Raw genomic sequence first — 72,089 nt, 5'->3', positions numbered from 1 at the left:
GCTATTTGTAAACTCCACCGGAGTGCGAATGATGAGCAACATAGAAGTTTTAGGACCTCCTGAGTCCACTGGAACTGATAGATCTGCAAATGGTTGCTCCAAACTTGAGTTCCAACACCCGGGCAAAAAACGCAGAAACTGACACAGTGAGTCAATTCTAATGGAATGATCCTAGATTCAAGAATGAAGGTGTTTCCAAGCTCTTAAAGTAATGTGGACACCAAAATCAAGCAATAGTTGCCTCTATAAGTCAATACAAAGTCCCTGTCATCGAACGGAACAGGGAAAAGCTCAAAAAACTACTTTTTCTTTGAAAACTCTTAACAGGCTCTCAAAACCACTTCGCAAAGCCAAAGTGACTTTTCCAAAGGTTCCTCCAAGGTCTCTACACACTCGGATGCAAGTAAAGTCACCCACAAAGCTTCCCACAGAGCTTCTCCTTTCTCCCACAAAGCTGCTAAGCTTCAAGCATTCATGCATGCTCAGCTAGATCACCCGGGCTCTGATACCAGTTGAGAGTGCTCTCAATGGAAGCAAGAACAAAAGAAGGAGAGAGAGAGACAGAGAGCCACACAAGTTTGGTGGGTGCATAACCACCTTAATCTTCTTTTTCATTCATTTATATATGTGTTTGATTATTGTACATAACCGGGGTAAAGGCACAGTGACCTTTAACCCCCACAAGTGCCTCCACCTCCTCTAAGCAATGAGTAGCATAGCTGAGCTCATCCACATCAACTCCCAAGCCTCAAATAAAAGAAGCTCCATACCCAAATGTAGAGGTGGAGAAGGCTCATTTTCAGGCACTTCAACAATGGGTACAAAAGGAACAAGCTCAATTTGAGGCTGAGAAGCAAGCTCAATCTAAGGTTGAGAAACAAGCTCAAGACCCAATCCATGACTTGTCCCCACAAAGTATTGATACTGTACTCGAGCCTCTATTCCAACAACAGACTCCACAACATAATCTACCGCCACGTTAACTTGAAGGAGCCACACTCTCTAGTATCCTGAGTTGCCCTGTGTCAATTCCTTGGAATCCTCCTATGGAATTGTCCCAATCTCTGGGAGAGATTCAAAGGATGGATTGAACTCACAAATTCCTCTCCACCTATGAATGACATCAAAGATATCCATGTGCGCATGGGTGAGAGAGATGACATATGCAACATTACTATGCCTTTGATCCACAAGGCATATAATGAAGTCCAAGCCATAGTGGATGGTGGAGCAGGTGTAAATGTCCTATCAAAGGAGCTCTATGAAGAATGGGGTCTCCCACCAATGCAAAAGGCTAATTTCAACATATGCCTTGCCGATGATTTAAACCCTTGGGAAAAGTAAATGGCATGCCCACAAAGGTCGCAAGAGTCCACTTTTCCCTTCAATTCACAATCTTGGATCTCCCCAAAAAATCCTATCAAATCTTATTCGGACGTCCTTGGTTACGAGAAGCATCGGTCATCCATGACTGGGGAACTAATAGACTGACAATCTAGAATCATGACACCATAGTCAGGGTGAATGTGGGGATAGGAGCTATAAAACCAATTGTGCCTAGAGTGTTGGATAACACATCTTCAACAACAATCTCAAGCAAAACATCTCCCTTGCAACAGCATGCCATAGCGGGCAATTCACAAAGCAATGTCAATAACTGGATACAAATATTGGCAACCATCGACAATTGCTATTCATTAGACCCCACCTTCTCACAGATAGATGCTAAGGTGCTACAGGTAGATCCTCCACTCACATATGAAGAACCAATCGATGTAGAGATGCCATTCTTTATGGCTGACCTCGAATGGGATCATGAACCTGAAGAAGGCACCCATACCAATGATGACTCAGATTTTCCTTGGCACCTTGAAACTGAGGCTGAGAATGCTGAAATTTAAGATCAAATCTTTGATAATGACAGCCATTCTACATGCCCTTATGGCAGTCGAGCTTCCAAAAATTGAACCTCCAAAGTTGAATAAGAGCAGAAGATCCCGCAAGAAAGCTGGAGGAAATGGCAAAAAAGCCAAGGCTGAACACTTCAACGAATTCAAATGAATCCAAATAAGGATCATTAAATTGTATCTTGCAAAGCCAGCTCCCTCAAAATCAAAACCACCACCTCTTGAATGGTCCCCTGAGGGACTAGAAGGAGTATGCGTAGCAAATGATCCCTTATTGGAAACACCTTACCAGTGGAAAAGTTACCCCATAGTTCCCAACGTAAGAAGTTTTGGAAATATAAGTGACGTGCAGATGGATCAAGAGACTTTAGAGAAAAGAAAGTCAAAAAGAGCCTAACAAATTAGTAAATGAAACTATGCCACCCAATACACATGGCACATGTCAGGCTAGTTCAACACCATCAGAGGTCGATCTTCGAGAAGTGCTAGAGTACTTCAAGAATTACACAAGTGGAAGTGCCCTAATAGCAATGCCAAGACCACTAAGAGAATCTAAAGTTCAAGAAACTGACAGCATTGGAGAAAGTCCAATCTATGAGGGACTGGCAAAAACACACACAATAAACCTTGGCCTGGAAGGGGAGGAAGAAAAACTGGTTTTCATTGGGAAACAACTTCAACAGGAAGATGAGACCAAACTTAGTACACACGATACCTATAAGGGAAGGTGCTCACCCTAAGGTATGTGGACCTTATCGCACAAATCCTAAGTATGGCACCATGGTTTATGACGAGCTAGAAAAACTCCTAGATGCCGTATTCTTCTACGAGATAGAGCACACTGATTAGGTTTCACCCATTGTCATTGTACGTAAGTGCAATAAGAAGCTCAGAATATGTGTAAACTTAAAGAATGTGAATGCCACTACAATTAGGCATCACTATCCCCTACCCTTCACAGAAACAGTGTTGGAAAAGGTGGCAGGTTCAGAAATATATAGCTTCTTGGATGGCTTCAGTGGCTATAACCAAGTGCAAATTGCTCCTAAAGACCAATCAAAAACATCATTTGCTACAGAATGGGGTATTTTTACATATAGAGTCATGCCATTCGGCCTTTGTAATGCCCGGCCACATTCTAATGATCATGTTCATAACTTTCAAGTCATTTCTGAATAAGTTTTTACAGGTGTTCTTGGATGATTTGTGCATCCATTCAAACAAAAAAGACCACTTCAAATGTCTCAAAGTAGTACTAATCAAATGCAGGGAGTATGGCATCTCCCTAAATCCAACAAAATGCCAGCAGTTCATGGTCACCCATGGAGTTGTTTTGGGACACATCATTTCTCAACATGGGATTGCAAGTGACATGGACAAAATCAAAATCTGTAAAGATAGCGGGAGAGAAGGAAGGAGTCTCACTTGCAGCTTTCTCACATACACAATGGGGGAATACACACAAAGTTGGAGGCTAAAAACAATTTTCCTCTTCTTAGTTGTGAAAGCCAAAAGAACTCTAGTACAAAGAAATAGAAGAACCCTATATGTGGGTCTCAAACCAAACTCAACTAACTAAGGTGGCATACTAACTGAGCCACGAACTAGAGTACATAAGGATAGCTGTCATCCAGCTATTATTCATGGGCGGTGTACCAATCGCATCTGCAGCTAACAAGTCGGTGACATAAATGCACAATGGTCACCCTGGCATATCACGAGTGGAGCTCAATATCTCAACACTCCCCCTCGAGCTCAATCCCAATTCCTACATACCAAGTAGGTCTCTAAACTTGCGTAGCTTCTTTGCACCCAGTGCCTTCATGAATATGTCAGCTACCTAATCCTCTGTGCTGACATAAAACTAGATCAATAAGACCTAGTAAAACCTTCTCCCACATATAGTGATAATGCACCTCAATGTGCTTTGTTCTAGCATGATAGACTAGGTTATTTGCCAAGTGTACACTACTCATGTTGTCACAATAAATGACAACTGGCCCATCTGTAGACTGATGCATATCATAAAGTAGCTTATGCAACCAAGCTACCTCACATGCAACCATTGCCACACCCCTATACTCAGCCTCTGTGCTCGATAAGGAAATGTAGGTTGTTTCTTACTACTCCAATTGACTGCAGCACTCCCAAAAGAGAACACATATCCACTGGTAGATCGTTTACCAGAAATACTACCAGCCCAATCAGCATCAATGTATCCATGCAACTGTATCTGAACCCCACTCTCATAAAATAGTCCATACTGCAATGTGGACTTCACATACCTGAGTATGCATCTAGCCGCCGGTTCCCTTGGAGCCTACATAAACTGACTTACCAATCCAACAACATAGCTCCAATCTGGCCTGGTAATAGTCATATAAATCAAACTTCCTACTATGCATTTTGTACATAGTAGGGTCTTCCAGAAGCTCACCTACATCTGCGCTCAGCTTCACATTGTGCTCCAAAGGAACTGAAATAGACTTATAGCCTGTCATCCCATATTTGGATAGCATGTCCAATCCATACTACCTCTGCAAGAGCCATATCCCACTTGGTGAACTAATCACCTCAATGCCCAAGAAATAACACAACTCTCCCAAATCCTTCATCTCAAACTTTTGCTTCAATAGCATTTTCACATGAAGGATATCTTCATCACTATCACCTGTGATGATCAAATCATCAACATAAATGACAAGTAGCATAATACCTTTCTCTCTTTTTTCTCACATAAAGTGAGAAATCTGCCTTGGAAATCTGAAAGCCAATAGTGACAAGATATTGTCCTATCTTGTTAGACCATGCTCTATGTGCTTGCTTCAAGCCATACAAGGCTTTCTTCAACCTACAGACAAACTGAGCATGAACATCATGAACATAACCTGGTCGTTGCTCCATAAAGACATCTTCTTGCAAATCACCATACAAGAAGGCATTCTTTACATCCATCTAAAGTAAAGACCATCCCTTTGATGCAGCCATAGCAATGACTACTCTTACGGTTGCCATCCTTGCAACTAGACTGAATGTTTTTTCATAATCAATGCCATATGTCTGTGCATACCCCTTGACAACTAATCTTGCCTTGTATCTATTCAAAGAACCATCTGCATTGTGCTTCACCTTATAAACCCACTTACAACCAATTGCATTCTTGTCTTTAGGCAAAGGCACCAATTCCCATGTAGCATTTGCTTCCAAGGCATCAATTTCTTCATCCATGGCTTTCTCCCATTTTTCTTTTCCCATGCCTTGCTCAAAAGAAGTGGGTTCTGGTTCCTGTATCACTTTGACCATATAGGCATAGTAAATGGCTGTAAATCCATCATATTTCAGCCTATCCATAGGATACCTAGCCCTGGTAGACCTGCTCAAAATAGGCTCACTTCCAGGTGCTCTCAAAACATCCCTGGTCTTCCTTACTCCAGGTGTAACAATAGAAGGAATACCCAACTCATCATCAATGCTCTCTTCTGAGCCACTAGATTCACCATCCACATAAGAGTGACCTGCATTCACATCAAACATGGGCTGATCTACCTTCTCTTTTCCTTTTTGTGATACCTGCATACCACTATCTACATTGCTTTGAGGAGATTCTCCTGATCTCAATCTACCTGTCCATGGCGAAGTATGTGAACCACTGCTAGAGGACACTCTAGGTCCACTAATATTTTGTGATTGCTGCTGTGAATTCTGTGCAGCATTACCATTTTGGGCATCTACATCATCAATCACATTTACTGGTTTATACCAGCTACTCATCTCATCAAAAACATCTCTGCTCACTATGAACTTACGAGTAGAAGGGTTATAGCATCTATACCCTTTCTACTATAGAGAATAACTAATAAAGATGCACTTCTCATCTTTTGGATCCAACGTGGACCTCAACTCATCTGGCACATGAACATAGGCAATGCAACCAAAAATTTTCAAATGAGAAATATCTGGTTTCCTACCAGTATACATCTCCTCTGGCGTCATGCCATGTATTGTTGCAGTGGGAGTCCTATTCATTATGTAAACTATTATAGCAACTGATTCAGCCCAATAATTATCTGGTAGGTATTTTTCATTTAGCATGATCCGAGATACCTCTCCAATATGCATGTGTTTCCTTTCTGCAAGTCCATTTTGCTATGGAGTATGACTGCATGAATATTGCTGCTTTATGCCATGCTCCTGCAGGAACCTTGCAAACTCATTTAAGAGGTACTCTCCCCCTCCATTTGACCTTAGGCATTTTATTTGCAGGCCTATTTCTTTTTCAACCATAGCTTTAAAAGCTTTGAAATGCCCAAACACTTCACTTTTCTTTTTCATAAAATACACCTAGACTTTTCTACTATAGTCATTAATAAAAGTAATAAAATAATGACAACCTCCAATAGATGCAGCTTTAGTAGTCCACACATTAGACTGGATCAATTCCAATGGCTTCTTACTCTCTTGAACATGTCTAGAAAATGGTTTCCTTGCCTGTTTTCCAAATTGACAAGCTTCACATACCTTATGCATTTCTGCAACCTTGAATTTAGGCAATCTTGCAACAATATTTTGGGCTTGCATTGATTTAACTCATTGTACATTAACATGACCAATGCATTTATGCTAGATATCAATATCTGCAACTACACCGGTCCCATGTGCAAACATTGCTACACTCAACTCAGGCATGTCCGCATCCAACGTAAACATCCTGCCCTTCTTCTTTCCTTTTGCTATCAAGCGATCGTTATTTTTCATATCCTCAACAAAGCATCCATGAGGATTAAATCTAAATTGCAAGCCCTGCTCAACCATTTGACCAATAGAAACCAGGTTCTTGGTGATATTCGGGACATGAAATATATCAGACAGGTATTTCTTTTTCCCATCCTACATAGATAAAGGAATTTTACCAATCTACATAATAGGATGTGTAGTATCATCACCAGTCTCCACAAATCCTGGTCTTTCCATTTTTCTTGCATCTTGCATCCATTTTGCATGACTTGTCATGTGGTTTGATGCTCCTGAGTCAACATACCACACATAATTGCTTTCTTCTACACTTGTCACAGAATTGGTCATGTGCTGCACCATAAATGAATGCTCATTTTTGTCATCACCCTATCTACTAGAAGATGCATAATTCCCTTGCTGCAATTTTCCATTCATGAAGTCATTCTATTTTTATAGCAGTCTTTAGCCATATGACCCATTTTACCATAGTAGTAGCATTCTACATTGTTGTTTGCATTTTGGCCTCTCTGCAATCCACCATGACCTCTTTGGCTCCCCCTACCTCTAGAGTTACCACACGTTGCATATTCATATTTCTACCATGGCCTCCAGATCGGCCTGCTCTACCTCTGCCTCTACCTCGTAGAAGACAGTTTCTTTTGAAGTTCCTCCTGAAGAAGATGCATCACCATTTCTCTGCTCTTCAAAAATTAGAAGAGCAAACAACTCCTCAAAATCAGGAAATTTTTCACGGACGGCAATGGATGTTCGGAACTATGCATAATCCTTTCCTAGACCATTCAAGGTCACAGAAACTAATCATCATCTTCCATTGGCGACCCAATGGAAGCAAGTGCATCTGCAATTTTCTTCACCTTCATGCGGTAGTCATTGATGCTCATATTCTCTCTACACATTGTGCAACTCCCGCTTGAGCTGCATTTTCCTGGCTTGCATATTTGTGCTGTACATTTTTGCTAAAGCATCCCATGCCTCCTTTGTCGTACTTGCATCTTGAATATGCACAATCATAGAATCTGAAATACTGATAGATAGCCAGTACATAACTTTTTGGCTCTCTCATGCCATCCTTTAAATGCCTGCATTTCCTATTGATTGGGAACATTAGAAAGAATTGGTTCTTCTTTATTTCCTGTAATGAACTCCCAATAGCCTTTTACCATAAGGAAATTCGTCATTCTAAACTTCCATGCTTGGAAGTTATTCTTGTCAAGCTTTTCAGTGACAATCTGTGAAAGAGAATTAGATGCCATTAAGAACACTGCAAAATATTCTATCACTGCAAAAAACACAGCTTCTGCCTCACAAGGGCAAATATGCAAAACTGACGAAAGTGGTATTTGACCACACAGTCACTTCCTAGTGACGATTTTGCATCAACAGGCAATAAGGATGATTCTGTAACTCCCAATATCTCTGTGCACAGGCATATGATGCAATTTCTGTGGCAACTTTTTGCTGACCTACAGAGTAGTGGTCGCATAGCAAAAATAGGGCCTTTTTCTCAGTGCTTGCAGAGAACTTCCGCCTCCAAAATGGGCCCCAAAATGGCCTCGAATCAGAATGCCCTCTTGCCACACCATGAAGGGCGTCTCAATCTGAGACAATGCACTCTTGCACTTTCTAGCTGTGCTACTTGCAGAGATTTGTTCCCAAACTCGAAAAACGAAAGCAACACTGGTCCTCTTACCAGGACACCGTGAACTTGGTTTGCTTTCTTGAGCTCCTTACCACGAACCAGGCTCTGATACCATGTAAAGATAGTGGGAGAGAAGGAAGGAGTCTCACTTGTGGCTTTCTCACATACAGAATGGGGGAATACACACAAAGGTGGAGGCTAAAAACAGTTTTCCTCTTCTTAGTTGTGAAAGCCAAAAGAACTCTAGTACAAAGAAATAGAAGAACCCTATATGTGGGTCTCAAACCAAACTCAGCTATCTAAGGTGGCATACTAACTGAGCCATGAACTAGAGTACATAAGCATAGCTGTCATCCAGCTATCATTCATGGGTGGTGTACCAACCACATCTGCAGCTCACAAGTCAGTGACATAAATGCACAACGGTCACCCTGGCATATCACGAGTGGAGCTCGATATCTCAACAAAATCATCATGGAATTGCCTCCTCCTACAAATTTCAAAGGTGTACAAGTCTTTATGGGACATGCCGACTACTATTATAGAAGATTTATATTGCAGTATGCCATGATAGCTAGACCACTTTACAAATTATTAGTGAAATGCTTATGGACAAAAGAGTGCAACCGAGCCTTTGAGCTTTTAAAGTGGCACCTAATCATAGCACTGATTCTTATATCTCCCAATTGGGATATTGATTTTCATGTTCATACTGATGGATCCAAGTATGCAATTGGGAATGTGCTTTGTCAACCTGGTGAACATAAGAAAGACTACCCATTCTACTTCGCCAGTCGACAACTCAATAATCCCTCTTAGAAATCCAACTTGCATGTTCTACATATGATTCCTACATGAGAGTTCTACATGCAACTCCTACATGTGAGTTCTACATGCAAGTTCTACATACGATTCCTACATGCGAGTTCTACATGCAACTCCTACATGCAAGTTCTACATGCAACTCGTACATACGAGTTCTACATGCAAGTTCTACTTACAACTTCTACTTGCAACTCCTACATGCAAGTTCTACATGCAACTCCTACATGCAACTCCTACATGTGATTCCTACATGTATGTTCTACATGCAACTCCTACATGCAACATGCAACTTGCAACTCCTACATGCAACTTTTATATGCAAGTTCTACATGCAGCTCCTACATGCAACTTGCAACTCCTACATGCAACTTATATATGCAAGTTCTACATGTAGAGAGAGAATGTCTTACAATTCCTAAACTATGGTTATAGGCCAGTGAATCCAACTATAGCTGGAATACCTCAGAAAGTGCCTAGTGCCCGCGAATTATATTATTGAGATGCGGGAGATGCTAGCACTTGCAAGATCTAATATCCGCCAAGCTATGGATAGAGCTGAGATATGTGCGGATGAGAATAGATCTTTTATAGAATTTAAGGAAGGAGAAAAAGTGTTTCTTAGAGTTCCTTCACACTCCAAGTCTTTGAATGCAGGAGAGTGTGCTAAGTTTTTACCCTGATATTGTGGGCCATGGTTAATTCTTAAAGAATAGGCAAGGTAGCCTATAGGTTAGAAATACCACAGGGTTGTAAGGTACACCCAATGTTTTATGTTTCTCATTTAAAATAGTTTTTACATCGAGGTGACTCACTAATGAAGAGTGTTGTTTTTTTTCAGGAGATAAAGCATAATGAAAGGCGTAAACCAACAAGAATCCTAGGCCGGAGACGTCGAAATATTTCCACAGTCTTGGTGGCGAGGGCACAGAAGCAGAGGGTTTATTGTTGCTTTGTGGATTTTCGCAAGGCATTTGACACGGTCCCGAGAGCTCGCCTCCTACGATGCCTACAAGATTTGGGTTATGACCAAGAGATCATTTGGGTTGTCATGGCACTTTACGAGGTAGTCACACGCAGGGTCCGAGCAAGATCTGGGTGGACAGATGAAATTATGAGCACTATTGGGGTCAAAGAAGGGTGTCCTTTATCACGTACCATGTTTGGCCTCTACATAGACAAGCTCGAGAGAGTGATGCAGACATAGGTGGGGATGGTTGCTCTCTTGCTAGCATGTTGATCCAAATATTGCTTTATGCAGATGACGTGGCTCCTTTGTCTTCTTCTATAGAGGGGCTTTAGAGACACCTTGGCGCATTGCAGTCTTTTTGTGAGTCTCATGATTTCAAGGTCAACCTGGGTAAAACCAAGGTTATGATCTTCAATACATCTCGAATTGTCATGCGCTAAGAGCAGTTCACATTTGATGGGTCACCTGTTGAAATAGTTTCATCATACACGTATCTTGGGGTTGTCTTCTCTAGAACCGTCTTCACTATGAGACCCGTGAGGCAAGCACGCTTGAGCAGAGGGTACGCTTCATTGGTCAGACTAGAAAGATAGCGCTTCCGCTTGCACTTCCAAGATCCACGAACCAAGGGGCTGCTTTTTGACTCCTTGGTCTACCCAGAGGTGATGTATGCCAGCCCTTATTGGGGGCCAAACTTGTCGGATATAGAGTGGGTGCGTGTGGAGAGGCTACAGGTTCTCATGCTATCATGGATGATTTACAGTAAGCCATTCGTTCCTCACCAGATCATTCAGGTTGAGTTTGGGTCATCCCCATTCCAACTAAAGGGTTGGGGGCCAAACTTGTCGAATATAGAGTGGGCACGTGTGGAGCGACTACAGGTTCTCATGCTATCATGGATGATTTATAGTAACGCCATTCGTTCCTCACCAGATCATTCAGGTTGAGTTTGGGTCATCCCCATTCCAGCTAGATGCTACATTTGAGGTCATCACATATATGTATCGAGTCATGGAGAACTCATGTGATACCTCTTAAATTGAACCATTGCTGCTCTTTCAATTTGGTCTATCTTCATTGTCACTTTTATGGCCTATAGATCAAAACCATTCCATAGTGTTTATAGAGCATAAACTTCCCTTCTCATTTCAACATCTCATTAAGGTCTCTGTACTATCAAATAATGTTTATAAGACGACCCCTCTACCTTCTTTTTTTTTTTTTTAAATTTAAAAAAAAAACTTGCCGAATCATATTAATCAAAAGGAGGGGGGGTTAGACCCTCAAAAGCCCCGTACAAAATTCAGCCTATAGGGGAGTTTTCCCTAGGCCTGTGCTAAGAGCAAAAGACCTTCTAGCCTAATGCGACTCGCTTTTTGACCTCGCAGATTGCCTGACTGACTACTAGGTCCAGCATGTTGAAGACCTTGCTAAAGTCCCTAAGAAGCATTTTCACCATCACAATCATCGATAGTACTCTGAATACCCATTGGATTCTGTGTTGGAAGGAGTTTTTGCTATGAATCTCCCATGCTCCCAAAATCACTTCTGCACGGAGGTACGGCCAGCTAATAACCAACATGGAAGGGAGGCCCTTCGTATCGCCTAGTAAGGGGAGGCGCCATTGGTTGCCTATCCGAATTTTGACATCAATCCTACACCTCTAACCACCACTTCGATCTTCCTCCATACCTCTCACACCACTGGGCATCTCCATAGGAGGTGGCGGGTATCTTCCAAGTTGCATCCGCAGAGCACGTAGGTGGGATTAATTGCCACTCTTTTGGCTAGTTTACTCTTCACTGGAAGCCATTGGTTTATGATCTTCCAAGAATGAACTTGGCTTTTCCCACAATGCAACCCTTCCAGATGTCCTTGAAACATGCTTTCCACCATTTCATGCTACGATGCATTTTCCATTTGTTGTTGAGGTTGGCAATTGCCGACTGTCCCCATATCAATTTTTTGTAGATAATTCTTGCCGACAGTTTTCACACGGGGGTCTTCCCCAAGATCCATTGATTTTCCTTCCCATCCCGCGTTGGTATGCTATTGGACGGCCAGTGTTTCGAAATACGGTCCAAGGGTAGCTTGGATCAAATCTGCTTCTCCTGGGGACAGCGAGACCTCCCACTAGATCTGGTCCACCGTCTTGCAGTAGTCTGCCTTGATTGCATCCCATATTCCATCCAGAGCTTAATCCCTTTCATGTGGAGGTTCGTGGCTCTAGTCAAGTCATGCAGTGCGAAAAGTTTGCCGTCTCTGTTGAGCGCCCTAGGAGACTACCATCGCCTCTGAGCCCCTTTCTCCCTCTCCATTTGCACAGTTGTACACAATCCTTCTAGGCTTGAACCAATCCGGCAATAAGGTCGGATACGATGATCTTAATGGGAAACTCCGAGAAGAGCCTATCGTACCATCCCAGGCCATGCCATTGACTCGCCCCCTTGCTTCTGCCTACGTTGATGAATTCCTTGGTGATCACCACCCACGGTGCCTGTCTAATGAAGAGGTTCGCCATCCATTTCCCTAGGAGAGCCGTGTTCCTGAGCTGGATATTTGGGAGTCCGATGCCTCCAAGGATTTTAGAGGCCTTCAAGGGTTCCCATGGGAGATAGTGCATCATCCTTCTACCTCCTTCCTCTGCCCACAGAATCCCCTAAACAGGGCTTCAATTTCCATCCATTGGGTCTTGTTGAACCTCCAGATTGAGGCCACATCTGTCGTAGGTGCTGCCAAGATGTGTTGGACCACCAAGCTTCGTGCATTCCAGCTTAAACACAGGCCGCTCCATTTTTTTAGCTTCTCTTTGATTTTGCTTTTGAACCAGTAAAATCTATGTCGATTAGTCACTCCTACCCCTAGAGGCACACCTAAGTATTTAATTATTTCCCCTCAGGGCACCAATTGCACACCCAACCTTTTCACCCATTCTTTCAGCGGGTTCGGATTGGTCAAATAAGGAAAGTCTTTGACCAGTTGCACTAGGAACCCGAGGCTTTACAAAATATCACCATTACCTCCATGAGCCTCTCCACACTAGCCTGATCTTCTTCCACCATGGATATGGTATCATCCGCGAAGAACTGATTGCACATTTCATGACCCGACAGGAGGTCGACACCCTTAATTCTTCCCACTGCTACTTCACACTTTAGCATGTGGATCAAAGGAACGGTGTAGATGGTAAAGAGCAAGGACGCCAGTAGACAGCCTTGTCTGATTGACCTTCTTAAGCTGAATTTGGCCTACCGATCCACCATTAATGCATAGTATAGCCGCAACGTTGCCAAAGAGACTCAGTTCTTGACTGAAACTCAGTTTCTCTAGCACTCTCACGATGTAGTCCCACCTGACTTAGGCGTAAGCCTTGTCAAGGTCAATACCAAACATGAGGATATTCTAGCCAGAGGTGGAGGCGTAGTCGATAAGCTGAGGCTACATTCAAGATGTTTTTGTACATGTCACGACCTCTCATGAAGACATTCTGCTCCTTGTCCAACACCCCGCAGCATACTTCCCTTATCCTAATCGTCGCCAGTGCTTTGGCGATTACCTTGTAGGGTAGTACTCAGCATTGTGATGGGCCTCTAGTCTCGCATGTTCAGTCTACTCTACCTTTTTGGAAACAACTTCATGAGACCTGAATTTATGTCTTCCAAGATTGTACCTTGCTCTACAACAGAGTTCGCCATGTTAGTGAGGTCTGCTAGATGAGATCCCATAACGCTCTATAAAATTCTACTTTGAGTTATGGGGCTTTGTCATCTACTAATGTATTTAATGCTTCCTCTAGCTCCTCTCTGCTAAAGGGTCTCCCTATACGGTTTCTTTGGTACCCCGAAACCCGTGGTGAGATCCCTTCCATTAATTGCTCCATGCCATCACGCCAACCGTCGTTTTGGATAGCTCACCCACTATCTCACTCAAACCCCGCCGGAACACCTCCACAATCTGCCAGATGTCAGTCACCACCTTTCCCTCAGCATCAAGTACTTTGTCAATGGATCCCCTTTGTTGATTCTGCTTCAAAGCATTGTAGAAGGTTTTGGAGGGACAGTTCCCTACGTGGAGCCACAGTTGGTGACTTCTGATTTATGCCTTCTCAACTTCATCAAGTTCCCAATCATGCATTGCAATATCCACTTCGGCTTGCAGGGTAGCAAGGATCTGATCAGTTGGGTTGTCAGTAACCGTTGCCCTTATAGCATCCTTAGCAGCCATCAAATTGGCTTTTCACAATTGGCCGTTGCCCTTCTGAATGCGATCCACCTTCTTAGCTTTAACTACTACCCTACGGATAGCTAGATCCCACTTCTGGGAGGGATCTATGCTTCCTTGTGAATTGGCTGGCCATTCCTTTCAGCATCTTGAAATGCTCCTATAGAACTCCCCTAACTCTAGCAGGCATTTATCAAACTTGTAAGGGATATCTCTTGGTATGTCCACTTGGCAAGGCACCAAGAATTTCCACAACACCAGCACATGGTCCGAGAGAGAGGTGGAGGTGACACAACCACCAGAGAAGTGTCCTCTCATCCACCATCCTTCTTTCGATGCATAAGGTCACTGGCCCGGAAGTTCTGTCCCAGCCTCTGACTATTTCACGTTAATTCTGGTTGCATTTTCGACCCCATTTTGTAGATGTCCACTAGGGCAGCCTCAACAGTCATCTCTTCCTAGGCCTCCAACTCTCCCCCTGTGATCACTGCTCTGAGGTGGGAACAGTCTTGGAGTGATTCGGTGCAGTTCCAATCGCCGCTGCCAAGGATCCAGTGTTCATTCTTCACTTTGTTTTTCAGAGCAAGCCACAGTTTGGATCTCTCTTGGGCCAAATTCAGAGCGTAGACACTTCCTACGTTGAGAACTCATCTTTGCACACTCTCACCCCTATCGCCTAGCCCTCTTGCGCCCTAAAGACCTCTTGGGAGTGGAGAGACTTATAGACAATCACTGCAGACTCTCCCCTCCCTCTACTTGGGCAGTTAATAAAGAAGACATAACCTAATTAACAGAACGCAATCCACCAGCCATCCTCGCTGCAACATAACTATATTCGGTTTGCACCTCCAAATTACATCTAGACACCCTTTTGCTTGGTTTTACTACTATAGACTCTAACATTCCAACACAACGTATTGATCCTCGCGACTACCTCCTTGTGTGGGCTTCATCCCTACTATTTTGATTGATGAGTGAGGGCCTTGTATGCATCCTTGAGAAAATTGAATCTATTTTCCTTGCTTGTCGACACGCCTCTCGCTGCATCTTTAATGCATTTTGTGAGACCCCTGTGCACCATGCGGGTAATATCTTGCCTTTTTTCTTGCTACGTTGGCTTTTCCTCAAGGGATCTCTTCCTATGATACGCATTGGGAAGCTCTTCCTCCTTGTCTTCACCATTGTTTGGAGGGAGTGCACCTTCCTGCAAGGCCAGCTTCTCCATGAGGGGTGCTGAGATTTCCTTCCCAATGTCTTTCCCGTCACGATTGGAGTGTTCCTGTACCATTAACACATGTGAAGGCGCTATGTCAGATTCATCCTTACACGGAGATGCCTTACCTTTCTTTCCGACAAGTTGCCATTGATCTCGATGGGGGGGGGAGAGATTGTTGGGGTAAGTATGATCAAGGGCTTGCTCTATGGTGCATGTGTGCATCTAGGGGAGTCACATGTGTGTTTGTGTGTGTTGTAAAGGCACATCAAGTGCTATGATGTGTCTAGTGTGTGACCTAAGTGATGATGTAAGACAAAGGCAATCCCACTGATGTAGGGGCTGATTGCCACTATGTAGGGAAGGTATTACCTTCTCCCCTTTTCTATAAGAGAGAGTCCTCTCTCTCACAATCATAATAGAGATCTACCATCTTTCTTTCATTGTGCTCTCACACCTCTTGCAAGATGCGAGAAACAACAAAAAAAACCAGTCGACTTTCAAGCTGCTGGCTATGGCGACGTGATGCGGCATTTTGCCTCTCCTCCTCAGTGGCTCTTCTCTGGTATAAGGCCCTTCTTCCTGCATAAAAATCCCCTTGAATTATGAAGCTTGCAAGTGAAAACATCATTTCCATTATGTTTTGTAGTATGGAATTTGGTTACAAGTCTTTGCTACTCTAAATGCTTGTATTTTGAAGCTCTTCAACTCTTTCTAGCCTTGTAAGAGAGTAGACACTGCCCAAATTGTGTTAGACCCTCTCATGGCTACCATCTTAAATATGGATAATTTTAATGGTAAAGGCTTTCACACATGGCAGACGAAGATTAAGTTTGCATTGATGAGGGAAAACCTCTGGGGGCTTGTCAAACCTGGTTCAACTACTTCTTCAACAACCTCTAATGCTGCAGAATCCTCAGCTGTAACACATCCGGCAAGAGATCCGACTAGAGAGGAGAAAGCCTATGGCATCATTGCTCTTGGCTTAGGAGATGACTATATTCATCACATTTCTGATTTAGAGTCTCCTTCTGAAGCTTGGCAGAAGCTTGACATTATTTTTGGTGCTAGCTCTCACATCTCAAAATTGTCACTTAAGATTCCTTTCTTTGAATTGAAGATGGCTAGTGGCACTCCTTTGATTGCCCATGTCAATTATATGCAGAGTCTCATGACTCAACTTGCTTCTATCAACTCTCCAATCACTACAGATGATGCAATGGCAGTATTGCTCAAAAGTATGCTTGAAGATTATGATCATGTTGTTACCACTCTGAAAAATCTTCCTAATCCTACTCTTGAAGGTCTTATTACTACTCTTCAAGAAGAAGAAAGGCACATGGAACTTCGGAGAGGCAAAAAGGAAGAAACTACAAAGTCAGAAACTGCCATTCTACTTTCATTTGATGAGTCTCCACATGATGAAGACTATGCTTTTTAGGCACTTTGTCATTTTGTTTATCATCACTTGGTCAAATTTTGAGGTTCTCTGCGTGGAGTAGTACTCCAAAAAGAATATGTAAATCACCTCTGGTCATCATATGATGTAGACCATGTGATATGTGTTTTGACTATCCCATTTCCGTAAACCTCACACCCTTGGGAACCCTTGCTAGCATGAGATCCTAGCCATAATCCTTGACCACCATGAGATGGCATGAGAAACTATGAGACTAGATGTATCCTTGACACCACAAGAGGCAATCCCTTGAGGGGGGTTTGTTGGGGTAAGTATGATCAAGGGCTTGCTCTATGGTGCATGTGTGCATCTAAGGGAGTCACATGTGTATTTGTGTGTGTTGTAAAGGCACATCAAGTGCTATGATGTGTCTAGTGTGTGACCTAAGTGATGATGTAAGACAAAGGCAATCCCATTGATGTAGGGGCTGATTGCCACTATGTAGGGAAGGTATTACCTTCTCCCCTTTTCTATAACAGAGAGTCCTCTCTCTCACAATCATAATAGAGATCTACCATTTTTCTTTCATTGTGCTCTCACACCTCTTGCAAGATGCATCTATTCTATCCTATGGCATCCTACAGAGATCCACCATCTTGCTCGATGATGCATTGCAAGGGTTCGAGGCCTTAGCATGTGTGGCCTGTCCATCAGCATCCTAGATTCCTCCTTGGCCACCTTTGTCCTCAAGCATCTCCTCCTTATCACCTGCAACCAAGCTGGTATTATGTGATTTGGTTGGGTAATTCCTTGCGATGTGGCCCAGTCTTTTAGAGATGTAACATGCATCTCAAATTTTCTCTATTTTCAGATGCATGTTACATCTCTAAAAGACTGGGCCACATCGCAAGGAATTACCCAACCAAATCACACAATACCAGCTTGGTTGCAGGTGATAAGGAGGAGATGCTTGAGGACAAAGGTGGCCAAGGAGGAATCTAGGATGCTGATGGACAGGCCACACATGCTAAGGCCTCGAACCCTTGCAATGCATCATCGAGCAAGATGGTGGATCTCTGTAGGATGCCATAGGATAGAATAGATGCATCTTGCAAGAGGTGTGAGAGCACAATGAAAGAAAAATGGTAGATCTCTATTATGATTGTGAGAGAGAGGACTCTCTGTTATAGAAAAGGGGAGAAGGTAATACCTTCCCTACATAGTGGCAATCAGCCCCTACATCAATGGGATTGCCTTTGTCTTACATCATCACTTAGGTCACACACTAGACACATCATAGCACTTGATGTGCCTTTACAACACACACAAACACACATGTGACTCCCCTAGATGCACACATGCACCATAGAGCAAGCCCTTGATCATACTTACCCCAACAAACCCCCCTCAAGGGATTGCCTCTTACAGTGCAAACGAGTAGGGGCTGATTGCCTCTTATAAGACGACCCCTCTACCTTCTTTTTAATTTAAAAAAAAAACTTGCCGAATCATATTAATCAAAAGGAGGGGGGGTTAGACCCTCAAAAGCCCCGTACAAAATTCAGCCTATAGGGGAGTTTTCCCTAGGCCTGTGCTAAGAGCAAAAGACCTTCTAGCCTAATGTGACTCGCTTTTTGACCTCGCAGATTGCCTGACTGACTACTAGGTCCAGCATGTTGAAGACCTTGCTAAAGTCCCTAAGAAGCATTTTCACCATCACAATCATCGATAGTACTCTGAATACCCATTGGATTCTGTGTTGGAAGGAGTTTTTGCTATGAATCTCCCATGCTCCCAAAATCACTTCTGCACGGAGGTACGGCCAGCTAATAACCAACATGGAAGGGAGGCCCTTCGTATCGCCTAGTAAGGGGAGGCGCCATTGGTTGCCTATCCAAATTTTGACATCAATCCTACACCTCTAACCACCACTTCGATCTCCCTCCATACCTCTCACACCACTGGGCATCTCCATAGGAGGTGGCGGGTATCTTCCAAGTTGCATCCGCAGAGCACGTAGGTGGGATTAATTGCCACTCTTACAGTGCAAACGAGTAGCAGGGTTGCTAGGAGGTGTCAGTTGATGCTGAAGTCCGGGCTCCAGGGTAACACCAACACTAGGGCACCAGAGAATTGGAACGCGCGGCCCAACAAATCATTGCGAATCTCCTTAGAAATGCACTCGAGGAGGAAGAATCCTTTACCTAAGAATAGGGCTGCGTAGGTGTTTCTTGGGAGCTCACGTTCATACAACATGAACTCCGTAAGCTCCTCTCCTGACAGGTATGGGAATGTATGAAAATCAACTCCTAATATAGGTCTATTGTTTAGTGTAGCAAGGTTTATGACGACAACGACTCCTTTACATGAGATGTTGAAGAGATTGGAGTTAAGCGCAACAAAATTTATAGTTCCTCCTCCTTTACGTAAAATGTAGACAAAGCCTACAACTTGTAAATTCCTAAGCATGTTTAACGTTAAAAAAAAAAGGTCACACACTCACTCATGGTAATAATGACAAGCTACATAATAGAATTATGTGAGTGTAAGAATCTCTCAAAGGAGCCATTTTACTGGATGATTTGTACTCCTACCTTGTATAGGAGCCTTATGGGTACTCATGGGCTACACGAGTGAATTAGAGGGAAGCAACTAGTGAATGGGCATTAGAAACTTGATATTTGTGTGAAATATTCAACAAGGTGGAGAATATGCTACAAGAGGCCTTAGGCAACCAATGATAAATGGTGGAAAGAGATATAGTGCATAGAGGGGGGATGATGTGTGGAGGGGAGTGATCTTGGATCAACAAAATGTAGATGAAGTGTATGACTATGAATTCGTGTTTCTAAAACAAAAAAAGGTCACATGCAAGCTACATATTTGTATTATGTGAGGGTAAGAATCTCTTCAAGGAGCCTTTCTACTATATGATCTCTATTCAAGGTGGTAGTTTACCCGCCTCTTAAAGGAACCCTTCTACTATATGATCTCTACTCAAGGTTTCCCGCCCTCCTCTAGACCCTTTTGCTTATAGATGAGTTATCTTTGTCTATTATACGCTACCTTCTATAAACTCATGGGTTGCACTTGAGTAAATCAAAGGAAAGAACCAATGAGAAGTTTGATAGTGGAGCGATTTGTCGTAGCCCTATTGGGGCCAGGCAAAATATTCAGCAAGTTGGAGAACATCCTGGAGGAGGTAGTGAGAGAGGCAAGCGTTGGAACCAGATGTCGGGATGAGGTGAGGAGATATGGATGGTGGGGCAAGAGATGATATTGGGATGATGTGTAAAGGGCGAGTGATTGGGAGGCCACAACCAACACCACCACAGGGAAAGGAAAAGACCAACGGATTTTAAGGTATGGTGTGAAGCAAGGATAGAGGGATAGGCCTAGAGGACGTCAAATCGGGAATGCAATGGGATTGAGAAGGGGGCAAAATCCGCTACTATATCGTAACCCTTGAAACGTCGGCACTCTTCAGAGTAGCCACTTGCTCTGTTCTGCTCTGTTCTTCTGTCGTTTGTATTTGCTCTTGAAGCTTTCATGGTGTTGCCATTGTAGCTTGCTTCGCTTCCATTAGCCCTAATCCCTGCTCCCTCCCTCCCTCCCTCTCCCTCGCCATGGGCCGCAAGTTCTTCGTCGGAGGCAACTGGAAATGCGTACGATCTCTCCTCCTCTTTTCTATTGCACCGATATTGCTGTTTTGGAATCCCTCTCTCTTGGCTTATATTACTCCCTCTTCCTCGCCTCTAGTCGGTCGTTCCTTGTCGCATCGCGGTTCTTAGCTTTGAAACCTTGCAAGAGTAGTTCCCTTACTCGTATCCTCTCGTCTGTTTTGGACACATGCTGAAAGTTAAGCGTACTGCGGCAATTCGATTCGGTCTTCCGACTATTTATTTGGAGTGCATTTTGAATCGTACGGTGAAATCTGTTCTGATGAAAGTGTACCTTCTGAACTTCTGAACCTTGGGTGGGGTTGATTTTTACCAAAGATCAGTCCTGTGATTGGATTTGATTGAAAAGAGCTGTTCCCTTATGCTGTCACGTCGTATCCTTAATTGCTAAAAGGATTTCAAAGAAGACCTCGCCTGCAGCATATCTACTGATTGTCGCACTTTAAATTTTCTGATACGCGAAGAGTTGCCTTTCGATCGGATGGTAAGCTCCAGAACTTCCGAGTAAAGTGTATGTTTCACAGGGGAAACAAGCTTGAAAAGGTCGTATTTCTTACGTGCAACTGTCTCCAACATGCCCCTTTCCTATCACGACATCCCGTGCTTTCTTGGCCCCGCAGTCTTCGACTTGCCAGCTAGCCTTTCTACTACTTTTTTGGCCTCCAAAGCTGCACAGCAGCTGATTTCTGCAAGGGATTCAAGTGCCTTGTATGTTTTGGCCCTCTATTGACATGGTCTGAAAGTAGACCGGGCTGATCAACCAGACTGCCGATCATGTACTTGGACCGCACAGACGTGTACTTGTTTTGGACCGTTTCCGATTAGATGCTCCGTATCCAGGTGAATCAGCCAACATTCAATTATCGGAGCAACGGCCAGTAGGTATGTTTTGGTTGCGCCAGCCTGGAATACAGAATGCTACTTCCAATCTGAATAGGCTTACAACGTGGGCGTCCTCTGAACTATATGCAACGCCTGAGGTACCTTCATGGAAAGAAAAATGGATCTGTAGATATATTTGAGAGAGAGTTTTCAGCTGCCAGAACGAGCTCGTGAAGTATAAGTCCACATTGTGCAGATCAATAGTCACAGCATGTTGTCAAGTTCTCACGGTTAAGTTCTACTTGGAACCTTTTGATTGGGGAACACACTTGAATTAATTATGTGCTCCTACTGCAACTGAAGTGGAGAATTTCCTCAAGCGTGAGCCTCCATCATTCTTAGTCTGTTTTTGACCTTCCAAACTTTGTTAGAAACTCCATAAGAAGACGTGCCTATGACTGGGCATTGACAGTGTCTGTGGGATGCGAGTTGATACCGTTTGTTTTTCTCTAGCGATGATCTTAAGCATGATTTTGGAATTATCTTGATATAGACTTACCCCTTGTGAGGGAAATATAATACCTCCCTGATACTAAGAAAAACAAGAAGAGAGATATAGGAAGCAACCAGGAGGGAGCAACAGTCTCCTCCACAATCATCCCATATTCACCCCATACAATACAATTGAACACTACTAAGGTCACACCCATACATAGTAAATAAGAACTAACTATGGTTGAGTCAATGTGACTCACCTTATTTACCTACTTACACAACTGGAACAATAACCGAGAGCTTGATTCCCAGCACTCCCTCTCAAGCTCAAGTAGGGAGCATAACACCAAGTAGCTCTCTAAAGTATGTAAACTTATCTCTACCCAAGGACTTGGTAAAGATATCTGCAACCTGATCTTCAGTCTTTACATGTATGAGATCAATCTTCTTTGATAACACCATCTCTCTGATGAAATGGTAGTGTACCTCAATATGTTTAGTTCTAGCATGATAAACCAGATTACTTGCCAACTGCACACTACTCATGTTATCACAATAAAGTCTGACTGGTTTTTCCACATGCAGTCTCAAATCCTTCAAAAGCTTCTGAAGCCAAGCAATCTCACATGCAGCCAATGTTGCACCTCTGCACTCTGCTTCTGTACTAGACAATGTCACTATGGGTTGCTTTTTGCTACTCCAGCTAACCATAGCACTTCCAAGGCTGAATGCATAACCACTGGTGGGGATCTCCTGTCATAGGCACATCTTGCTCAATTTGCATCTGTGTATCCAACCAGTTCTATATCCTTTCCATACTCATAAAAGAGTCCATACTGATATGTTGCCTTGACGTTGCGCATAATCCTTCTCACTGCATCTAAGTGAGGCTTCCGTGGCTTCTGCATAAACTGACTAATGAGTCCCACAACATATATTAAATCAGGCCTGGTAATAGTCAGATAAATCAAGCTTCCAACCATCTGTCTATACATGGTAATGTCATCAATCTCAGCTCCAAAATCAGCCATAATCTTCAAGTTTTGATCCAAGGGGATATCCATTGGTTTGCAATCCTTCATGCTAAACTTCTCCAACATATTTAAGGCATACTGCCTCTGCATAAGCCCAATGCCATCTAGTGTTCTCAACACCTCTATGCCAAGAAAGAACTTCAAGTCCCCTAGATCCTTCATATCAAGCTCCATTTTCAGCTTGCTCTTAATTTCAGCAATGCCATCATCATCACTACCAGTTAGAATTAGATCATCAACATAAATTATAATCACAACATATCCAGCAATTGTCTTCTTCGTGAACAGTGAATGATCAGCCTTCCTAACTGCAAAACCACGCCCCTACAGGTATCTACTGATCCTTTCATTCCATGCTCTAGGTGCTTGCTTCAGCCCATAAAGAGCTTTCTTCAACTTGCAAACGTAGTTGGGATAGTCAGGGTGTACATAATTCTCGGGCTGAGCCATATAGACTTCCTCCAACAAGTCACCATTTAGGAAAGCATTCTTGACATCCATTTGCTGCAATTTTCAGCCATTTGCAGCAGCCAATGCTATGACAGTTCTCACAGTTGCCATCTTGGCATTGCCATCTTGGCAATAGGGCTGAAAGTTTCCTCATACTCTAGCCCATATTGCTGTGCATAACCCTTGGCAACCAGCCTTGCTTTATACCTTTCCATTGATCCATCAGACTTGCATTTAACTTTGTAGACCCATTTGCAACCAATAGGATTCTTGCCTTCAGGCAACTCCAGTTGCCATCTTGACAACAGGGCTGAAAGTTTCCTCATAATCTAGCCCATACTGCTGTGCATACCCCTTGGCAACCAGCCTTGCTTTATACCTTTCCACTGATCTATCAGACTTGCATTTTACTTTGTAGACCCATTTGCAACCAATAGGATTCTTGCCTTCAGGCAACTCCACCAAATCCCAAGTCTGATTAGTGGCAAGAGCATCCCTCTCCTCATCCATGGCATTCCACCAATGACCATGTTGCATAGCCTCACCAAAGATAGTTAGCTCAGTATGTCCCATAACTTTTGTCATATATGTATAATGCCGAGTAGCATAACCGCTATAAGTTAACCTGTCAATAGGATACCTGACTCTTTGTGACTTTCTCACTGGAGTGACTGACTGTCCTCGTTCATGAGGTGTGTACCTGCTTCCCTTGGCTCCAGGTGTAGACACAGATGGTATACCCAGCTCACTATCCAAACTGTCACTACATGATGAATCATAGCCACAATTTGACGGCCTAGGGGCATCATTTTTAGCTTGCGAAAGCACCTCAACAACCTTGGCTTTCCCTTTATCTCTCCCCCTCACTGACATAGTAGTGTCAGTGGAATTGCGTAACCTGCCGGACCAAGGATTCATTGTAGTAGAACGAGTAGATGTAGGCCCAGATATGGATGTACTAATTTGCTGATTTTTATCATATGCATGACCTGCAGATACATCATTTGGAACAGCCACTTTCGGCTTGCCATACTAAGATTCCAGCTCATGAAAAACATCCCGACTCACCATAGTCTTCTTGGTCGATGGGTTGTAGCATTTGTAACCCTTCCGGTTTTGTGCATAGTTCATAAACACACATCTTTCAGCTTTGGGATCCAAATTCCGTCTCTTTTCATTTGTTATATGCACATATGCCAAGCTGCCAAACACTTTTAAATGACTGACATCAGGCTTCCGTCGATACAATTTCTCATATGGTGTGAGCATATGAATGCCAGCAGTAGGAGTGCGATTCAGCACATATACTGCAGTTGTAAGTGCTTCTGCCCAATAATAATCAGGTATGCTCTTTTCATTCAACATGGCTCTACCAGACGAACCAATCACCCTATTCTTATGTTCAGCCATTCCATTCTGCTGTAGTATATATGGGCATGTAAGCTCCTGTCTAATCCCATGATAGGCCAAGGAGTCATCAAATTCATTTGACAGATATTCACCTCCATTATCTCATCTCAAGCATGTGATATATGACCCAAACTCCTTTTCAACATGTTGCTTGAAATGCTTGAAGGTAGGTAGGATCTCATCCTTATGTTTCAAAAAATACAGCCATGTTTTTAGAGGATGAGTTTGGGAATGTTCCTGGATTCATCTAGGTATAGGTACATGTATACCGGCTGAAATCATCAATAAATGTGACATAATATGATGAACCTCCCATCGAGGTAGTTTGAGCTGGACCCCAGAGATCAGTGTGAATCAACTGCAAGGGTCTATTACTTTCCCACATATGCCTAGTAAAAGGCAACCTGGATTGCTTCCCAAATTGGCATGCAGGACATACATGCTCCAAAGCATTATACTTAAACTTTGGTAGGCCAACAACAATGCCTTTATGCTGCATATTTTTCAGCTTCTGAATATTAATATGACCAATGCGTTTGTGTCAAATTTTCAAATTAGAGACAACACGTGTACCATGGGTAAACATGGCAACCTTTAGTTCCGGCATGCCTGTATCTAAAGTAAACATTTCTTCCTTGCCTTTTCCCTTTCACAATCAACTTGCAGCCATTATCAAACTCCTCAATGAAGCATCCATCCTTATTAAACCGGACTTGCAAGTTCTGCTCAGCCATTTGTTCAACAGACAACAAGTTCTTGGTGATCGAAGGCACATGCAACACTTCACACAACTTCTTGGTCTGACCATCATGCATCACCAGAGGCACAACACCCTTGTGTGTAATGTCATGCTGTGTATTATCTCCTGTGCAAACATAACCATGCACACCAGGAGTCATCTCATCAAACCACTCTCCATGTGGTGCCATGTGATAGATGCTTCTGAATCAATATACCATATATCATCTTTCTAGTTCTAGTTCTTTCTTCCATATTCCAACAATGCTATGCCTTGCCAGTGATAGTAGCAAAGTGGTATTTTGAGTCCGGTTGATCCATTGAACTAGTAACTGGGCATCCAAATACCATCACACATATCCATGAACATTGCAATATCATGTCCCTTCATCTGTTGACCCATAAAAAGTGCGACTCTACAAAGACTTGGAAATGACGTGACATGATGTCCTCCTGTATGGTGGAGGGAGAATCAGTAGATCTTGAATGTCATGCACTGATGATTGATGAAGGTGATTAAAATATCTTTTGTTTGAAGATGAGTCCTTCCTCCAGCTCATTCGAGAACTCTGCCCTCTTTAGGATTTTGTTCAAGGTCGATAAACCCTAGTTTCTCAAGCTGACATGCAGCATTGGTGTAAGGTTGCTACTCCCCCCTATGCGTGATGAAGTCTATGGTTTCAACCTTATGAATGACCATCATGAGATTAAAACTGCACTATGTGTTGCGTTTTTAAAGGATGAGTTTGGGGCATGTACTTGGATTCATCTAGATATATGCAGCATTGGTGTAAGGTTGCTGGAGCTGCATAGTCTGATTGCTTGTTATCACTGCACATGTATGTGCCACCTGACTCATGGGAGCTGCACAGCATGACTGTTTGATTATCACATATATACATGGGACAATTAGAATATTGCCATTTTGCAATCCCACGATTTACCCTGCAAGAATAGCCCAATGTTGGTCCTAGTACTTGCGCTGTGGTGGTAGACTTGAGGGCCAACTCCTGCGCTTAGAGAAATTCTTAATGTTCCTAGCCCTCCTTGATTAGGAAAGGATTTGGCCTTCAAAATGCCAACATAGAAGCAGAATGAAGGTAGAAAAATCAATCCAGGGTGCACCGAGCAAATTAGTCTTCAATGATGATGTGTCTGCATAGTACTTTATTAACAGCCCCAATAATCAACGTCAAAGCAGGTAGGCATCAAAGATGGGTACTGGTCAGCCATAGAGTTTTGGTCCCAAGTTGCATAATGTTCTGGCAGTCCTAGTTACTTGATTTTGAATTCTGTAGCAAGTTTCTAAATTTTCTGGTATACATTGTATTGGTCCTTGTCATCCATAGGAGGAAGCCCCTTGTAGACATCTAGTCTGGACAGCCCTAGGTGTGTCTTGAGAAGTGAAATGCAGACGTAGGTGGAAAGCTCTACTTCATATGCCAGACGTAGGTGGTCCTTGTCATCCATAGGAGGAAGCCCCTTGTAGACATCTAGTCTGGACAGCCCTAGGTGTGTCTTGAGAAGTGAAATGCAGACGTAGGTGGAAAGCTCTACTTCATATGCCAGAGGTTCAACTTTCCCCTATAGGGCTCATATTCATGTGAGCTTGTTTGGGATTACTGCTTCCTCCACTCTAGCATATCTATGCTGTTGTTACTTCAAGTGCATGATGTTTCTCTTCTGAAATTCCACGTCTCTTCTCTTGCCATCAGCATACTTCTTCCTCTGCCGTTCCCTTGCCATATTCTACTGGGCCAGCTGCAAAAGGTCTCCATCTTGGTCAATGCCTCCCTATGCGTGGTATCCTGGTCTCCGTATTTGCAAATCTGGAAGGTAACCTTAATTTGTAGGAGAAGCTTATATGGGCTCATACCATTATGTCCTTACATGGGTGACTCCTTCCCTTGTGAATTGAGAGAGCTTGGACCAGACCTGATTTGCATATCAAGACGCGCTGTCAGCAGGAAACACCCCCTATGTTATAGTCCATGCTATCCTCCTCTGTGCTTTTACAGAAAGCTATCTCAAATCTTCTCATGAGTCTTGTTGAGCCCAATGTGTCCCTGCCATGAGCAAAGAGTGCAATTCCTCCAATACAAGCTGCTTGACAGTGGAAGTAGAGATGAGGATAACTTTGTTTTTGTATGATATACATCCACTTATGAAGGAATAATCTTGATGTTTCAAGCTAGGCGGACCTGAAGTGATGTTTCTAAATTTGTATGATTGGACTTATTCTAGTCTTACAAAGGTATATAGGTGGACCTTGAAGTGCCTAAGCAGAACACATTTCTTTTTTGGTCCAAGCTCCATGTCTCGATGCATATGCTTCTAAAGGTTGGGTATGCAATAAAACATGCCTTTTTGTCTATGGTGGTGTTAGTGTCTTTCTTCTAGAACTGCGCTTTCAGTATAAATAGGAAGGAGAAGTGTTCGATGAAGTGAGGTCCACGTATTGAAGAAGTGTGAGATGGCCGATCTTGGATTATAGGAAGTAATCATAAAAATCTGAACGGTGGTGAATGAAATGAAAGTACAAGAAAAACCATGACTGGCAGAGCTGTTTCTAGTTGCATTACTTTTTGTAGTTGGAAAAGACTCCGTCGAAGATCTTGGGCTTGAGGATGACAAACAGGAAAGCGTGAAACATGCTTTTGTGACTATGCGGACGTCTTTCTTCTCGAACTAGGATGACCGAGTCTGGATTAGAAGAACTCTGAATTGTGACAGTCAATATAATCTACGACGAAGGACCTCTATTGATCAGAAAAATCATTGCTAATAGGGCTATTTCTAGGTGCATACTTTAAGTGTGCATGGATATGTCTGCAGTGAAGATCATGGATTTGAGGATTAGAAAGAGGCAAGTTGCCGAATATTGATTTGCAACGCCATGAAACCTGGTATATGTGCTTCTAGAATCTAAATGAATATTTAGAACAGCAATTACATTGTCAAAATGTGGGGTAGCTGTCCCGTCGAGGACTGGGAGTCAGCCGAACTTTGATTTGCAACACAATGAAACCTGGTATACATGCTTCTGGAATATAAATGAATATTTAGAACAGCAGAGAGGAGGAGAACAATACCTGAAGTGCCAAGGGCATTATGCTAAAGACGTGAAGAATGTCTAGTTGATTCATTACTGGTCTTGATTTTATATCTTATTGAAACTGGAAAGAGCTGTTGACTCGTTTTGCTCATTTAATGCACATGTCAGTATAGCTGATTACTTTAGTTAGCCAATGTTTCCATTATGCTTCATTTAATCTGCACGTCTGACTGATCACTTTTAATTACAAAATTATTATTTTCCCTGTTGACAGTTAAGACAGACAAAACACTGCATTTTTTTGTCGTTTTGGAGTGCCCTTGTAGTTTTGACTAATATAGGTGCCTTTTTGTTTTGTAGAATGGAACTATAAATGAAGTCAAGAAGATAATCACTCTTCTGAATGGGGCTGAAGTACCTTCTGAGGAGCACGTCGGTAAGCAAAAGTTAGCAGTGCTGCACGCGTTTAGCTCATGTAGCTGGGAAATAAGGCAGTTACAAATTAAGATGTGCTACTAAATTTCTTGTCTGAGGAGTTTTTTTCATAGTATATCAGAGCTTTTGATGCATCTCTCTTAGTTTTTTTCTCAGACTCCTTTTTGGAGGATTTAGGCTTCTGCATGTGCTAACATGTATTGCTGCTTGATGAGAAGGGATAGCTTACCAAATGCTTGAATACATAACCTCTCACATGATGTTGGAAAACATAGGTTATCTCAAACTTGATAGATACTATATCTTTTTAAGTCATTAAAGGGAATACTAAAACCTGAGGGTGCACTCCTGCTTACTATTACAGAGTTCTTTCTTCAAATAAAATGAATTATTAATTGATTGAAAGCTATTCTTGTGGTGTATATATGGAACACTTTTTCAAATTGACGGACAGGGTGCTAGCTGGTCTGGTCAGCTGAGTCCTTTTTCAACTTACTATGACTCCTGCCAGTAGTTCTGTTTTCCTGCTTATGTACCTTTTGCTTTTCGTTATGTTCAAGTTTTTCTTTTTAAGTTTCTCCTTGAGCTACTACAAGGGTCGATGTTGTCCAAGGCTGTCATTTCTGCTTATTGCAAGACAAACCGCCTGCTATGCGTGATGGAGTTTATGGTTTTCAACCTTTTGAGTGACTATCATGAGATTGAAACTGCACTATGTTGTGTTTTTAGAGGATGAGTTTGGGCATGTGCCTGGACTCATCTAGGTATATTGCAAGAAAAACTCCCTAAATGGTTGATCTGTGTCTTCCCTTCTGCGGCGATGTTCTAATACATGCAGCAGCTTAGGCTTGGGTCCTGATGTCATAGCATGTTTTAGCCCATGGCATGGCACCCTACCTGCCAGCAGGAGCAACAAACATGTGGATAACAGCCACATGGCTGCCATAGGAGCACATTGCCACAGACAGTTCCACCTGGCAGTCACATAGTCTGCTACATCTCCTGTGGGGCACATCAGCAGCAGGCACAGCACCCAGCTACCGGCTGGATGGAGCAGTTATACAGCGCTGGACTGTTATAGCCTGCTGAATCAGCAGCTGCACATATTGAAATGTGCAGGCTAACGTGAGCCACCCGACAGATAGGTCGAGGAAGAATTCAGGTTGGCCATCTAGTCCAGGTCAGCTACTTGTTCGTGGGGATGTCGTAGTAGCTAGTCCCTGCTATGCGTGATGGAGTTTATGGTTTTCAATCTTATGAGTGACTATCGTGTAATTGAAACTACACTATGTTGTATTTTTAAGGGATGAGTTTGGGAATGTTCCTGGATTCATCTAGGTATAACAGCTACTTGTTCGTGTCAGTCTATAACAAGCAGAGGGGATGTCAGCAGCCTATATAAGCCCCTATTCACCTTCATTCCATCTTCTCTCAGCCTGAGCATCAGCCTTCATTACTCTCAGTTTTCTACCCTTCATTGCATCTGTACATGTGCCTTAAGCGTTTGCAGAATGTAGGGTGAAAACCTTCTATACAAACCTGCTTTGCGAGCAAGCAATGTGCACTGGCCAGAAAGGATACCCCTAAGAGCAAGGCTTCGGCTTCTCCAAGGAACCTTTTGGAATTCAATCCTTGTTGCAATGTATATCTTGGCGAGGTAGTTGGCTTTCGGATGATGAAATGCTCTATGCCTACCATTCGATCTCTGGATATAGCCTTCGATCAGCACATTCCCTATATGAATTGGTCTTTCTCATTGAGGAGGCTTTTAGTGCTTGTTGCGAGATTACATCGGAGGTTGGTGGTGAAGCCTTCAAATAGCTGAAGTTGTTCACCATCGTAGGTGATTAGGAGGCTCCTCCATGTTGGCCCAGGTCCAAGGCGTTGGAAGTTAGAAGGGGTGATTCAGTTAAAGCCTTCCAAGTGGAGATTGAGGTAGCCATGTATTGGAGGAGTCTACATATATCCATTGGAGATCAAGTGATAACTTACAGTCTCAAAATCAATTGTATGGATTCCTACCAATTGAAATATATGTGGAGCATCTACCAAGATCTCACTTGCACGGTTCCATGAACTAGCCTGTGGATTGTGAAAGTTGGTTGGAACAGATCTTGGTTTCGTGGTCCTTGGCAGGATCTTGGCTCTTTGATTTTCTAAAGGGGAGATATTGGTGGTCATTTGTCATTTGGAGAATGGCCTTCTCATTTGCTTAGTCGATGAGATGGTGACTTATGGATGAACTTGTTGGAGGTACTTGAAGTGCTCGGGGAGGATGGCTTGTTTGGGTGGTACTTGTGTTCTAGGGTGGCGTACTAGGAAGGTGCTAGAGTTGGAGGACAGCAGTTGCCAGTATGAGGACCAAAGATCAAAGACTTCTTTCGAATTTGTATGTGTGAGAGCATACTTTTATACTATGGTCTACACCCACTATTGGGCGCTGATGACGTCAGTGGGGATGTCATAGTAGCTAGTCCCTGCTATGCGTGATGGAGTTTATGGTTTTCAATCTTATGAGTGACTATCGTGAGATTGAAACTGCACTATGTTGTGTTTTTAGAGGATGAGTTTGGGAAATGTTATTGGATTCATCTAGGTAGATGCTCTAGAGAATCCTTTTGATGGAGCATTTCCATTAGTGAGCGGAGCTTGGCTCACAATGGGTTGGTGAGAGGGGAGTCAGAGAAGCTCACTTAGAGATGGAGGTAAATCAGAATTCACTAGGAAAAGGATGAATAAAGGTCTATATTGGATTTTGGGAGGTACTTGTCTTGTTGTAATGGCAAACAATATCATGCAAAGTTTCCATGGTATGTATTCTCAATATACTTCATTGGAGATTTCAGTAGTTTGCTATGGGATGGTTGTTTGTACATGAATTCTCAGCTGGTTGAAGGATGAAGGGTGAAAGACTTCAGAGTGGATAGAGGGGGATCTCTCAATGTGGAGGCTTTCGTCTCTTGTTGCAAGGTTACCTTGGAGATCACCGACAAAGATAAGTTCAAGTTGGTGATGAGTGGATGTGATTCTCCGGGCAGACCCAGTTGCATGATGCTAGAAGAACGAGGTGGTGACCCTATTAAAGCATTATAGATGGAGGTGTGGCATCTTAAACGTTGAAGGAGGGCGATCATGCTTGTGAGGACCAATGTGTGGTATTGTTATGCTAGAGATAGCTGGAGCGATTCTTACTAGTGGTCAATGTGGAGCAGTAGCAAGGATCTCTCTGTGAAGGGAATAAAGATCCAAGACACATATGGTTTGGTTGGATGCTGGGTTACTTTGGAAGGTTTGTCTTGTCCTATCTTGTAAAGGAGATGATTGGATGTGGTGCCTAGGTATTTTGAAGACACTGCCTTGGTGACTTGGATCATTGACGGAACCAATATTTCAAAGCTAGGTACCATTGTTTCAAACTAGATTTGGTTGTGTGTGATATGATGTGTATGATGGGAATACTCGGAGATATTGGAGGTGCAAATTTGTCAAGCAAATGATGGAGAGATCCTTGACTTGTTTTGGAAAGTTGCTTGCTTGAAGGGACTTGATGGAGTGATTCATTGCCAGAGTGGGTATTGGACCACATTGTGTCATTTAGAAGGGGTGTTTCCAACATGAAACTCTTTATACACGTAGCTTCCTCACAACTTTAGAGTAGTTCACTCATATAATCCCTATAATAAGCTTAAGAAATAAAAGTGATCATTGAGTTATATCCAAATAGCCTATTTGACTTGGTTAAACCTTTTCGCGTGACAACACCAAGATGTTACATTTGTCAACAGACCCCTAAAGATGGACATTAGAAGGCAATCTTCCAAAGAAGGCACTCTGATGCACAAAAATTCATGGGAAGAGAATAAAAGACTATTGATGATAATGCTATGCATCCTTCAAAACTACAATCTCATTGTCTAATTTAATCGGTAAATGGGTATAAACAAAAATTCAAGTTTCTTGGCTTCATTGTTTCATCAAAGGGAATGGAAATTGAGCCTTTAAACTAGAAGCAAGCAAGAACAAAGTGCCGATTTTTAAAGCAATCCTAAAAGTTGCTCAAAATGGTTGATTTTTGTACTATGCTTTTGCAAATTTCATGAAAGTAAGGGCACCTCTCGAGAAATATGTAATGAAAGATCAACATCTCAATTATATCAAAGATTGTAAGAAAAACTTTACACAAATCAAACGTGGAATAGCATCGACTATTATATTGAGTAATTCATATTTTTAACCAACCATGTTTAAGAAAGACAGATGACTTTATTCTTGGAATAGTTTGCATACTTTTGGAACAAGACTAAATGGATGACACATTGTATCCGTTGAATCTCAATAACATGAGTCCCAACAAATTGGAACAAAATTATCCCACAATTCGGACAATGTTGTTGGCAATTATTGGCCTTCGCCTATCAATCCTGCTCTATTGAAGAGCATAGTTACCAGGGAACGGGAACGTTTCGGGAACAGGGGGGTCGGAACGGGAACGTTTCGGGAAGGGGGAACGTGGGAACGGGAATGGGAATGCCACGTCAGATGACACTTCATCAAGTCACATGGAAAGGAGTAGAAGGGAAGGAGAGGGGGCTGAGTGGCTGAGTGGAAGGGGGTGGAGAAGGGAGTGGAAGGGGAGGAAATTGGGTGGAGAAGGGAGTAGAAGGAGAGGAGGCTGAGTGGAAGGATTGGGTGGAGAAGGGAGTAGAAGGAGAGGGGGCTGAGTGGAAGGAGAGGGGGCTGAGTGGTTGAATGGAAAGGGGTGAAGAAGGGAGTGGGCTGAGTGGAGAAGGTTCAAAAGATATTCCCAAGTCCATACATTATAAAAAAACAACTATGGAAGTCCCGCAAAAAGTGGGAGTCTCCTGCTTACCATGGTGGACAATTTGCTGCCGGCATGTTGGGAGGTCATTGTTAGATATCAATGCTCCACTCTTATGTAACTATGTGGGAACTAGCTAACTCTACTTGTAAGCCCCCCATATGAGGATAACACATTTGAGTAGCTCGGTTATCCAGTAGGTCCTGGTTTGGACACCAGATTGGGGCCATGTGTGGCGTGATGTATAGACGACTTTAGATAGAGTTGGCACACTACCAACTAGGCTACATGCAAGTGCGGGAAGGCATCCCATGACTGACCGCACTGAGGGTAGGTAGACCATTTCTTGGGGCAGCCCACTCTCGGGTGGCGGGGCCCTGTTTGGAGCCCCAAATGATCCTAGATGGCTTTGTGCCACGGTTCTAACGTGTGATCGGTGGCTTTTTTTGGGACCGACCTCCAGTCCGCTATTTTGGGCCGACTGTGTCGGTCTCCTAATTGGGTCTAACTGACTACGACTGGTGGCTATATAAGAGAGGAGAGGGGCTGAGGTGAAGGGAGTTGAAGGAGAGGGGGCTGAGTGGAAGGAGAGAGTAGAAGGGAGTGGGAGGGAGGGGACTGAGTGGAAGGAGAGGGAGTAGAAGGGAGTGGGAGGGAGGGTAGAGAGTGGGAAAACCCCCCGTCGGCGGCTATATATGTTCTTGTGCAACCCTAAACTGGGAACGCCAAACCCTAGACGTTCCAGCCATTCCTTGGACGTTCCCTGGCCGTTCCGGTCGCGTTCCCAAAACTGGGAACGTTCCCTAGTGTTCCTGGGCATTCCCGATAGGCGCTCCACTTGGGAACGGCGTTCCCACATTCCAGGAAGACGGAACGCCGTTCCCTGGTAACTATGTTGAAGAGTCACTGTTTGGCCAGCTTCTCAGGTGGGTATTTGCTATGCAAGACTTTACCTTAAATTTTGGTCAAGATCTCAAAACATAGTAGCAGATGTTCTATGAAGAGAATATGCTCCAACCGGAATTCCTAGTCGACTTCATTTGTTCCTCGCAACTCTTGAAATTTAAGATCCTTCTCATTATAATTCAAATTTGTAGAAATCACAATCCCAATTGGGACCCCATCCAAATTCATCGTCTCCTTTATTACTTTACTTCAATTGTATATGTGCCCACAAAGCTCGATGGTTAACCTTCATAGAACAATTCCTCTCAGACGTCTAGGTATCCATTAAGTCTTAGCATCTTTGAGGCAATCTATTTTTGACCCCCAATGCACAAGGCAATCACCTTCAAAAGGTGCAAAAATGTCTGTGTTTTAAAAACCTGACAACCAAACCAGAGGGTCTTCTTGAAAGCATAAAAGCGGATTTGTTTTCAAGTTACTGGATCCCTTAGACACAAGGTGGAAGCTAATACATAATCATCCTAACAAAATACTTCACGAAGAGTTTATGGACAAGGCGGAAGCTAATACATAATCATCCTAACAGATTATTAGAAGGAATGGACAAGAGTTTGAAGCAGATGTTGCTATTTATGTAGATCCACTTCACAATTATCTCCCTTCTATGCTGTATGCATATAGAATATATGTTTAAGCATCAATGTGCATCAGCCAGTTTTAAGTTTAATGTATACAAGATCTGAATTTTCTTTCTCAAAGGCCATGTGCTTAGATCCCTTAAAGAATTTACGATGCCATTGATTGGTACAATCATTTTTGCGATACCAATCACTTCTGAGATTAGCAATTTAACACAATTCAGGGATGGCTCAAATGAGGCGGGCCAGAAAAACTGTCAGATGGAAGAAAATAGCCGAATTCACAGAGAAGGACTTAGTATATCGATCTTTCTCTACAGTATAGTGATTGATTTGAATCTCATGCATTGTTGAACAGGCCTGTATGAAGATGAAGGCATGCACAAAGTATGATCCAGCACATATGAGTTTCTTCTTATTGACAAACAAGAAGAAGAGCTATGCTTATGTAATTGATTAAGAGGGTTTCATCCAAAATCGAGCAAGGAAGGTGTGAATTCAGTAAGTTGTAGCTGAATGTAAACGAACCTGAAGAGAAAAGGCATTCCACAATTGTTGGAGGGCTGTAATAAAGCAGACATCTGCGAGGAGGAAAGTGATGTTGTTCTTCTTTTCTATCTTTTGGTTATGTTTAATCCACACTTCTATCAACACTGCTTCTGAGTCTCACTGCACTTGCTGAGGGACTGAGTGGGGGAAGTGCACTGCCTTGCTGAAATTGAGAAACAAGTGCTCCTGTGCCTGTGAGTCGTAAAGAGTGCACAAGCTGGGGGTGGTACTTGTCATCTCCATAGAGAGTATCTCTGTCTTATGGAGCCAAGCTGACAATGATAAGTAGACTCCTCCTTCTCAATTGTATTTGGGGACTGGGCCTTCCTTTGAGATGGCCACGAAAGAGGCAGGCTGCTGTTCCTCTTCTCCCGCTGCTACTCTATAAGTTACTAAGGTGGGGTTTTTTGCTGATGCTTGAGCTGCTGCCTGTTTATGCTAAAGTGATGGGGTTATGGTGCCCTTTAACAGGCTGATCCCTCCTAAGATAAGCCCACTTCTGCATGCAGTCTGTCAAGCCAAACTGGCTGACTTGAAGGATGGTCTCCTGATGTTATTAATGCTGAACTGCCCTGACCTTAGGTTGCTGAGGTGGCAACTTCTCTCCTGCTGCGACTATACAAGCTACTAAGGTAGGGATCAATGCTTGAGCTGCTGCTTGCTGATGCTGAAGAGATGGGATTATGTGTGCCCTTCTACAGGCTTATCCTTCCGAAGATGTCCCCACTTCTGGATGCAAGCTGAGGGGGCAAAGTAGGGCAGTCTGCTGTTGGCACTAATGCTGAATTGCCCTGGCCTGTAAGCTGTAGAGGTGGCCAATGTCGGTAGGTGACTGGATATGCCGCAGGGCTGCCGCAATGTCCTTACCTACTGTACTGATGTTACTGCCTGTGGTAGTCCATGCTGTCTTCCTGCTGACATGGCAGGCTGCCCAGTCTTCAGCCTGTATGGCTGCTGTGTCTGTAGCTATCCATGTGGCAGTCCTGTGGTCTTTTGTTGCTTCATGACAGCCTTCCTTAGTTGCATGCCTTCCTGTGCCGGGTGTATATTGTGCCAACCTAGCTGGGTGTTGTGGTTCCAATCACAGAAACTTGTATGTGGAAGTGTATGAATGATTTGTTTCTTCAGAGCATGCATGAACATGATGACGGACCTGTGGAATGATATCAAGGTTTCAAATGTGGTAGAAAATGCTGAGAGTTAATATTTGAAGCAATGCATGTGATGGATGGAAGGCCACAACGAAGGCTGGACTAGCAGAACATGAAATTTGGCTCACGATTCACTCATTGATGGGAATGTGTATGTAGATGGCTCACGGTGGAGCTGTGATTTGTCGGCTGAAGGGGGGAGAGAAAGAGGAAGAAGAGCAAGAGAGTGAGAGTGAGAGAGAGTGACACTCTAGTGTGGGTGTGAAGAATAATGAGCCACACCACAAACTCACTTATGTTTTATTAGGATTAGGTTTACCCTATGACTGTCTTAAGACAGTCATAGGTGTCCTATCTTTTAATGAAGGGTTGGCAATGTGCCTTTACCCCAACAACCTCCCACCTAAAGGCCAATGTGCCTAAAGGGGAGAAAAGAATAAACATTACAGCAATTACTGTATACAAGACCATAAAGTAAGAATGGTCTCATCCTAATCCCATGATGTGGCGGCAATGTGCAAACCGCTCTGTAGGCAAGCTCTTAGTGAGCAAATCTGCAGGATTATCATCAGTATGCACTTTCACAAGCTCAAGTCGCTTGTCTTCCTCCCTGATGAAATGATATTTCACTTCTATGTGCTTGGTCTTCTGATGAAAGACCGGATTCTTTGCCAACATGATAGCACTCTGACTATCACAATGCAAAACTGGCATATCTCCTGTAATGCCCAAATCTCCCACCAGCCGAGTAAGCCATATTGCTTCCTTGCAAGCCTCAGTGGCTGCAACATATTCAGCTTCTGTGGTTGACAGTGCAACGCATTTCTGCAACCGAGACACCCATGATATAGCACCTCCTGCAAATGTGAAAATATAACCGGTAGTAGACTTCCGGTTATCTGCATTCCCTGCATAGTCTGAATCTGTAAAACCATGCACCAATGCATCCTGCCTACCATAGCATATGCACAAGTCTTTGGTACCTTTGAGATACCTCAAGACACCTTTCACTGCTTCCCAATGCCACTTGCCTGGATTTGCCATATACCTGCTGATGACTCCCACCGCAAAAGCAATATCCGGACGAGTGGCAACCATGGCATACATCAAAGATCCAACTGCAGATGCATACGGAACCTTGGCCATTTCAGCCTTATCATCATCTGATTTGGGGCTGTCCTTACTGCTGAGTTTTAAATGTGGAGGCAACGGGGTACTAATAGACTTCCCACTTTGTCAATATACTCTTTCTGTGACAGAAACAAAAGTCCCTTGGACCTGTCACGAGTAATACGCATGCCAAGAATATGATTTGCATCACCCAAGTCTTTCATGTCAAAAGACTTATGCAGTTGTTTCTTTAAAGCACTAATCTCATGCTGAGATTTACTGGCAATAAGCATGTCATCCACATATAGAATGAGTAGCATCAAACTACCATCCTTTGCCCGTTTGGTGTACAAGCAATGATCGGTCTCACACCGATGATACCCTTGGGACTGCATGAAGGCATCAAACTTCTTGTACCATTCCCTTGGCGCCTGCTTGAGTCCATACAAGCTCCTTTTGAGCTTACACACAAGCTGTTCTTTCCCTTTAACAGCATATCCCTCTGGCTGACTCATATAGATCTCATCATGAAGATCTCCGTGAAGAAAAGTTGTTTTCACATCCATCTGACATAAATCCATGTCGTCATGAGCAACAAGAGCTAACACTGCTCTCAAAGTAGTCATCTTGACTACAAAGGAAAAAATCTCATCAAAGTCAATGCCCTTTTCCTGCTTAAATCCCTTGGCAACCAATCTGGCCTTATACCGAGGTAAAGCATTTGAATCCACTTTGACTTTGTAAACCCACTTGCATGGCAAAACCTTTCTGCCTGCAGGTAACTGCACCAAGTCCCATGTATCATTCTGAAGTAGGGAGTCCATTTCTGACTGCATGGCTTTCTCCCACTTCTTTTTCTCTGTTCTTCCCATAGCTTCCTTGAAGTTGGAAGGCTCACCACAATCTGTCAGCATGATAAAATCAGCCACATTATTGGCTCCTGGAACAAACCTGGCAGGAGGCCGTTGTGCACGGGTGCTCCTCCTAACAAAATGTTCCGGATTAGGCTGCTGTCCAGCCTGTTCTTCATGCATGACGGGTGGCTGTACCACCATATCTGGCTGTTCTACAGCCCCATCTGTTGGCACATCCAGTGGTGCATCATTGGCAAAATTATCTGGCTGATTTTCAGCCTGTATACCCTCTTGAACAGGGTGATCTGCAGCAGCCTGCTGCTGCATATAAATGGGCATTCTTTGCTGTCCAACATCATCATAAATAACCCTCCTGTATTCCACAGGTTGCACGGGTTCCTTGTGTACACTATCTTCTTTAAAGATGACATCATTGCTGCGTATAATCTTCCGTTTAACGGGATCCCATAACCTGTACCCCATTTCACCTTCGTCACCATAACCCATAAAGATGCATCTGATAGACTTTGGATCCAGTTTGGTGCGTAGTTCTTTGCGTACATGAGCGAAGCACTCGCAGCCAAATACACGTAAGTGCTTATATGAGGGTGGCTCGCCAGACCACACCTCCTCTGGCACTTTCAACTCCAAAGCCTTGTTTGGCGACCTGTTAATAATGTGAACTGCTGTTTGCACGGCTTCTGCCCAAAAGCCATGGGGTAATGCAGCATAAGACAACATACATCGAACCTTCTCCTGTATAGTTCGATTCATCTGCTCACTTGCACCATTTTGAGATGCATTATGAGGGGCTGTGAGTTCCTGTTTGATGCCCTTAGCTTGGCAAAACTGCACAAAAGCATGTGACACATACTCACCCCCATTATCGGATCTGAGGCATTTCAGCCTACGACCTGTCCGATTCTCAACCTGAGCGACAAACTTCTTGAAAGCATTTAAGGCATCTCCCTTATGCTTCAAGAAATAGACCCACACCTTACGTGTGGCATCATCAATGAAAGTAATAAAATATTTTGCACCCCCTAGTGATAACTGTGGCATTTCACACAAATCAGTGTGCACTAGATCAAGTGGTGCTCTATTCAAGGGAGTTCTCCTCTTATGAGGAGTCACAGAATGCTTGCCAAATATGCAATGATCACAAGTAGGCAAATCTGAAAAAGAAAGAGACGGCAGATAACCCAAACGTGACAGTTCTTGCATTTCTTTAACAGACATGTGTCCCAACCGGCTATGCCACAATGAAACCTTTGGCAGCTCGGTTATGGCAACAACATGATTACCCACACTGGAAACATAAAGAGGGTACAAGGTATCACTCTTAAAACCCTCAGCCACTACAGCCTGGCCATCAGTATTCACCCATTTGGAATCCCCAAATGTGGTGTGGTAACCACTGTCATCCAATAAGCTAGTGCTAATCAGATTTTTCTTGATTTGCAGCACATGGCGGACACCATCAAGCATAAATATGCGTCCATCAGGGAATACTATCTGTATACTGCCAATCCCTGCAATCTGACATGCATAGTTGTTCCCAAGATGAACAACTCCATAAGTACCTGTGTAGGAAGTAAACCACTCCCTATGAGGAGTAACATGAAAAGAAGCACCTGAGTCCAAGAGCCAGGTGTGCATGTCATGGCCATCAATAACCAAAGCATGTGCTATTACAGCAGAAGAGCATAAAACATCATGTATGTCACTGTCACTGTCCTCTGCTGCAACATTCACTGCATCCAAGTCATCTGCCTTGGCCTTGCCTTTGCCTTTGCTTGCATTTCCTGCATCCTTTGTTTCAGCCTTCTTGGCTTTCCGATCCCGTATGAACGTGAAGCACTTCGACTTCACATGTCCCTTCTTGCCACAATAAAAGCATTCAATGTCCTTTTTGCCACGGGACTGACTGCGGGATTTGGACTTACTAGCAGATCTCCCCTTCTGCTGAGTCCTGCCTCTGTCCTGTACCTGCAAAGCATTTGAAGACTTGCTGCCCGCATTATTCTTCCTGCTCATCTCCTCCATAAGGAGAGAGCTCTCTACATCAGCATAAATAAGAGTGGCATTCGAGTTTGACAGGGTGGTCTTGAAAGTGTCCCAACTCTTGGGGAGGGTACACAGCAAGAAAGTAGCCTTGAACTCCTCATCAAGGTTCAACCCCTGTGCAATCAGCTGTGTAAAGATAGGATTGAACTCACTCAAGTGTGAGGTCATAGCTGTACCTTCCTTCATGCGAAGATCGACCAGCTTCTTCAGCCAATAAACCTTACTGGCTGAGCTCTTTTGGGCATACAATTCTTCTAGTCTTTGCCATAGACCATAAGAGGTCTTTTCAGCCTGTACATTGAACACAAGAGTGTCTGAAATAGTGAGCATGATAGCTGCCCTTGCGGACAAATCAAGCTCTTCCCAGTCATCAGCTGCCATATCAGATGGCTTGACACCCTTCACCCTTATGGGCTTAGCAATCTTCTTTAACAGAAGTACATTCAAGCACTGTTCTGCCCATAATGCATAGTTGTGTGCTCCTTCCAGTTTCTTTATGTTCAGAATTGAAGAATCACCTCCCCCTGATGCCATATCAGATGAGGAAAGTACCTGACTCCCTGGAAGTAAAAAGACTGAATAAAAATTCTGATTTCTCAGAAAAAACCTGCTCTATTCAAGAGCCAGAAGCACTTTCAATGGTGCTGTTTTTACTGTCAGTAAAATCTGCAGCAAAACAGTAAATGACCCTGCAAATACTGTACCTTCTGACAAACTGTTCTGAGCTCAAAGAGGCATAAAAACAGTAATTTCAGACTGCTGCTGCTGCTCAACAAGTGCTTAACAGTGCATAATCATCTGACAAAACCACCAACACTGCTGTAAACACTGCTGTACTGACTGTACTGATCACTTTTCCCACCTCAGATGAGGTATTGCACTGAGTTAAATTGCAGAAACCACTTGACAAACACCCCAAAAACAGTAAATGACCCTTCAGCCTGTCACAAAACCTGCAACAGTAAATGGGATAAATCCCAAGCAATCACCCTTATACCAAGGGGAGAAAATGCATTTGAAGATCTCTGTCGGTAACCCAAGTGCTATCAAACAAAGTCTGGGCAAAAGCCCCTTGATCTGACACCTGAATCAAGTGGAGAACACCTCAACACTGAGGTAGCATGCAATATGAAATCTCTCTGACACTTGTACCTGACAATGTGCAATGCATAGACTGCCCCTGTGTACTCAGTAACAACACAAATCACAAAGTACAAACACCAAGAAGAAAATCTTTTGAGCATTGTCAACGATGGGCAGTTAGGGACCGAGTAAACTCGATGCGCCCTGACCAAGCGTGGCTCAACTGAGATTTTCAAAGTGCGTACAAAGAATGTGACCTGCAACAAATGTCACCAAATGCACTGCGGAAACAAAGCAAATGTGTGCTCCCTGGCTACACACTGCCTCAAGGCATGTACTCTGCAAACACATCCAGGCAAAAGCCCTTTGAAATGGTCACCCAAAACTGAGAATTGCACTCAGTAAATGCATAGAAGCTTCTGCAAAACAAGCATCTGACCTTCCTGAATGACAAGTAACTGCGCAAACACCACCACTGTGGCACAAGTCACCTCAAGCGTGAGTGACACGAGAGTACCTGCTGTACCTCAACAAATGCACAGTATACAGTTGAAATGCTTCAGGAATGCATCAGGAATGCTTCATGTACTGCGCGTACATGCACAAAACAGAGTGCTTCAGCACTATTCCTCTTCCAACAAAAAAAATGTGTCTGCTGTACTTTTCAGTACCTGCAAAGTACCTGCTGTACTTTTGTCCCTGCAGAGTACCTGCTGTACTTCTGTCCCTGCAGCAGGCACACTTCCCCCCAAAAAAAAAATCGAGTCTTTGCAGCAAAAGACAAACGAGTCCTGCAGGTGAGTGAAGGAGACGCCCGTACACAGTTGTACGGCAGTCCGTATGGCTGCCGTGTGAGTAGCTGCGCCGAGCAGCTATGCAGCTGCCTGATGCAGCGTCGCAATGCTGCGTACAGCAGCTGCTGTACAGCTGCAACCCGACGACGCCCTGGAGCCCGCGCTGTCGCCCTGGAGCCCGCGCCTTGACCCTGCAGCCTGTGCCCGCGATACACTCTAGCCAGCGCCCGTGCTGTCGCCTTGCAGGCGGAATGCGCCGCCGTCCCGTTCGCTGCCCTGCGCAGATCCGTCGAGGTCCGTCCGTACGGTTGTACGGACGACGTACGGCCGTACGGAAAGGGTAGGCTAGGGAGAGGAGGCTGGGTAGGCAAGGGGAAAGCTAGGTAGGCTCTGATACCAGTTGAAGGGGGGAGAGAAAGAGGAAGAAGAGTTAGAGAGTGAGAGTGAGAGAGAGTGACACTCTAGTGTGGGTGTGAAGAATAATGAGCCACACCACAAACTCACTTATGTTTTATTAGGATTAGGTTTACCCTATGACTGTCTTAAGACAGTCATAGGTGTCCTATCTTTTAATGAAGGGTTGGCAATGTGCCTTTACCCCAACATCGGCATTTGAGAGGACAACATTCAAGAAATACTCACAGTAGATTGCTGTACAAATGTAAAACTCAAGCTATCAGCATAAGTCAGCAGTAGGCATATAAGAGCACATTTCAAAAGGTCCAAATCAAGTGTTGATGGCTTTATGCACACGCGAGCAAGTGGAGATATGCATTCTCTATGAATGCAAAGAGTACACATTGGTGATGAATGGGAAGGTAGAGGAAGGAGAAATAGTGTGTTCATATTCATGCGTGCAAAATATTTGGAGGGAAGTTATGTTAGAGGTCAACATCTCCTGATGTCACCTAGAGAGAGAGGGCCTTGCTTGTCGGTGTTCCTGCCCAGTGTGACGCTAGGGTAGGGCCTGTGTCGTGGTGTCGTGAGTCTGCCTGCCCCCGTGAGAGTAGGACTCTGTGGCTTTCCACTGCCTCTTGCTGGTTCATGCTTTGCCACGTTGGCCATGGAGGTTCCCAGGAGGGGTGTGGAGCTGTGTGGGCAGGTCTGCCCTGTTGTGCTGCCACGGGTCAGCCCTTAGGCGCCTCTTATGGGACCTATTTGTGGGCTGTGGAGCAGAGGGTCAAGGTTGGCCACCTTGGTTGGTTGCATCCCTCCATAGGCTGGGGGGTGAGCCCCTTTTATAGGGCTGTGGGCAGCCCTTCAGGTGGGTTGGCCCAGCTAGCATGGTCGGCAGGCTGGCTGACTAGGGGGGACTGGGGCTATATATGTCCTCCCCCCCCCCCCCACCTTCCTCATTTTCCATCTCAGTTTGGTGCCTTGTGGAACACAGCCTTGTGGAGCCGTCTTGTGAGCCCCTTGACTGTCTATTTCTGTAGAGGTTTTCCCTAGTTTTCTGGGGGGTTTTGGCCTGAGATCACTTGCAGTTTCTCTCATCTCTCTCCTTTCTTGTTTTGTGTGTGTCTGTGGTTCTGACTCTTCCGTACATTTCTGCTGCACTTCTCACAGTTAATATATAGGGCAAATAGTAATCGGCAGGATGGCAGGACCTCTGAAAATTAAAAACTATCAACAATCTCTGTGTGTGTAGGCTGGCGTGTCTGTGTTCATTTTCGCCCTTTTAAAGGTGTTTTGGGTCTAATAAACTTCAAGAAGCAAAGCATAATTGAATTCTGTTGGTAATTCAAATTTTGGAGAGGCTGTAACTTTTACTGGTGGTTTTTCCATGTGACAGAGGTGGTGATCAGTCCTCCGTTTGTCTTTTTGGCACAAGTGAAAAGCTTGTTGCGCCCTGATTTTGCTGTTGCTGCTCAGAATGCTTGGGTTAGAAAAGGTGGTGCATTTACAGGGGAGATCAGGTACTGCACTTGTGTTTCACAGTAAAGAAACTCTTGTGTATCTGCAATAACCAGAGTCATGTTGAAGATATGAGCTAGTTGAGTTTGTGCCCAAAGGCTTGCTTTAAAAACCTCCCAAGCATTTCGACTGTTTTCATGCAGTGCTGAAATGCTAGTGAATCTGGATATTCCCTGGGTTATACTTGGACATTCAGAAAGAAGAGCACTGCTGAAAGAGTCAAACGAGGTGAGATACATTGCATACTTCAAAGAAAATAACTATTGGAACCTGTATTTCACTATCGCTCCATTGTGGGTGAGAGCTTGTGGTTCCACTACTGTTGCTGTATGAAACATTGCCCTACTATGCTAATTGAAGGCAGAAATGGTTCACGAGGGATTTGTAATCACCTACTGCAATCCAGTACACAAAGCCACCATACAGCACTCATATGAGATGGAACGGTTCTTGTCCCATGAGCCGCTATCTTTTAGTGGTCTAGTGTGCTATTGACCATGGAGATGGAAGAGTTCTTGTCCCACAATGATATTTTAGTGGTCTAATGTGCACCACATAAGCAGTATATTTGTGACTCCATTTGCCATGTGTTACAATTGACTTTGTTTCTGAAGCTATCTTTAGAACTAACCTTCCCCGTCATCACATCTAACTTGAGAAGGGTTTGATTTCCATTTTCCACGACATAGCTCCTCAGGCTGACAGGGTTAAAACATGATATCCATGCCTCTTAGCCTCGATCATGTATACATTGATGCATCACGATTCACTTCTCTCCTATGAGATGCTCACGAAGTGCTACACAGGCTGTCCTTTGCGATCCCATTGTCCATTTGGCAGCTACCATTCAAGGCATATGATTGATCTCTTTACTGCACTCTATCTAATGCTTGCAAGATTGTTTGCACTCGACATGCTGCTGAATACATATTGCAAACGACTCTTGTTGTGTTCTATACAACCTGGTAATTAGGAATCAAGAGAAGAAATAACGATTGCCATTGGTTCAGGTGCATACTCATGTGGAATGCAAATTTCTCTTACCGCTTTTGTTTTTGTTTGTGATGCAGTTTGTGGCTGACAAGGTTGCCTATGCACTAAGTCAAGGATTGAAAGTGATTGCTTGCATTGGAGAGACTCTTGAGCAACGAGAGGCTGGAGAAACCTTTACCGTTGTTTCTGAACAAACAAAAGCTATTGCAGGTTTGAAACTATTCTACTTTGTGTTCCAAAAGAAGGCCTTTCATGTGCTCTTTCGCATTTCTGGGGCAGGCAATGGAAAGTGTCCACTTCTACCAGTTGCGCGTTTTTTGGTCTGATCAATAGGATAATTTGCTTGTGGATCCGTCAGCCATATAGATATCAAATCTTTTTTTATCTTCTGGTAAAGAGGGGGAGTGTGCCTATTGGTCTATTGATCATATAACTGATATGTTGATGACTAAATAGATGTAACGTTGTCTTCATTACAACTAATAGACTCGCACCTCTGTCCTGTTGATCAGAAAAGATTCATGACTGGAGTGATGTTGTTCTCGCTTATGAACCTGTTTGGGCAATAGGCACAGGCAAGGTCGCAAGCCCTGCACAGGCTCAAGAGGTGGGCATGCTACTTGATGTGCTATTCATTGTGTTATTTGACAAGAACCTGTTACCATTCTTTAAAGTAGGCATGTTAGTCCTGGACAAATTTAGATTTGCTAGCGCTCTGTCAGGTACATGCTGACCTCCGGAAGTGGCTTACAGCAAATGTAAGCCCTGAAGTGGCAGATTCAGTCCGAATTATCTATGGAGGTATCATTTTGTTTCCGAACGTGCTGCAATTTAGAAACATGTTTATGTTTAACTGGCAGTATACCGTGTTAGTAATTTAACCCCTCCTGCAACTTACAGAATCCTTTGTCTCAAGGAATTTTACGTGTGTTGCCCAAGGATGCTGGCCTGACTGTTTAATACCTACTCATGAAGCTATTAACCAGAATCTGTTGGGTTTTGGAATGTCTATTCCTTGGAATGGTCTAGAGACAATGTTACCACTTTAAGTGAGATCTTGGGTGGGGATAATGTCCTTTTCAAACTGATCTTAATTACAGGTGACCCAGAAAATAAAGTGCTTCATTTTATTCAATGGCAGTTCCAGTACAGGAATTGTCCTCGGCTGTTTCTTTTAGATTATTGATACAACTTCGTGAAGTCAGAAAGTTGCCTTTTGGGATTGCCCCAAAAATGTTACAGGGAAAATTCCCAGTGGTTTAGGTCATTAGAATGTAGAGATGGGGAAAGAGGGATATCCAACAGCTAAGTTTCACAGCAGAAGGAGACATATACCTGCAATTTCAGAAGCAGATAACCTCATGGAACTGATACAAAGCTGCAGGAGTGGAGTTTCTAATGGTTTTACTTTTTCTGGAAACAGGCGAGCGCATATTCTATGACCTTGCTTAGGCTTAGAGGCTTGTATCATGGACGTGACAGGAAAATAAAAACCTTAAGGTGCCAATTTTTGGTAATTATGTTATTTTCAAATAAATGACCAGGCACAATCAGCTAACTATCTTGTGAAAGGATGTGCATAGTGCAAAACCTTGTTAGGATAACACTTCACAGAAGGGGCCCTTTTGTGGTGGTTAGAGTTTCATGTGTGGTCGGAGAACAAAAAAATTATTTTCAATCCATGTCTGAAGCTGTGCAACTTGGTATGCAAGTATCAGCTAGGACTGGGTTTATTTGTGACATCCTGCTAACTATTCATTCAATTGCAGCTGTGCTTTCATGCCTGAAGCAAGTGCTATGGAGCCTGAGAGGTGGCAGGCCTAGGTGCTTGTTTGCCTTGTCAGGCAATAGGTTTTACTTCACATTTGTTGCATCTGTGTTAAGTATCCTGGGTTTTGCTTGCAGCAAGAAACTGCTCTAACCTAGACAGCTCGTTTCTGGTTGGTTCATGACACACAGGTTCCGTGAATGCTGGCAATTGTGTGGAACTTGCAGGCCAACCTGATGTGGATGGATTTTTAGTAGGTGGTGCCTCTTTGAAGGTAATTGTTTAAATTTGCTGTGTATATCATCATTTCATCCATGTTCTTTTTATTTTCTTTGGCCAGACCTAAAAGTTGTTTGTGACTGGAACTCGTTAAAATGTTCATTGATTTTTTGCAGGCTGAGTTCATTGATATCATCAAATCTTCCCTAGTTAAACAAAAATGAAAGGCAGGTTGTATGATGCATTGAGATTTTGCTGCTGCTAAAATTATGAATCTTCATATTTAGTAACGTTACCTTGGGCACCCGTGGTCAGCTTAATAATTGAATACTGGTAACCATTGCATAGCTCAGCTGTTTAGCCTCATGATGTGGGTGTTGAGATCTTATCTTGAATCATTCAATGGATAAAGCATGCTTTTCAAGTCGTGCATGATGATGCAAAGTGTAATATTTTTCCTATGGCAATATTAATTATGGTGGTCTAACAAGATCCAAGTCATTGCTTAGTTCTTAACAAACCATTCCTTTTGAGCCTTCTGTAACCTTGGGATTGAATTCCTTGGTGCCATCATACATGCGGGATTGATCTGACGTGACATGCATACACCATCGGCGTTCCACATGAGCCTATTTGCCAGTGTTTTCTTCAGTACAATAGTAATGCAAAGATCTAGTCCAGATTCAACCGTAATGTATTTTGGTTTGCTTCAATGTTGAAATGTGAGAGCGGTACTACTCTTTTTTAAAAGCAGAGCGGAAGAGTGGTACTACTATTTTTGAAAAGCAGAGCTGAGGTTCTGTTATTGCAATTCTTATGTTCATTTAAATTGAAACTGACAGCTCAATATTTTTATCATCGTATCTTGCTAAGATTGTCATTCTTCCAACATCTACAATCTGTTGTAAATTTGATGCTTCCTCGTGGCATTTACTTACCTATCAGTAAAAAAAAACAAGTTCGCAATCAGCACTCCTTTTCAGAATCTGTTATTGGGGATAGGGGTCCTAAGGAAGCAGGCAATGGCCTTTGTATATCTTAGATGCTAATTAGTGTGTAAGTGTGCTCTATAGCTCATTTTAGATGCCCTTTGATAATGGGGACTAGAATGGAAAGAAGTTTGGCAAACTAGGAATTTGACCAACAAAAGGTCAGATTAATGTTAGATAGATTAGCGTAGCTGAGGATTCTTGCAAATGCATATGATGGTAGGCATTCTTATGATATAGTTCAGCATGAAAATGAAATCCCAAGAGAGGGTATTCCGTAGTGGAAGACTGATGGATTAGCCTGACGTGTTTCACTATGGAATGGAAGCTTCATCGATAGGGCCCCCTAGTTGGTGAAAAATGGTATTACTGAAAGAAGGGGGAAAGGAGGGAGGGGGAGGGATAAATTGAGGGAGGGGATAACTTGTCACGTGTCCTTGCTCTAAATTTTTCTACACCGCCCTGTGAGTAATGCATGTAAAGAGAGGGTCAATAGGAGCTTTCGTGAGTTTCTGTCGTGCATACACTTTGCCTCTAACTCAACCTGTTCATCCTCCAATCCACTTGTTGCTTGAGAGTCTTGACGCCACTGCTTTCATTTTTGACCTAGTCCGTAGATGACACCACTGCTTTGTTGATTCTACCTAATCCGCTGATCACACCTGTTGGTGAATTGACAAACAATAGAGGCGCAGCAATGCTCAGTTTGTGGAGATTGAGTACTCGTTCTTGTAAAGATTGCCATTCCTTATTGGCCTTCGTAAAGCAGCATGTGACAAACATTTTGCTTGCAGAGATCGAATTGAAATATAAAAGACGGACAACAACAATAAGGATGTGTAGTTGATGAATTGCAATTGTGGAGTGAATTAAAGCACAAAATTATGAAGCTATTGCAACAAATCCCGTGAAAATTTGATGCGCGAAGCTATTGTTGCAACAAATCCCGTGAAAATTTGATGCGCGGAGTTTAAGAATAAAATAGATGCATTAGTTAGCCAAACTCCACAACCATTCATGTCTGTGCAGACAAGCAAATAGATTGTGCTCAAAGACAGTATGGAAGCAACTCTTATGTATTTCCACCCGTACAAATTGGACCACATACAATACCAAAAGGTTCATTTGGCACCAGGCTTACCCTTGTCCTTGCCTTTGCTCTATCTTGAGCTGTCAGGGCCTTGGTCATCCTTAAACGTACTGTTGTACTTCTTTGTTGGAGCTTCTTGCTGTAGCAGTAATGGAACTAGCTCCTCTAAAGTCATTGGTGTGGCCCCAAGCCCAGCAACCACCTTTGACATCTTAGTTGAGCTCGTCCCTTGATCAATTGCTGTCAGTAGATCTCGCACTACCTTCATCTCGGTGATGTATTTGTGTACCGGCTTTCTTTCATGCCGTACAGCTCTTATCTCTAGGTGCAAGATTCTCGCTTAATTGTTGAGCTTATTCATGTCCCTCAAGCCTCGAAGAAGTGTTCGTCATTTGAATATGAGGTAACACCAGATCCATCGTCGTACCAACAATGATAATCAAGGCTTTCGTATCTTGGATTTGCCATGATCTCACATGACCTCACTAATAAAAGGGTTGGCATTGTCACCGTTAAGGATGATGTGATTGGACGATTACGAGGTTTTAGGCAGCAACTTTGTCCCCGTCGCAATCTCCCACGATTCCCTCTATACTAAGTGGCTCGGAATCTTCATTTTTCACAACGGGTAATTGGTAGGTCATTGTTTCACAAAAATTGAATTGAAAGAGGTGAGTTTAGAGTGTCCAACACGTTTGAACCTAAGCCTCCCATTGGGGTACAATCCTTCAGGCGCATGTTTGAACTAAAGCCTCTCGCTTGGGTATGATCTTTGAGACACTGAAGTGAATTCCTCAGAGCAATGCATCAAGGCCGTTTGTCACTAAGGACCTTGCCTCCAAGCTCCAGTTCTTGAGAACTTTTGTCAGGGCTTTGATACCATGTTAGAAAATGAAATCCTACAAGAGGGTATCTTGCAACAGAAGATTGATAGATTAGTCCGAAGTGTTTCACTATGGAGTCAAGCTTCATCAATATGTATGTACTTCACAATCATTTCTGTGTGCAAACTAGCAAATAGATTGTGCTCTAAGACAATATAGAAGCAACTCTTATATAATTTTGTCCTCTCACAAATTAGACAAGATATAATGCTAAAAGGTTCTCCTACTAAATGCCTAGCACCTCTAGATCTTTGAGCCCATGTGTTCCACTGAGCCTATGCAGACTCTTTGTCTATGGAATCCCTTCCACCTTGTTGTTCGGAAACTTAACCTAGGTGGGCACCTCCTTGAGCTAAGTTTGTAGCCCTCTGTAGGTTTTTGCTCATAGGCTCAAGGATGGTCCTCTTGTTGCTCCTTGTGCTTGGAAGTGATAGTGAATGAGTCCAAGGGAAATCTTTGGTCGCTTCCCAAAATGGTGGACTTTCAATCCCCCTACCAATCAACTTAATATGTACCAAAATCGACCAAGGGGTTGGTTATAAATGGCCATGTAAGGGTCTAGTTTGGGCCTTTACTGGCCTGCTTCGCCACGTGGTTGCTAGCCACCGCTCTAGCACTGTCAAACTTGTCCATAGGGTCCCAAACCTTTGCTATAGGGTTCTCTCCATCTGTTCGTACAGTTTTGCCACCTCAACCTTTATGTACAACAATTTATTCCGCCTTGTAGCATTTGTATAGCTTGCATGGCCTTTCCGTACCTTTGTTGATGTCACTCTCTTTTCTTTTGTTTTGAGGTGTGGCCCATTAGGCATCCCCTCTCTCTCTTTGCCTTTGTCGTACAGTTCACCCCCCATTGCACATCTCATATGGGGGCTCACTTGTGGGGAGGTTACCAATTCTATTGCAACACCCTCTCTCATTGACCCACATTGGCTCGATCCCAATCCATCCATGAAGATGCTCCAGTAGCTCCCATGTTGTAGCCCTCTAGAACTTTCTGGTGTTGTCATAGTCTTTCTTTGGCTTAGTGGTTCCTGCTTTCGCTTTTGCACACCGGTTTGGTACACATGTCCATCTTTGGTAGCACTTGATGGTACCATCACCTTCAGTTACACGAACATGTCTTTGAACTCAAGCTCTCCAGTATCACTATCCTCCAGTTGTCCCCTTCATGATAGGTAAATAGCCTAAAGTCCTTGAGGCACCAAGCTCTCAAGGTTTGTTTCAACTCATCCTCCGTTTGGCTAGGTTTGCAACCAAACACCATATTTGAGAAATCATATACCATGCATAAATCCAGATTACTTGGACTGTCAAGCTCTAACTGTGGTTTTGTAATGTTGTCCCCTAAATCACAACCACTGTTTGACCCTGAGTCTTCAAGTTTTGTCGAAGAATCCCCCTCTTCTTCAGCAACACCAGTTAGTGATAATTATCTCTGACTCCTCTGCAATGGAGCCAACTTAAGTTGTTGTCCCTAACCTCCATGCTTTACCTATAGTTGCCTCCTTCTCTGTCCTTGTGGAGGATTCTCCCAAGCCACTTGTTGTACTAGTAAATAGCAACCTTGGAATTGGTCCCTTCAAATGTGGGAGTACCTGGCCATCCTACTGTTCTTGACTCGAGTCAATGGCGTACCATGCAAAGGGGTGGTCTAAGCTTGCAATGAGCTTGGTGTGCCATAAATGCTCCCTTGAGGTGCTTGTCAGATGTATCGTGAAGACCTTGGGCCGTTGGATATGTAGTTTATCCTCATATGCCTCGAGTGCCTTGGCCACAAACTTCCTTGGGATGTATCTCGGACTCTTCTTTGGGCCAATATACTATGTTAAAAACATGTAGAAGATATGGGAATCAACATCCCTTGCCTTGCTTATGAGGTATCCTTGTGATTGATGAAATGTATTTTCCTCAAATTGTCGGTCGTAGTGGATCGTTGTTGCCTTTTTTTCCTTTGAGTGACTAATCGGCATTAGAGCTAGCATAAAGATTTTTGTGTAGAGTCACTTGTCAAGGCGGATCCTCCATGCCTACATATTGATGCTATGCATATCTACTTCATAGGAGTTTAGAAGCTCCTGTGCCACCTCAAGTCTCCATATAGCAGCCATATCCAAGAGCTTATTCCGCTTTGGGGAGGGTTGCTCAATCAAATAGGGTCCTTGCCAATTGCAAATCCATTTGCTAGCACTTCATGGCTAGTTCACCTCTATTGAAAGAAAATAGAGCCATGGCTATGATGGAAATAGGAAAGGCAAATGAGCACAAGAATAGCAAGGTAGCCAAGTTTGTGAAGGGAATTGTAAGGAAAGTTGTGGACACAAAGACAAAGAGTGAGCAAGATGCAGATGATGCAGTGCGAAGTATTGCATCAGCTCATGGCTTGTTGTTGATAATTTGATGCCAATTCAAGCATCCCATGTGACTCCCCAACAGGAACCCATTGGATGTAGCCCTCATGATTAGTGCCAATAATGGCGAGTTAAGAGGCTTGGTGCCATGCGGCAATCGATTAGGCTATTGTGCATTGTCCAATGTGACCAAACTTGTTGTGGCAATTTGGTGAGGCTTGACTTGGCTTCCATTGATTAACTCGAGAATCACTGCCTTCTAGATCAACCAATTCGCTCGATAGTACCATGATCATGAACTCCCACTAATTTGTATGGACCATCCCAGCCAAATTTGAAATTAGGCTTCATCTTGCCATCACTTGCACGTATAATAACACAAGTAGACCCTTTTTTAGATTTTTGGGCACAATATACTTGTCGTGCCAAGCCTTCCTCCTCCATTGAATTACCTGCTATGTCCATGCAACTCATAATCTTAGTTCATCCAATTTGTTAAGTTGTTTCAATCACTAATGTAGTACTACCTGAGGTTCACTAAGATGATGTTCAGCATCCACATGAAAACTCGAGACTAGGAATTCTATTAGGACAATACCTTCCAATCCAAAGGTTATGCAAAATGGAGTAAGATTGGTCGTGACCTTAGAAAAAATTCTAGACACGCATAATGTTGCATGAAATTTGGTATCCCATTGAATACGATTAGAATCAACAGTCTTTGTAAGTACCAACTTTAGAGTTGTGGTGGTGGACTCGCGACTTGTTTATTACACTTCAGGTAGTTAGGTAGTAGTTATCCGATGAACTATCATAAATTTTGGTGTTAAATTTGAAAGACTTCATTCATGAGTTCCTTGATCACTGACAAAATCAATATGGCAACCCATATTTGGAGATAATATTTCCAAAGAGGAATTTCACTGTAGTGTAGGCCAAGTTATCTTTGACAACTTTTTCTTTAGCCCACTTAGTAGCATAATCAATAGCTACAATAACATACTTATTTTTCTTTTGAGTTGTCATGAAAGGACCAATGAAATTAAGGCGTTGTCACTAAAAACTTCCTAAGACTCAGTCGGTTGTAAAGGCATGTGATCTGAGGGAAGAATTCTTCTGATTCACTAACAAGCATCACATTAAACAATAAAGGCATGGCCATCCCAAAAAAAGGGTGCTCCACCATAATGCTGTCTACAACACCTCTCTAACTAAAAGATCACCAGCCAAGTGACCTCTAGCAAGATCTTTATGAGCCTCTACGAGCACCATGGTGGTAAGACCCATGTGCATAACACCATCAGCACATGGGGGATATAAGTGACCACTAATTAAGCTATAATCCCGCTTGTCTTTAGGCACTTGCATAGGGAATGTATCTGGAGAAAGATATTGCAACAAATCATATTTAGTCTCATTGAAATGAACAATAGAAAGAATAGCATTTGGAAGCTCAGTAGTAAATCTAGACTCAGTTAATCAAGACAAACAATTCGCTCTTGCATGAGATTTACTAGGTTTATGAACAATCTAGAAATTGAATTCCCTCAATAAGAGCATCCTGTTAGATATCAATGCTCCACTCTCATGTAACTACGCGGGAACTAGCTAACTCTACTTATAAGCCCCCCATATGAGGAGAAGGCATTTGAGTAGCTAGGTTATCCGGTAGGTCCTGGTTTGGACACCAGATGGGGGCCATGTGTGGCCTGATGGCTGGATGGTTTTAGATAGAGTTGGCACACTGCCAACTAGGCTACATGCAAGTGCAGGAAGGCATCCCATGACTGACTGCATTGAGGGTAGACGGAGCATTTCTCGGGGTAGCCCACTCTCAAGTTGCGAGGCCCCAGATGATCTCGGATGGCTCTGCGCCGAACAGTAACCATAGATATGTTGCTCTATTCTGCACCACGGTTCTAACGTGTGGTTGGTGGCCTATTCGGGATCAACCTTCATTCGATCGTTTTGGGTCGACTGGGTCGGTCTCCCAATTGGGTCTAATTGACTACGACTGGTGGCTATATAAGAGCAAGTCCGTGAAGCCCATCATCATCACTGGCTATAGCAACCTTGATTCCTTAGCATCCAGCCTCTGTCCTCTACTGTTTCCAGCATACCATCGAAGCTTCTCACACAGGAACGCATAGCTGGGAGGCAGTGCCATCTATTGTATCAGTTTTATAGTAATCAAAATTTTAATTCTCCATACTATCTGCTTTTCTCTCTTGCATACGAGATCCTGTTATTTGTTGAGCATAGACATTGTATTGTTTTCTTACATGGGATCAAAGCAGAAACCCCCGCCACATACATCAGAACAAAATGGAGTAGCAGAGCATAAGATGCACGTCATCTGCAAAATGGGCAGGAGTATGATGAAAGGGAAAGATTTGCCAAAGACTTTCTGGGCTGAAGCATGTTACACGGCAGTTTACATTTTGAATCGTAGCTGCACGAAGGCTGTGAACGGGATGACTCCATTGCAGGCCTTTTCTGGTAAGAAACCTTCAACTGCACATTTCAGAGTTTTTGGATGTGACTGTTTTGTGCATGTCCCTGATGCTAACAGGACCAAATGGGAACCAAAGAGGCGAAAGTGTATTTTCTTGGGCTACAGTGAAGAGGTGAAGGGTTACGATCTCTATAATCTTATTACCAAGAAGGTAATAGTTTGTCGCGATGTGGTCTTCTCAGAACAGCCGCATCAATTGGAGGAGGATGCTTCCTTCCCAAACAACCAGGACCAGGATATCCATCCAGTACAACCGCCAACAGCAGACCGAACTCCCCCAATGGTGCTTGGGAGGATTCAAGATAAAGAAGAGGAAGAAGAGCCTGCAGAACCACAATGGCAACGGCCATTCTTAAAGTGGGTAAAGCAGCTTTTGGATGGCAGAGCACCTCTAGCCATTGAGGAGGAACCATCCGAACACCACCGGTCCAAGAGATTAGAGGAGCAAAGGAGGGCGCAGGAACACTTGGTCAACTACGCTTTGATGACAGAGGTGATCCGTGCTAAAGAACCCAAGTGTCTTGAAGAAGCACAGGGTGATGATAGGTGGATGGAGGCTATGCAGTCAGAGTATGGCTCCATAATGAAGAACAACACTTGGGACCTTGTGGATCGGCCACCAAAACACAAGGTAATCGGCACCAAGTGGGTGTACAAGACCAAGTACAAGTCCGACGGCATGTTGGATAAGTACAAGGCTCGGCTCATGGCAAAAGGATTCGCACAAGTACATGGTTTTGATTATCAAGATACTTTTGCTTCCACAGCTCGACTAACCACAATTCGCAGTGTTTTGGCTTTAGCAGCACAGGAAAGGTGGCCCGTGTTTCAGATGGATGTAAAATATGCCTTTCTAAATGGAGATCTCAAGAAGGAGGTATACGTGGAACAACCACTAGGTTTTGTGATCCCCAATTCAGAAGGTAAAGATTGTAAACTAAAGAAGGCACTTTACGGGCTGAAACAGGCCCCACGAGCATGGTACCAGTGGATTGATGCCTACTTTCTGCAAAATGGGTTCAGGAGGAGCCCATTTGATGCAAAATTGTATATCTAGAAAGGAGGCAGGCGTATGATCGTGGTCCTTTATGTGGATGACCTTGTCATAATAGGGAACCATGAAGAAAAGATCTCGCAGACAAAGTAGTTGCTAGGAAGAGAGTTTGAAATGACAGACCTCGGACTGATGCATTTCTATTTGGGGATTGAAGTTTGGCAAGAGCCAAAATAGATCTTCATTTCATAGCTGAAGTATGTTGGAGAGATACTGAAGGCATTTGGCATGGCTGAGTGCAAGACAGTTGGCACCCCTATGGAGGTTAACGTGAACCTCTCAAATGAGGATTCATCACCACTGGTGGACGAAGTGAAGTACAAAAGGCTTGTGGGCAGTTTGATTTGCTTCTGCAATGCGGCGGACATCAGCTTTGCGACTGGTGTACTAAGCAGGTTTTCCAATAAGCCCTGGGAGAACCATTGGAGGGAAGGGATGCGGGTGCTGAAATATATCAAAGGCACACTTGATTATGGCATAACCTATACCAAGGGCAAAACCTTGACCAGATTTTGTGACTTGGATTGGGTAGGAGATGTGGACAGCAGGAGATCAGTGATAGGTTATTGTTTCTCACTTGGATCTGGAGCTGTGTCATGGGTCAGCAAGAAGCAACCCACACTTGCTCTTTCTTCTACCGAGGCTGAGTACAAATCAGCATGTTTTGCCTCTTATGAGGCAGTGTGGTTGAGGAGGATTTTAGGGGACATGGGTGTAGTGCAGAACAAGCCTACACAGTCATCATGTGATAATCAGAGTTGCACGGCAATTGCAAAGAACACTATGTTCCATGCTTGCACAAAACACATTGAGATTCAATATCACTTTGTACATCATGGATGGAGAGGTCAACTTGGTATACTGTCCGACTACAGAGAATGCTGCGGACATCTTCACAAAGGCTCTTGGAAGAGACTTGCTGGAGAGGCATCTTCATCGACTTGGCATTGGGCCGAAAAAGTAGTTCACTTACGGGTGGACATTGAGGGGGGGTGTTAGATATCAATGCTCCACTCTCGTGTAACTACGCAGGAACCAGTTAACTCTACTTGTAAGCCCCCCATATGAGGAGAAGGCATTTGAGTAGCTAGGTTATCTGGTATGTCCTGGTTTGGACACCAGATGGGGGCCATGTGTGGCCTGATGGCTGAACGGCTTCAGATAGAGTTGGCACACTGCCAACTAGGCTACATGCAAGTGCAGGAAGGCATCCCATGACTGACCGCACTCAGGGTAGATGGAGCATTTCTCGGGGCAGCCCACTCTCGAGTTGCGGGGCCCATTTGGAGCCCGAGATGATCCCGGATGACTCTATTCTACGCCACAGTTCTAACGTGTGGTCGGTGGCCTATTTCGGGACCGACCTCCAGTCAGCCGTTTTGGGCCGATTGGGTCGGTATCGTAATTGGGTCTAATCGACTATGATTGATGGCTATATAAGAGCAAGCCCGTGAAGCCCATCATCATCACTGGCTATAGCAACCCTGATTCCTTAGCATCTAGCCTCCATCCTCTACTGTCTCCAGCACGCCATCGAAGCTTCTCACACAGAAGCGCACGGCTAGAGGCAACGCCATCTATTGTATCAGTTTTACAATAATCAAATTTTTGATTCTCCATACTATTTGCTTTTCTCTCTTGCATACGAGATCCTATTATCTGTTGAGCACTGACATTGTATTGTTTTCTTACACATCCATCAAACCAATTTGCCTTGAATGATAATGATAGTTTTATTGATAAGATATAATAATGCTTGATACACATAGGATATGAATTGATTTTCCAATAAATAATTTTGATATTTTTGAACACTATACATGATACCTAGGGCTTCTCTTTTAGTTGTATTATAGGTGCACTCATGCTTGATGATCAGTCTGCTAGTATAATAGACAACATAATCCAACTTACCCTCTAATTGAGCTAGAATAATCCCAATGGCTCCACATGAACATGAAAATTGGCATCCCATCTTGGTTGTCTGAAAATGGGTCTTTAGCATAAGCATGCTTCTGTAAAGAATAAGGGAGAGAGATAGGAGACTCAAGTTCAGCTTTCTTCACAACACACAAAAGAGAGAGGACACAAGGTTGGGGGTGAAGCCTTTCTTCACTTTTGCACACAACAACAATACAATAGAAGAGGGAAATACCCTATATGTCAAACCCTAAAATACGTGGTTCATATGTGAACCCAAACCAAAAACATACGTGGTAGTCTAACTACACCACGAGTACAACTAACATAGGTGGTGACATAAATGAGGAGATATATCGAGGGTAGAGCTTGATATCTCAACACTCCCCCTTAAGCTCAAATCCATCTCACGTACACCAAGCAAGCTCCTAAATCTGCTAAGCTTCTCGGTACCCAATGCCTTCGTAAAAATATTAGCCACCTGCTCCTCAGTGCTGACATAGACAAGATCAATCTCACCAGCTAGAACCTTCTCTCTCACAAAGTGATAATGCACCTCAATGTGCTTCGTTCTAGCATGATAAACTGGGTTATTAGCAAGCATGATGCTGCTAATGTTGTCACAATGAATGACAACTGCTGCATGAATTGACTGTCCCATATCTGCAAGTAGCTTCCGTAACCAAGCTACCTCACATGCAGCCATTGCTGCACCCTGTACTCAGCCTCTGTGCTCGACAAGAGGCAACTGTTGGCTGCTTCTTGCTGCTCCAACTGATGGCACCACTCCCAAGGGAAAACATAAAACCACTAGTAGATCTCCTGTCTGAGACACTACCAGCCCAGTCAGCATCTGTGTATCCATGTACCTGTAATGCACACCCAGCTTCATAAAACAGTCCATAATGCAATGTGGACTTCACATACCGCAATATGCGCCTAGCCGCATCCAAATGTGGCTTCCTCGGTGCCTGCATAAACTGACTCACCAGCCCCACAGCATAGCTCAAATCTGGTCTGGTTATAGTCATGTAAATCAAGCTACCTACTATGCGCCTGTACATAGTAATATCTTCAAGAAGCTCACCTGTCTCTGCATTGAGCTTCACATTCTGCTCCAATGGAACAGAGATAGGCTTACAGCCTGTCATCCCATATTTGGACAGCATGTCCAAACCGTATTGCCTTTGCAACAGCCATATCCCACTCGGGGATCTAATAACCTCAATGCCCAAGAAGTAACGCAGCTCTCCCAAATCCTTCATCTCAAATTTCTGCTTCAACAGCAGCTTCAATTCATTAATGTCTGCATCACTATCACCTGTAATAATCAAGTCATCAACATAGATGACTACAAGCACAATCCCTCTGTTTGTCCTTTTCACATAAAGTGAAAAATCTGAATTGGAAATCTGAAATCCAATAGTGACAAGATATTGCCCTATCTTGTCTGACCATGCCCTCGGCGCCTGTTTTAAGCCATACAAGGCTTTGCGCAACTTGCATACAAAATCGGGGTGTGAATTATCCTCATAACCTTCTGGTTGCATCATATAAACCTCTTCCTGCAAATCACCATGCAAGAAGGCATTTTTCACATCCATCTGATGCAAAGACCATCCCTTTGCAGCAGCCATAGCAATTACTGCTCTCACGGTTGCCATCCTTGCAACTGGGCTGAAAGTTTCCTCATAGTCAATTCCATATGTCTGCGCAAAACCTTTGGCAACCAATCTTGCCTTGTACCTGCTAACAGACCCATCAGCATTGTGCTTTACTTTGTAAACCCACTTGCAGCCAATAGCCTTCTTATCATGAGGCAAAGGCATCAAATCCCAAGTGTGGTTTGCATCCAAGGCAGCCATCTCTTCATCCATAGCTGCTTCCCAATTTTTATGCCATGCTGCATCCTCAAAACATGTGGGCTCTGGCACCTCTAGAACCTTGACCATATAAGCATAGTGATGTGCTGTATACCCATCATATCTCAGCCTGTCAACTGGATACTCAATACGAGTGGACCTCCGTACAACTGGATCAGTTGCAGGAGTCTTTAAATCATGCCTGCTTTTCCTTGCACCAGGTGTAACAACAGAAGGAATCCCAAGTTCCTCATCAAGGCTCATTTCAGAGCCGCTTGACTCTCCATCAACATGAGAGCTACCAGCAGACACATCAAACACTGGAGCATGGTCTACTTTTTCTTTTCCCTTATGTGATATCTGCACAACACTATCAGGGCTGCCATGTGACGATTCACTAGATCTCAATCTCCCTGTCCATGCATTAGATCCACTAGTAGAGGACTCTCTGGGTCCACTCAAGGCTTGAGATTGCTACTCTGCATTTATTGCAGCATTCCCATTTCCTGCATCTGCATCTCCTACCATAACAGTTGGTGCATACCAGCTGCTCATTTCATCAAAAACAACATCTCTGCTCACTTGCATTTTGCGGGTGGAAGGGTTATAACAGCGATACCCTTTCTGGTGCAGAGCATATCCAATAAAGATGCATTTTTCTGCCTTTGGATCCAACTTTGTTCTCTTCTCATCAGGAACATGAACATAAGCTATGCAACCAAATACCTTTAAGTGAGAAATATCTGGTTTTGGGCCTGTATACATTTCTTCAGGCGTCATGCCATGGACAGCTGCAGTGGGGGTTCTGTTCATAATATAAACAGCAGTTGCTACTGCTTCAGCCCAAAAATAATCAGGCATGTTTTTCTCATTTAGGATCGCTCGTCCTACTTCTGCAATATGCCTGTTCTTCCTTTCTGCAACCCCATTCTGCTGAGGGGTAGACCTGCATGAGTACTTCCTTTGAATTCCCTGTTCTTTCAGATATTCACAAAATTCTTCTGAAAAGTACTCTCCCCCTCCATCAGATCTTAGCACTTTAATATGCACACCTTTCTCTTTTTCAACCATGGCCTTAAAAGCCTTGAAATGGCTGAACACTTCACTTTTGTGCTTCATAAAATAAATCCACACCTTCCTAGTGTAGTCATCAATAAACGTCACATAATAATGGCATCCACCAATAGAAGCAGCTTTGGTTGTCCAAACATCTGAATGGATCACTTCCAAAGGTCTTCTGCTCACCTTAGCATTTTTGGGAAATGCATGTCTGGCCTGCTTACCCATTTGGCATGCTTCACATACCTTTTGCATTCCCTCAACTCTGAATTTAGGCAAACCTGCAACAATGTTTTTCGTTTGCATAGATTTCAGCCTTTGTATATTCACGTGCCCAATGCGCTTGTGCCATATCTCAATATCTGCAATGACACCTCTCCCATGCGCAAACATAGCAGCTTTCACCTCAGGCATATCAACATCCAAGGTGAACATTCTGCCATTTTTGTTGCCTTTCGCAACCAAGCGGCACTTATTTTTCAAGTCCTCAACAAAGCATCCATCAGGGTTAAATCTAACCTGCAGACCTTGCTCAACCATCTGGCCAACTGAAACCAGGTTCTTAGTGATTTTTGGAACATGAAGTACATCTGCCAAGTACTTCGTTTTGCCATCCTGCATAGCCAATGGCACTTTACCAACCTACGTAATTGGGTGCGCAGTATCATCACCTGTTTCAACATAACCTGGCTTATCCAAATTTCTAACATCATGAAACCACTCACCATGACTGGTCATGTGGTTAGAGGCACCTGAATCAACATACCAAACATCATTGCAAGCTGCAGCATCTCCTGACATGGAGTTAACCATATGCTGCATCACAAAAAGGTGCTCATTTCTGTCGTCACCATGCCCACTTGATGATGCATAGTTGCTTTGCTGCAACTTCCCACTTTTGATGTCATTCTGCTTTTTATAGCATGTATTCTCCTTGTGTCCAGGCTTTCCACAATAATAGCATTCTGTGCTGCTATTTACTTGCTGGTTCCTTTGCCATGAACCACGGCCTCTTTGGCTCCCCCTGCCTCTAGAACTACCACGTCCTCCTCCATAGGACTGGTTTTCCTATTGTTGCTGTTGGTTCTGATTTCCTGCACGGCCACCAAAACGACCTCTTCCTCTACCCCTGCCTCTACCTGTATTCGAGTAGAAAGCAGTCTCTTGAGAAGTTGAGGTGGCTGAACCACCATTCCTTTGCTCTTCACTCAGCAAGAGAGCAATAAGTTCCTGAAAATCAGGAAATGTTTCACGGACTCCAATGGATGTCCGAAACTGTGCATAATCTTTCCCAAGACCATTCAAGGTCACGGACACTAAGTCCTCATCATCAACAGGTGCTCCAATGGAGGCAAGAGAATTTGCAAGGCCTTTCACCTTCAAGGAATACTCATTTATATTCAGATTTTTCCTTTGCACATTGTGCAACTCCTGCTTTAGCTGCATCTTTCGTGCTTTGGTATTTGTGCTATACAGCTTCACCAATGTATCCCATGCCTCCTTAGGCGTCTCTACATCTTGTATATGCACAATCATAGAATCTGAAATGCTAACAGACAGCCAATACAGGCATTTTCTGGCTTTTTCATGCCATTCTTTAAAGGCCTTCAATTCAGCAGGAGTGGGAGCAGCACCCAAAACTGGTTCTGCAGTTTCACCATTGATGTACTCCCAAACTCCCTTTCCCATAAGGAAGTTTGTCATCCTGAACTTCCATGCTTGGAAGTTGTTCTTGTCAAGCTTCTCACTGACAATGGTAGACAGATTCTTAGACATTTTACAAATCACGAATTGCAACAGCAACCTGTAAACACAGCAAATGCCTCACAAGGGCAAATAACAAAACTTCTGCAGAAAGCCTCACAGGGGCAGATCTGCAACACTGACGAAAGTGGTATTTCAAACACAGTCACTTCCTAGTGACGATTTTGCATCAACAAGCAACAGGCATGAATCTGCAACTCCCAATATCTCTGCACACAGGCATACGATGCAATTTCTGTGGCAACTTTCCACCGAATAGCCGCGCAATGGTCGCACGCAGCGAAAAACAAGGCCTTTTTCTGAGTGCCTGCGAAGAACTTCCGCCTTCAAAACGGGCCCCGAAACGGCCTCAAATCAAAAAAATAAAGTCACCAAGGGCTTTGTCCTTTCCCGTAGCATATACTGCGCTCTCGCCACACCGCGAAGGGCCTCTCAATCTGAAACAGTGCACTCCTGCACTTCTGGCTGTGCTATCTGCAGAGATTTGCTCCCAAACTCGAAATAGGAAAGCAACACTGGTCCTCTTACCAGGACACCACAAACTTGGCTTGCTTTCTTGAGCTCCTTACCACGAATAAGGCTCTGATACCATGTAAAGAATAAGGGAGAGAGATAGGAGACTCAAGTTCAGCTTTCTTCACAACACAAAAAAGAGAGAGGACACAAGGTTGGAGGGTGAAGCCTTTCTTCACTTTTGCACACAACAACAATACAATAGAAGAGGGAAATACCCTATATGTCAAACCCTAGAATACGTGGTTCATATGTGAACCCAAACCAAAAACATATGTGGTAGTCTAACTACACCACGAGTACAACTAACATAGGCGGTGACATAAATGATAGTCATCCAGGAGATATATCGAGGGTAGAGCTTGATATCTCAACAGCTTCTTGATTGCATGAAAGGGCTTAGATTTAGTGGGTTACCAGTGGAATTTCACATCTTTCTTGGTGAGTCAAATTGGTTGGCTCAAGCATGGATTCTATAGCTTTTGATATTGCCAAGCTTAGTCTTGATTCCATCTTTAGAGATGGCATGGCCAAGTGGGACACCAACTTGGACACAAAAAACACTCTTTGCTCGATTTAAAGAATTATCAAACTTGTATATACTTATCAAAGAATTTACTCAAATATTGCAAATGATTAGAAACAATCAAGTAAACACATATATCATCCAAATAAATGGCAATAAACTTGGTCAAGTAGTCCTTGAAAGCTTCAATCATAAATCTTTGGAAGGTAGGCAATGCATTTCCGAGTCCAAACTTAGTGGACAAAAGTAACTTTTCTCTGACTTTTGGTGCCACAAAAATTTGATTGTAGCCACTTTAGCCATCCATGAATGAGTACATCTTATGTCTTGCAACTTGGTCAAATATACCATTAGTGAAAGGGATCTAGGAAAAGAATTACGTACATTTTGAGCATTCAACCTCTTATAATCCACACAAACTTGGAGCTTTCCATTTCTCTTATGAACTATGACAATCGGAAATAGTCAAATCATTTCTATTAATAGAGTAGATGAAACTTGCTTGGATGAGCTTATCCAACTTGGCCTCTACTTGTTTGGCATAATTTGGGTTCATTCTATACCTTTGCCTCCTAGTAGGTTCAGCAATGAGTACCAAAGGAATTCTATGCTAGTAAATTTCAGCACGTAGTGCTCCCTTTAGATCCATATCACTCTAAGAAAAAACATCTTTATATTGCACGAATAGATTCTTAACTTCTTGCAAATAATCATCAACCACATAGGCACTAATGAAAACTATTTTGGATTTCTAATGTTTTCCCAAATTCAATGCTTGAGCTGGCTCGAGAAGTAATTATTTAAAATCCAACCGAGTGATTGTGAGTTAAGGCTTATCAAGTTCTCTCTTGCCAATGACCTCCCACATGTAAAATCCGAAGCTCCATCAGTCGAGTTTCAACATCTTGTGAAAATTGGTCCTTGATTTTAAGATCTTGAGGCCTATAACTTTTAGACACTTGGATTGGTCAAAATTTGTAGTTCCTTATCCTAGTTTTTATTGTCATGCACTCAGTTCCCTAATCATGCAGTACTTGGCACTTTTTAACTAGGATCTACCTAGTAATATTGGACAGGCATTCTCTTGAATTGGAATAACCAATAAACTAACTGGATGATGACTATCACCAATAAACTCATTGTATGATGACTATCACCAATAGTAATATTGGATAGGCATTCTCTTCAATTGGAATAAACAATAAACTTTTGGGATAACTATGGTCAAGGGCTTGCTCTATGGTGCATGTGTGCATCTAGGGGAGTCACATGTGTGTGTATCTGTGATGTAGAAGCATACCTAGTGCTATAAGGTGTCTAGTGTGTGATCTAAGTGATGATGCAAGCACAAAGGCCCCCACATGGGAAGTTCCTTTGATTTAGGCCAGTTCCACTGATGTAGGGGCTGATTGCCACTGATGTAGGGAAGGTGCCTATGATCTAGGCCACCCTCTTCCCATTTCTATAAGAGAGTCACCTCTCTCATAATCAATGGAACACTCATTTCTATATCTCATCTGTTCTCACTCCTTGCGATGATGCACCTCTTTTATCCCACTCACCTCTTCATTTGGTATTAGAGCAAGGTCGATCCTACCTAGCTCCTAGAGTCACCTAGAACCCAAGATTTCATCTTCTTCATCACCTTCATTTTGTTTGATCTCTCTTATGGCCTGACCATTGGAGGTGCCATATCTCAACATCCGACCATTAACTTTTAGAACGCTTCATGCTATAGCTTTATCTAGTTAAGGAACATGTCTTCACCGTTGGGATTTGTGCAATTAGGCTTTTGCTACCCGTGTCAGTACTGAGACTGCTCGATAAAATTTTGCACAATTCAGCCTGCTGGAGCCATATCTCATCAATTCCTATGAGGGCATGCTGGGCAACACTCTTGGGAAGATGTCGATGAATTTTGGTGGACAATGGTCCACAGAATGCTGAGAATAGAGCAAAAGACCAGTTGAAAAATGTGGGATTCCCACAGACAATGTAGCTCGTTCTTTCGCCTATCCTCTCATGAGGATCTTCTCTAATGTTAGGCCTTTCATTTTTCTCTAAAAGCCCCTTGAATGCCCTTCTCTACATTCTCAATTGTACCCTCCAACTTTAGATTGTTGGATTTGGGGGAAACGATCAAAATATGGTCAAACTTTGACCATCCTAGAGGTCTGACCAGTCAAAATTTTTATTCTATAATTGTTTTAGCTGGCTACACTAATAGATCTCTATTTGACTAAGTAGTGACTCCGAAATGGACTCCACAAGTGTCATGGTACTTCTCATTTATGGTGATGATGTTTACATTGTCTATGTTTGAGTGCCATTTGCAAAGGGATAGTTATCATTTTGAAGATAGGTGACTTGTGTTGAGAGATACTAGTTGTAAGAGTATAGACACTACCCTTGAATGATATATCAAGTGGTAAGACGTACTCAATATCATGTCTTCAAAAGGTGAAGGAGTTGCCCAAAGGTACTTCCTTGTTCATAAGTTACATTTATAGAAAATCATCACTTTTCATTGGGTGCTCTACCTTGACCTTGATGTCTAAAAATATTGTATTAAGTGATGAGCTTAGATGTGACATGATCAAGATGATACGTTGTGGTACCAAGATATAACTTGGACACTTCAAGAAGATTATAGAGATCAAGAAGTTCACCATCCTGGAAAAAAGGGAAGTACAATGGATAGTCCAATATGAAAAGGTTCTTGCTATCATAGAATTGGGACTTAGTGACTCATACATTCATCACATAGATGGGTGTCGGACTTCACATAAAGTTTGGGTGCAAATTGAAAAGGTATTTGGTGCACAAGTTTCACTCAAAAGTCTTCTAGATGAAGAGTATAGCAACACTTTTACATCCAACTAGGTGGATATTGAAGCTTCTCTTTTGGAAAAGGAGAGAAATGGCTCCTACTAAAAATGAAGCATATCTGGTTGAAGAGAGAACTCCATTAGCAAAAAGAAGCATCCAACTTTGTAGTAGAAGACAAGGACTTTGCCTTTTGAGAAACTTGTCTTTGAATTTTTGTTTATCATCACTTGGTCAAATTTTGAGGTTCTTTGCTTAGAGTATTACTCCAAAAAGAATGTCATATGTTTTGTCTTTTGTAAATCACCTTTGGTCACCATATGATGTAGGCCATGTGATATGTGTTTGGTCTATCCCAATTTTATAAACCTTGACCCTTGGGCACCTTTGCTAGCATGAGAACCTAGACATAGATTTATCCTTGACCACCATGAGATGGCCATGTGTGACCACCATGAGATGGCATGAGAAACTATGAGACTAGATGTATCCTTGACATTGCAAGAGGAAAACCCTTGAGGGGGGTATGTTGGGATAACTATGGTCAAGGGCTTGCTTTATGGTGCACGTGTGCATCTAGGGGAGTCACATGTGTCTGTGTGTGTGTGTGTGTGATGTAGAAGCACACCTAGTGCTATGAGGTGTCTAGTGTGTGACCTAAGTGATGATGTAAGCACAAAGGCCCCCACATGGGAGGTTCCTTTGATTTAGGCTAGTCCCACTGATGTAGGGGCTGATTGCCACTAATGTACGGAAGGTGCCTATGATCTAGGGCACCCTCTTCCCATTTCTATAAGAGAGAGTCACCTCTCTCACAATCAATGGAACCCTCATTTCTATATCTCATGTGTTCTCACCTCTTTTATCCCACTCACCTCTTCATAAACTCACTGTATGATGACTATAACCAATAAACTCACTGTATGATGACTATAATCAATAGTAAGAATGAAATCACAAAGCATACCTATTGGTTCCACAAGTCTTTGATCTGCCATTTGAACTTAGAATCGGGAAGGCTTCATATCATTTAACTACAATGTATTCACTTCACAGCTAGAGATATGATGACTCTAGAACCACCATCCACAATGACTTCTGAGACCTTCTACTTTTTGATTTTGATAATAATCACTGGTATTTCATCATCCATCATTGGAGTATCTTTTATGAGAATAGTAACCAGTGAATCCACAGTCTTGATGGGTGGTTCTTCAGTTTGAAGTTGTTGCAACAAAATGTCTTTGCAAAAAGTTATGTCAGCTACTATAGAATAGTACATGCTTTGGATGCCAAACATGGGTTTTAGGGTTTCCATCAAAGGTTGCAAGGTTTGCACTTCATAAAAGTTCATAGGACAATCTTCCAAAACTAAATGATCCAATCCTTGTTGAAGAATCTATTTTAAGGGATTTGAAGCTCTAAATGGGAGATAAACAACCATCCAAGGAATAAGGTTCATTGACTCTAACATAGGCAAGCTCACCACCTTCTAAACATACTTCTATCTAGCCTAGTGGACGGTGTCCCATCATTGGTTACTATTCTTGGTTCCCTAAGATCCTCCTAAATCTGTGGAGGTTCACCATTTTGTTTGTAGATAGTGTTGAGATTCGTCATCGCTTCCACTTTGGTTTCCACATGTTACCAAGTCAAGTCCCCTATTGCTATGTTAGCCAATCTTGAGCCTCCTGTTAACCAAAGGTTAACAAGAGTCAATGATATACCCATCAAAAAGGCATAAAAAATACTAGTCTTGGTGGATATATCTGAGTTGGGCATTGGTGGAATCATGATGTGGCAATGCAGTCAATAATGTGGCAACTAGAAAATATAGTTGAGTTGAGGCTTTAACAAACCAACGATGCTGTACTAGAGTCAATGACATGGCCGTCAAAAAGGTGGTTGAACTATATTTGAACCAAGCATCAATGGAATCAATGATATGGTAGTGGAACTGATGCATTTCTAGAAAAAAGATTGTCAAGCCAGAAGAGAGCTAGAAATGAGTTGAGCATTAATGAAATTGATGACATGGTAGTGGAATTTATGATGTGCCAATTATAATTGATAGTTGAGTTGGATCAAGCTAGGACATGATTGAGGCTTCAATGAAATCAAAGATGCATCAACAAAGTCAATGATATGGCTGTTAGAAACATGGTAAAGCGAGACCCAAGCTAAGCATTGACATAATTGATGCCATGATAGTGGAGTCAATGATGTGTAATGAAAAAGATGGTTGAACTAAGTTTGATTTGGGCATTGATGAAGTAGATGCTATGGTCAAGCTAGATCTAAATTGGGAACTAATGAATTGAAGGATGTGGTAGCGAGTCTTCACTGATGAGATGATGAGCCTTTGATGATGTGGTATCAAGCCCTTGATGATATGACATCAAGCTTGGCATTTGAAAATTTTAAAGTTAGATCTAATCTATGTGTCAAGGCAATTGGTGACATGACAATGGAGTCAATGACATGTCTATCTAAAAGATGATCAAGCCAAATTTTTCTTAGGCATTGATACAATGGATGATGTCTCAAGAGTCGATGAATGGCCAATGAAAATGCTAGTGAAGACTAGTTTTGATAGAGACAATGAGCTGGGCGTTGATGGAATTAATGAGCTAGGCTTCAATCATGGAATTGATGATATGGCAATAGAGTTGATGATACGATTGCAAAAGTGATGGTCAAGTCAATTTGAGCCAAGCATCATCGACCTCGATGATGTGGTAGTGGAATCAATGATGTGGCCATTGGACGTGATGGTTGAGATAAATTTGAGCTCATCATCTACAAAATTGATGATTTGGTAGAAAAGTCGATATGGCCATCAAAAAGGTGATCTAGTTGGATATGAGGCGAGCATTAATAAAATCAATGATGTGGCAATGAAGTCAATAACATGTCTATTATAATGGATGGTCAAGCTAGATTGGAGTCATATATTGTTAGAATTAATGACATGGTAGCAAGCCTTCAACAATGAGTCATCGAGTCTTTGATTGATGTAGCATGGAGCCTTGGGATGATGTAGCATGGAGCCTTTGATGACATGACAATCATCATGTAACTCAATGTTTTGGCCTTCTTCTATGGGGCTGTTGAATGCGGTGTTAAAGCTATATGGAAACTCAATCTCGAAGATGGATTTAAGTTGGATATCTCTCTTTAATGGAGCAACTCAATTAGGGATGGAAGGATCATTGCTACCAAAATACTTAATGGCACTAAGGCTAGGATTGAAGTGACATGTGATTGGGATACAGGTGAAGGGACTCCCATGCTCAACCTATGCTACTCACCTTAGATAGGTAGCCAAGAGATCCTCCTATGGGTTGGAATGAAAGAAAACATTGATGATGAAGGGCTCTATGAGACTTTTGACAAAAACTACCTACTTCGATCTTGGGATGCAAGTTTGAAAATTGTATTAATGCCTAAGGTACTCTGTGAGCATTGAGAAAAGCCTATCAAACAATGATGGGATTGGTTGCTAACTTAGGGCTTCATTGCTAGAGCAAAAATTGTTGTAGTAGATGATGGCCAAAAGATGGGGCTATTGGGCCCTATTGATGATGAAACTTGAGCATGCGAAGATCATGGAGAGGTTCGAGCAAATTTGTGAAACCTTTGGGGACATAGGTGAATTGGATAAGGTCAATGAATTTGGGTTGAGCCTTGATGGTAAGGTAGTCCAATGGTATAAGGATATAAGCCTTGAAGAGAAAATTAACTGTGATATACTCAAAAAATCATTTATATTGGGGTTTACCTAGAGCGGTCCCAGGTGGAGTGCCATTAACCAACTATATGAGGTAAAGAAGAAGGATAGCAAGTTCCTATGGTGAGAATATATTGTGAGAATCAAATATTTGAACTCCTGTTGTGAGCCTCATGGGAGGATGAGTGATGAGCTATTACTACCATGCTTCCTCATTGGGCTAAGGGATGCAAACCTTAACCATCTTTTCACCTTGAATCCCACATCATTTGAGTTGTGTAGTGAGACTATTGTGCTCTTAGACGAAAACATGCATACATCGGGTGGATCCAACTAGGAGCATAGTCCACCGTGTTACCAAGGATTAGACCTATCAGAGTTAGGTAAGGGCCGGGCTGGTAATAACCCAAAAAAAAGAAGTGTATGGATCCCCACCATAAGAAAAATTGACATTGCCATGAGATTCTTCCCATGAGAAAAATGGGGAGGGGCATATCTAATGGAGGAAAAAAAAATGGTAGTGGGATCAAAATTAGTGGAAGGGACATGGATATTCAAAAAGGCCATGATGGACCTTCATCTGCCAATCTTCTGGGATGCCTCAGCCCAATACTACCATCCTTTGGACTTTGCATAGTAATCAACTTCCACCCCTGGAGTAGTGTAGTTGAGCCTCTCTCCTCATGTTCATCGCTCCTATTTTGGATAGTTGTTATTTCTTCTAGCCTCCTTCGAGCATTGAACTCTAGCTCTGAGACTGCTCCACTTCTTGTGGTCATGGTAGACATTGAAAGATCATAACACTGATATTCTTTAACAAAAAAATTGTTATGATCTTGAGATTATAAGAAGGATATTGAGTATTGCCTATTCAACCCTTAAATGAGAATTGAGTAAATGAGCCATAGTTAATTTATGAGTTTACTAAGAGGATTCTAGAGTGAGACTTCTCATTTTACATTGTATGGTAGCTATACAGATTCCAAGTTCTTTACAAATACTACAAATAGAATCTGATTTTGGATGAGAAGTATAGTCTAAGAATCATTGATTAGTTTTCCAACCTTGATTTATGCCAACATAAATCTATTTTAAA

General features: G+C 43.0%; 1 protein-coding gene across 1 annotated transcript; it reads left to right on the top strand.

Moving 5' to 3' along the window:
• The first annotated feature begins 20,386 nt into the window (after positions 1-20,386).
• Positions 20,387-48,597, top strand: TPI (triosephosphate isomerase). Its single transcript, XM_087383541.1, has 9 exons — positions 20,387-20,591; positions 28,971-29,046; positions 44,809-44,932; positions 45,074-45,158; positions 46,001-46,133; positions 46,436-46,530; positions 46,646-46,724; positions 47,883-47,965; positions 48,087-48,597. The coding sequence occupies exons 1-9, from the start codon at positions 20,553-20,555 to the stop codon at positions 48,132-48,134; spliced, it is 762 nt and encodes a 253-aa protein (XP_087239667.1). The 5' UTR covers positions 20,387-20,552; the 3' UTR covers positions 48,135-48,597.
• Positions 48,598-72,089: the final 23,492 nt, after the last annotated feature.

Source organism: Dipteris shenzhenensis, chromosome 13 (assembly GCF_047967505.1).
Source record: "Dipteris shenzhenensis isolate YYH24624 ecotype China chromosome 13, Dip_SZ_1.0, whole genome shotgun sequence".
Classification (NCBI taxonomy): Eukaryota; Viridiplantae; Streptophyta; class Polypodiopsida; order Gleicheniales; family Dipteridaceae; genus Dipteris; species Dipteris shenzhenensis.
This window is presented reverse-complemented; position numbering and strand designations above follow the sequence as displayed.

Excerpts from the sequence above, each read along its gene's own strand:
- TPI (XM_087383541.1), top strand. The coding sequence starts at position 20,553 with ATGGGCCGCAAGTTCTTCGTCGGAGGCAACTGGAAATGC. Across the intron at positions 45,159-46,000 it reads TGCTGAAAGAGTCAAACGAG|TTTGTGGCTGACAAGGTTGC; the intron begins GTGAGATACATT and ends TTTGTGATGCAG. Across the intron at positions 47,966-48,086 it reads TAGGTGGTGCCTCTTTGAAG|GCTGAGTTCATTGATATCAT; the intron begins GTAATTGTTTAA and ends GATTTTTTGCAG.